Source organism: Vitis riparia, chromosome 6 (genome assembly GCF_004353265.1).
Source record: "Vitis riparia cultivar Riparia Gloire de Montpellier isolate 1030 chromosome 6, EGFV_Vit.rip_1.0, whole genome shotgun sequence".
Taxonomy (NCBI): Eukaryota; Viridiplantae; Streptophyta; class Magnoliopsida; order Vitales; family Vitaceae; genus Vitis; species Vitis riparia.
The window spans coordinates 1,227,513-1,299,601 of NC_048436.1; the positions used below are offsets into that span (position 1 = coordinate 1,227,513).

The following is a 72,089-nucleotide window of genomic DNA, read 5'->3' on the forward strand; positions in this document are numbered from 1 at the left end:
TCATGAATTTCCTCAAGACACTTATCATAAAGACACTACGAGAAAGAGAAGATTCAATGGTAGAGCCGGCTCCTACTTCCAGCCTTGAGCCATTTGATGAGAATGGACACCAGAGCCCTTCTCAGCCCACCTGGCTAGAAAATACTGCACAAGACAATGAAGAGACAGAGCAAGCCTTCATCATGGAAGAACCTGTTTTAGAAAGCCCCCCTTACTGTACTCAGAACAAGCACGTGGAGGATGGAGAAGCACATGGTTTTTTAACTTCTCTTGAGAAGTCGCTCCCTAACATGGATGGATCTTTTGAGACTCTAACTCAGGTTGAAACATTCGTCACTGAAACAGAAGCTTATGCAGTTGATAGTCCAAAAACTGGGGTTCAAGCAAACCCTCTTAAGAGCAAAAGTGGCCAATCAAGTAATTCAAATATCAAAAAGGGTCCCAAAACAATTAACAGGCAGCCATCTTCAGTTTGTGAACCGGGACCCCTGGAGAAGACCAAGGGAATCAGCAATCTCAGCCGCATAAATTCAAGGACGGAGCGGATTGAAGCCTGGCGGTGAAGCTCAACAAGGGTCTGGCATGACTGATTCTATGACGAGTTGGCAGTGTAAGTCTGTTTGATTTGGAAGTTGTGAAAGTAAGTTTGTTAAAATTGTTCATGAATGTTTTGTGCTGTGGGGTGGTTTGCTCAACCTGTTTTGATTTCAAGGATAACATCTGTATGCTACGATACTAACATTTTCTGCTTTCCAAAAATGCATTTGAATCCAATGGATATAATCTTCATGGGTTTGGTCATATGTCCCATGACTGACCTTTTTTCTGATACCCCAAACAAAAAAACGCCTCTTTCATTCCCATTACGTCTCCGGTTTTTTTGGGCAAAACAAAATCCGGAGAACAAATGACTAAAGCAGTGTGATTTCAGATTTTGCTTACCTATATTATTGAAGAAATTATTTACAGGAAACGAAAAGATGACATTCAAAAAACATCATGGGGAAGCCAAAATAGGGTATGCTTTGTTTGAATGCCATTTGCAGGATTCAGTGCCATATGGGAACACAAGCTTTTCCTGATAGAACTTAAATACGAGGATATGTGGGAACCCCTCTACCTGCATTCAACTTCTGGCTGAACCCAGAATTGATACTCATATCCTACCTAAATCTGGCACAAGATTTTCCCCTTCATTTTTGTGGCAAAAGGTAGAGATACGTCAGATACACTTTTCAATGCGTTAGGACCACAAGATGGAGCTGAAACTTGGACGCAGTACTACCATCAAAAAACCCGAAAAAGACCGTGCGGGACAGAAAATTACACGATCATGGAGCCAAGCCCTTTGGTCACTACATTACAATTTAAGCTACACCTCGTGGGAGGCGGTCCACATCCCCCAGGCCGCGTGGGAAAGAAAATTATACGATCATGGAGCCAATCCCTGGTCACTACATTACAGCTAAACTACACTTCGTGGGAGGCGGTCCACATCCCCCGGCTTCTTTATCAATCGGTAAAAATGGTCATCAAAAATGAATAATAACAGCCAAATATTTTCCCTAAAAGTAGCAGACAAGCAAATTGGATAACACCCGAATATTCTTGCGTTGCTGGCAATGACAATTACGTAGTGGGAATTTAATAACCAAATCCAAGTTTAGAATAAAACCACATCCTAAGCAGTATACAATTGACGTCTGTCTGCAAGGATTAAGGATTGCCACACAAAGAATAGAAAAGGGGTAGAAGGAGGTGAAGGGTATATAGCAGGCAGCAGCAGACCAGTATTGGGGTGTGGGGGATTGGGTAAGAGTTTTCCAAGTGAGTCTTGTGCAAACAGCTTGGCTTTGCTTTTTGTGCGATTACAACCACTGAATTGGGTATTCAACCCACCTCAGGTTCCAGCTATGGTACTCCCAAGATTATCTCTTTATCCCTAATTAATAGCACCTCCCTTTGATTTTTTCAGCATCTTCAATCCCGTGACTTCCCCCTGCTGGGTCTCTCTCCCTCCTTTTCTCCCTGTCTCTCTCCCTTTCTACCAACAATACAGCTATCTACTTTCTTTCTTCTTCCCTTCTTTTTTTCCCACCCTGTAACCATTCTACACAATACTGGAGAGCCAAGCCATGGCTGCCTGTGGGAGTCTTCAACACATCTTTGAGAAGCCATTGCCAGAAAATCCAACACTCATGGACACCCTCTCGTCATGGAACCAGATTAAATCCATGAAGCCCCCTGAGCAGCCCTCCTTCACTGAGATATTTGGGGAACTGCATTTCAAAGAGAATTCTGAATTACTATCATCATCATCATACTTGTCCTCCCCGCAGCCACCAACATCATCATCTTCGTCATCATTGTCTTCTACGTCATCAACATCCTCGTTGATAGATTTCAACCCGCAACTGAGGATTGAAAAGAATGAGAATTTGGGTGAGAAGGGGGAGGAGAACAAGGGGCCATTAAATCTGTATGTGAGTCGTCACAGGAACAGTGATAGCTTTTCATCTATGAAGAGTGAAAGCCTACAGCTATGCACTGAGGGTCTTGGGTTCGAAAGCTGTGATGATGTTGAGGACGTGCACAATGAAATAAGGGATGATTGGGAAAACCAAGAGGAAAGGGTAACAAGGCATTCACCAAGGGAGAATGCATACACAGAATTCAGGAGATCCAGGACACAAGGAGGAGCATTCCCTCCACCTATTTCTTGTATAGGGAAGAGCGGGAAGCCTTGGGTTAGCTTTAAATCCTACCGACATGATGGCAGGTTTGTTCTTAAGGAGATTCGGATCCCCAATCAGGAGCTCCTTCATGCGTGCCGAGAAGATGGGCGTCTGAAGCTGCACTTTGTTCAACCAGATGAAGAAATCCTGGAAGAAGATGAAGAACAGGATGTAGAAGACACAGAAAATGAAGATGAATATGATGATAATGATGAAGAAGACAATGACGAAAATGGCGAACATGAAGCTGAAATCAGCCATGACGAAGCCAAAGGAGATTCCTGCTTTTCTCCCTTCCAAGGGGAACTGCAAATAAAATTAGGGAAATAAGTCAAGAATTTGCCTTGGATGTTCCTAGAATAGTTGTTTTCTTCTGCTAAGCATTTTCACACTAAATTTCAATGTGAGGTACAGTTTTCCTCTACTTTCTACAACTGTAGTTGCTCTTAGCATGTTAGATTTCTTCAAGCAATGCAACAGTACCTCAAACTAATTTTACCTCAAACATGAACACACAGTACTTCTGCAATTGAGACTCGATTCATAGTCTAGAAAGAAAATATTTCCTGTGAGGCAAGTCTCTATTTATACCAATTAGTAATCCACTACAGCAGCTCTGCAATGGAAATTCTATTGAAGACTGTTCAAAGTTCAAACAACATGTCAACAATCTAAAATCCTAATCATAGAGCAACTGCTCAAGAATATTAAACTTAGCAACCTAAGAAGTTTCTTCCAATACAACAGGTTCCTCATGATTCCATTAATCTCCTGATGCACGCATACAAGGTTCATATTTATATATCATATAACATGCTTGATGTGAATGATTCACTCTCTCATCAATCAGAAGTTAAAGGATCAACACCCACTCAAATCAAAGATCATTAAAAATGGAAAGCCCTGTGCATGTTCAAAACTGGTATCACAATTTAACTAGTCAGAATCATCATCTTCTTGGCCATAAGAGGTAGGTACTTTGTGAACCACTTAAGTTCACATACAACAACATTCTGTTTTCCAGAAACAAAATGCTTCTGAAGTTTTTGTGGCCATATAAAACAGCAAGGATAAATATTAATCAATGGGTTAGGAAGCAGAGCTGTCAGCAAAAGAGAAACACATCCAACTATTAAAAGCAAATCAAACAATAAGAATGTAACAGATAAATGAAGAAAAATGGTAGAAAAGAGGAAAAAAAATGGAGCAAATGAGAGGAAATTCAGCATTTCCAGCTAGTGATAGCATCAGCTCCTGTTAAGGTGACACTGCATGTGCATCAAAGATACCACGATCATGGTAAACTTGCTCTCAAATCATGGCACATGACGCATAAAGCACAACTGTTTCACAGTTTGCTGCCACATGCAATGATCAGAACAGAAGACTGTTGTAGTCCTATTTGTACGAGTTCATTACTCACCCAACAGAGAGCACAATTTGGGAACCAAAGAAAGAAGGAAGAAGGCAGACGCAAAAGTGCAAGTCCACAAAATCCAAGGCCAAAATATATCCCAGAAGAAGAGACTGATTGATACACCATTGACTGGAAAAATAGATTCAGATATATTTAATGGTTGATTTCATCAGGATGATGTCTTGTGAAAAAAGAGCTACTTAGAATTGGACAATGGGTAACCCACCAATAACAAAAAGAGAAAGCACAACAGAATGAACTCATATACTAAAATCTATGGGCCAGACCCTTTCAATCTGGTCCATAATAGATTCTTGGAGCAAACTTGTTTACATGGAAAAAAGTAGGATATACTTTCCTACAAATGCTTCAACAAATTTCAAGAGAGGTCTTATGGACAAGAACAGAAGTTCTTCTCCACCAAACACATGGCAAGACATGTTCCAAGCCTTTCAATCTGGTCCATAATAGATTCTTGGAGCAAACTTGTTTACATGGAAAAAGTAGGATATACTTTCCTACAAATGCTTCAACAAATTTCAAGAGAGGTCTTATGGACAAGAACAGAAGTTCTTCTCCACCAAACACATGGCAAGACATGTTCCAAGCCTTCTAAGGCCTAAATATTTTCTCGTCTTGTTCTGGAACACATATGAACTACACAGAAACCCTACTAGTTGCAGACAGAATGAGAAAATCTGAGGCAGCAATGCTTCCAAAGAGAGATTTCCAGTTAATAGGGATCTACCAAAGGCCCTGTGTCCAGGCTACAATCACACACACATACAATTCTTCCACTCATAGATTGTAATTTCAGGCTCCACTCCAATACAATGCTCGAGATTTTATAGCCTGCTCTATGTCATTTAAAGTGTTGAACATCCTAGCTGACAATCATATACAATGCATGTACTACATCTCTCAAACTTAAAGTATAGAACAAGTGGCTTGCAAATAGAAGAGTGGAACCCAAAAATCAAAGGGTCCACTTCGATATCAAAAGGGTAAACCATAAGGATTATAATATTTTTTACCACCTAGTTTTACCCCTTGCTTGAGAGCAAATCTTCAGATTAAATGGTCAAAAATCACTTCATCACACAAATTTAAGGTAGAGGTGATCAGCTAATCTTCCAATAGATAATGCTCTAGTGATTAATCCTGCATCAGAATACATGCAACACATAGCATATGACACCCTAACAGTGCTTAATGAACCATACTTTAGATCTGAGAAGATGCTAAATATATTTTTACATAATCATTTTTATTCTGAAATATTTATGAAAAGCATCAATGTTCAATCATGTTTTTAACTCTTTTTTTCTTGAAAAACAATATGATGGTTAAATAATTTTCTTTGTTACCTCTACAGTGAGGTATAATGGTTAAACAATTTTCTTTGTTACCTCTACAACAAGGTATTATTGGAAAAGGGATACTAAACATAGTCAGGGTTTGCTGCCATCTAATGTCAGAAGCACCTTATATAGGTCTGGGCGCCGATCCCTAAATATTCCCCAACTATATCTCTTGGATTTGATTTTATCCAGATCAAATTGTGCTACAATAACAGCTTCCTCTTTATCACCAGCAGCTATGACAATTTCTCCAGTGGGTCCTATAATCACAATATTCAAGCATGTTCATCATTGCAAGCAAACAGAGATACAGATTTCAGTCCAATAGAAAACTGAAATAAAGTTGATCTTAGGGTAGAATTCCATGCATGTAACTAAGGGATAAGAGAGTAAATTGAACTCTGCAGATGATCAAAACAATGAATGGAAAGTACCTGCTATAAAAGAGTTTCCATAGAATGTGATTTCGCTATTTCCATGCTCTGTCTGGATTATCTCCTTCCCAATGCGGTTTGAAGCTACTAGAGGTACCTGAATTAACAAAAGTAGATTAATCCCCATTGAGCAGTAGCATTTATGTGACACCAACTTCTGTAAACATGATACTCAAACTTCACAATTAATGGCAAACCCTAGATTTAAAAGGGCAGCAACAACAGAGAACATCTAGTCTGTCATTTCCTTGCTTTAGGGATGATAAGATAAGGTGCTTGATTACTTGAATGGATGATTATTAGTCCAAGGACAGGGGAGCTTTAAAAATAAAGCAAGATACAAAATGCCAATCAACTCTTTACAGAAAGCACATGGGCAGCATCACACATAAATTAACTTAAGAATCAAATAAACTGATTCTAAGGTTGAACAAAAAATAAAAATTGTCAGTTAACTTACCAAATTAGCCCCAGCATGTCCTTGCATCACTCGCTTCCAGTGATCACGAGAATCAAGTCCAGTATCTTGAGGTTCAGACCCAATAGCAGTAGGGTACAAAAGAATCTCTGCACCTTGAAGAACCATAGCTCGAGCTGCCTCTGGAAACCACTGATCCCAGCATATTGCTGACATTAAAATACAATGAAATGGTGAAGCAAACACTAAAAATCCTGCTTCTAAGCTGTGAAATTAACACATGCATGTTTGCATTGTAAAGCCAGAGCCTAGAGTATAGCATTTTATAGTTGAAGATTTTCATACAACCCTTTGGATGCACCCCATTAGTCGGTTGGTTTGCCTAAATAAAATTACTATCAGACCTAAGAAGCATAAATAAATAAAATCTTTAATATTAAAGTAAAAGCATAATAGAAAAAATTCTTACCAACTCCAATTTTTGCAAACTTAGTTTCAAAAACCTGTTCACCAGCAGCATTATAATTACCATAAGTTTCACTAGAAAATAAAATCACCACCAAACTAAATGTACTGAGGAAGCACTAGATCTGATGAAATTTCATCAAAGTAAGCACCTTAAAGCCAGTGTCGCCTGGATTGAAGTAAAACTTTTCCTGGTAGCCTGTAAGAAATAACTATTTATTATAATCAAAATGGATAGAAAACATACCAGCTCGGTATATAGTATCCTTACATTCACATACCTGGTCCATCTGGGATATGGGACTTTCTGTAGATTCCAAGATCAGTGCCATCAGCATCAACTATGGCAATTGAATTGTAATGAGCATTGTTTGCCTCTTCAAAGAAGCTAACTGGTATCACTACTCCCAACTCTTTTGCAAGTTTTTGCATCCTGCATAGCATGCAGATGTACAACATAAGTTCAACTTGATTAAATTGTAAATGTAGTAGGAATTCAAGATGTCCTTTTGTTCCTGTGCTATAAAAATAGGAAGAGAATTAATTGGGTACAGGAGGATGACATTCCAACTAGCTGAGAAAATCTAGAAGCCAGGTTTGGGTTGAAACATTTACCTCAGAATTGTAGGATGACCCTTGTAAGGCTTTGCTCGCTGAAAGAAATCCTCCCTCTGTGCTTGACAGAAGTAATATCCTTCAAATAGTTCCTGGATGAACCCATAAGCACACAAGGTAAAAACTAAAAATGAATATAAAGGATTTTGGGAGAGCTACTCCTTTGTGGTATGGTGTTAAAAGCATTTATTGATTGTACTCCAACAGATGGGATGCCAATTTAATTGTCAGGTGATCTCACTGTTGTCCTTGGGAAGTCATCTTCCAGGGATTTCATAGTTGCTCATTTTAACTTCTTAATTTTGTGTATCCTTAATTTGACAAGGAAAAAAAAAAAAACCCGAGAATAAAAAATTAGAAAAAAAGGTAGAAGAAACAATTAACAGCCCCCAGTCCCCTGCTTCCCAACTTTCTACAACTCGTCTTTTTCTTGTTTTTCCTTTCTCTTTTTTCTTTTTCTTTTTTTTTTCCCCCTCTTTTTTCCTCTCCATTTCCATATATTCACTAAGACCCTATTTACTACAGTTTTTTTCTGAACTCCTAAAAGTTCTTTCTAACACTTAGCACTTTGCACTATGCTTGGTTACATACTAGAGCACCTTATGGCAGAAGGCTCTTTTCAACAGAGCGAGGGCCTAGATACTTTTGCAAAAAGCTTCCAACAAGAGGTTTCAGAATTTAATTTTTTTAATACACTAAATACTAACCAATTTTTCAAACTAATATTGTCAAAGAAGTAGTTTAATAGAAGTTGCAGATAAATCAAACAGGTCTTAAGTTTTTTAACAATATTTCTTTCCTTCGTTAAATATTTATAAGATGAGTATGCTTTCTACTTTTTTCCTTTTAATTTTAATTTTAATAAATATTTCAACCAAGTTCTTTTCTCATAATTCTTGACCGGTTTTAATTGGGGTAATACCTGCCAGCTTTTAGTTCCACTTTTTTTTTGTTCTCCATACTTTTTCTTGTTCTTTTATTTCCATTTACAATCTTTGCGAAAAAGCGTTCTAGACAGATTTTTGTCAAAAAATAGTCTTGTAGGTCAATTGAAAGTAGAAATTGGAGTCTTGCATGATCATTTGTCATGCAAGGCGGCAGAGTGCAAGGATGGAGTCTTGCAATTCAGGCCAGTGACAAGTGTTTCAAACTTACAAGTAATAGTCAATTAACTAACCTATGGAGATTGATAAATTGAAAACACTAGAATATCCTAACATATTATGTAAAATAATAATAAAATTGCCTACCAAATTTACAAACTTGACAAAACCATGGTGATTAATAAAGCATGTATATACTCAAAAAAATCCCACCACAAGTGACATCAAGCCTGCCATAGTTGCAACCATTTAACAATGTATGTTGGTGATGTCTTATGACTCTTATCTAGTGAAACAAAGCCCTATTGAAGGAGTTAGCGTGTGTAGAGCACATGAATAAAAAAAAAAAAAACCATCTTTTTTTAACTTTTTCTACCAGTAAATGAAAGAACTCCCACAAATTACAAAGGAGTATTAGATGTCTATGCTCATAAACTTGCCCAAAGTTGACCTTGTTGAAGTTGTCATCTTCATCTTTTAAAAGAATTCAGCATCCAGAGATGCTTGCTTTAGATTAATGCAGTCAATTGGGAGACCAGAAGACAAATGTGGAAAAGAGAGATACGGGCTGGCCGTAATGGGATTGATATTTCCACAACCTGTTTCAAGCAATGATTTATGATTATCCAAAATTGTTGGATTTAACCTAGCTTATTATTTATGCTCCAAGTCTCGAATCACCACATGTTCAATCATGTGATTCAACAGAAGTGTAGCAATTTTGTTTGCAAGAAGAAATTAGCAATGACAAAATAATCTAATAATCCATTGTAAATATTTTTCTTTGCCCATTTCTGATCTAAACACTTTTTAATCTAAGTTTAGCACAACAAAGAACAAGTTTTTATTAATTAAATAAAACTAAACCCAATCCTTTCTGTTGAATATAATGTATTTATAGTGTATAACCTTTCCTTGTTAATATAGGACACATATATGGTAGGACACATGTATGGTAGTTCTCTTAGCCTTGTAGGACTCTTAGCCTTGTATATATATATATTTCTCAATTGTAAGTAGATTATCACATTAATGAGAATCAAGGTCTTTCTTCTTTCTCTCTCTCTCAACATGGTATCAGAGCCAAGGAAGAAAACCTAATTCTTTCCTGTTTCCCGTGTTATCAACTCCGGGAAACCTTCCGGTGACCATGTTTCATTCCGGTCACTTTCCCCATCTCCCAATACTTTCCGGTCATTCAGATCGTCGACAGAAACCACTCACCGCCGGCGAACTTTTCCGGTGAACTTTCCGGCGAACTTTCCGGCGAACTTTCCGGCGACGTATTTTTCCGACACCGACCATACCAGAAGGAGCGCCTGGAGGAGATCTCCAACTTTTGTGAAGGCGCCGGCACCAAAAGAGCCTCCACGCTCCGTCCACGCGCAATTTTCCGGCTGGCAGTTGCATCTCACGCGCCGGTGCGTGAGGGCGCGTGAGGCCTTTTCCGGCGACGCGCCTCCTCTTCCAGCTTCGCCTGACGCCGACCAGCCTCCCTACCTCCCTGGTTCTCCCATCCGAGCCCTGCACATACCTCTTTTGGGGATTTTTGTCTCCGTCGGCCCTCCAAACAGTCTTTCCGGCAAAGCTCCCACTACTTTTTCTCCACTCCAATCCCTGCACGTGCCTTGGGAAGTGTTCTTCTACCTTTCTGGTGGTACCACGCCGCGATCTGAGGCCGTCTCCCTTTTTCGGTGGTGCCACGCCGCAATCTGAAGCCGTATTAGGGCTTTCTTCGATCCAAACATACTTCATTCTCCAGATAAGTAGATATGAATACTAAAAATTCCATTTTTTCCGCTGTTATATCTGGATCTCCTATGATTACTTCGAAGAAATTGGTTGGCAGTGACAATTATCTTTCCTGGTCTGCCTCTGTTGAACTTTGGTTTATGGGTCAAGGATATGAGGATCACTTGATTACACAGGAGGCAGATATCCCTGAGGTTGACCGCGTACAGTGGAGGAAGATAGATGCACAGTTATGTAGTGTATTATGGCAATCGGTTGATCCCAAGATTCTTCTTCATCTTCGGGCCTACAAAACTTGTTTTAAATTTTGGACTCAGGCCAAAGGATTATATACGAATGATATCCAGCGTCTTTATAAGGTGGCTTCTGCTATTGTCCATCTCAGCCAACAGGACTTGGATCTATCTACTTATATTGGCCAGATTGCCTCTCTTAAGGAGGAGTTCTTGACTGTGATGCCTCTTACTCCTGATGTTGGGGCTCAACAAACACAGCTTGACCAGTTCTTCATGGTTCTTACTCTTATTGGCCTCCGTCCGGATCTTGAGCCTGTCCGCGATCAGATTCTTGGTAGTTCATCAGTTCCGTCCTTGGATGATGTGTTTGCTCGCCTCCTCCGTATCTCCTCCACTCAGACTTTGCCATCTGATAGCACTTCAGATTCTTCTGTGTTAGTTTCTCAAACTAGCTCTCGAGGAGGCCGCAGTGGTACCCGAGGTAGAGGTCAACGTCCTCATTGCACCTATTGCAATAAACTTGGCCACACTCGCGATCGTTGCTATCAGTTACATGGACGACCTCCTCGTACTGCCCATGTGGCCCAGTCCTCTGATTCTCCGCTGCCTCAGCCTCCGAGCTCTTCCGCATCTCAGGCTTCTGTTGCCTCTGTTGCCCAGCCTGGTAATGCCTCTGCCTGCCTTACCCACACATCTTCTCTTGGACCCTGGATTCTAGATTCTGGAGCTTCTGATCACTTATCTGGTAATAAGGATCTTTTCTCCTCTATTACTACTACCTCTGCTTTACCTACTGTTACCTTAGCTAATGGTTCTCAAACTGTGGCTAAAGGTATTGGTTTGGCCCTTCCTCTACCTTCTCTACCTCTCACTTCTGTCCTTTATACTCCTGAATGTCCTTTTAATCTTATTTCCATCAGCAAAATCACTCGTACTCTTAATTGCTCTATTACCTTTTCTGATAAATTTGTGACCTTGCAGGACCGGAGTACGGGGAAGACGATTGGCATAGGACGTGAGTCTCAAGGCCTCTATCACCTCACCTCGGATTCATCTCTTGCAGTTTGCATTTCCACTGATGCTCCTCTCCTCATTCACAATCGTCTGGGTCACCCTAGTCTCTCCAAGTTCCAGAAGATGGTCCCTCGTTTTTCCACTTTATCGTCGCTTCCGTGTGAGTCATGTCAGCTTGGGAAACATACTCGTGTCTCATTCCCAAAACGTTTGAATAATCGGGCAAAGTCTCCTTTTGAGCTTGTCCACACTGATGTTTGGGGTCCTTGTCGGACCGCGTCTACTTTAGGATTTCAGTATTTTGTCACTTTCATTGATGACTATTCTCGATGTACTTGGTTATTTTTAATGAAAAATCGAGCTGAGTTATTCTCTATTTTCCAAAAATTTTATGTTGAAATCCAAACCCAGTTCAATATTTCTATTTGTGTGTTACGCAGTGACAATGCCAAGGAATATTTTTCAGCACCATTTACTTCGTTTATGTCCCATCATGGGATTCTTCATCAGTCTTCTTGTGCTCATACTCCTCAACAAAATGGGGTAGCTAAACGCAAGAATCGACATCTTGTTGAGACAGCTCGTACTCTCCTCCTCCATAGTAATGTTCCTTTTCGTTTTTGGGGGGACGCTGTTCTTACCACTTGTTATTTGATTAATCGTATGCCCTCCTCTGTCTTACATGATCAGATTCCTCACTCCCTTCTCTTCCCTGACCAACCACTTTATTACCTTCCTCCTCGTGTCTTTGGTTGTACTTGTTTTGTTCATATTCTCACTCCTGGACAGGACAAGCTTTCCGCCAAAGCCATGAAGTGTCTCTTCTTGGGATACTCCAGACTTCAGAAGGGTTATCGTTGTTATTCCCTTGAGACTCATCGATACTTTATCTCCGCTGATGTCACCTTCTTTGAGGACTCACCATTCTTTTCCACCACTTCTGAGTCTCTTCCTGTTTCTGAAGTCTTGCCTATTCCCATTGTCTCCCCACTTGATGCTATGCCTCCTCGACCACTTCAGGTTTATCATCGTCGCCCTCGTGTCGTTGCTCCTCTCCCTTTTGCTGAGGCACCTGCTGACTCACTTCCTATCCCTTCGGCTTCACCTACCCCGGCTCTGCCTTCTCCTAATGACTTACCCATTGCTGTTCGGAAAGGTACTCGCTCTACTCGTAATCCTCATCCTATTTACAATTTTTTGAGTTATCATCGATTATCTTCACCCTATTCTGCTTTTGTTTCTGCTATATCCTCTGTTTCTCTTCCAAAGAGCACCCATGAAGCTCTTTCCCATCCAGGCTGGCGACAGGCAATGGTGGATGAAATGGCTGCTCTGCACTCTAATGACACTTGGGATCTTGTTGTTTTACCCTCGGGTAAATCTACCGTTGGCTATCGTTGGGTCTACGCAGTTAAGGTTGGTCCTGATGGTCAGGTTGATCGCCTTAAGGCCCGCTTAGTTGCTAAAGGTTATACTCAGGTTTATGGTTCTGATTATGGTGACACATTCTCTCCTGTTGCCAAGATTGCTTCTGTCCGTCTGCTTCTCTCCATGGCTGCCATGTGTTCTTGGTCTCTTTATCAATTGGATATTAAAAATGTCTTCCTTCATGGTGATCTTGCCGAGGAGGTTTATATGGAGCAACCTCCTGGTTTTGTTGCTCAGGGGGAGTCTGGTTTAGTATGCAGGTTACGTCGTTCTCTATATGGCTTGAAACAATCTCCTCGAGCATGGTTTGGCCGTTTTAGTTCTGTTGTTCAAGAGTTTGGCATGCTTCGCAGTACAGCAGACCATTCAGTTTTCTATCATCATAACTCTTTGGGGCAGTGTATTTATCTGGTTGTTTATGTGGACGACATCGTCATTACAGGCAATGATCAGGATGGTATTCAGAAACTAAAGCAACACCTTTTTACCCACTTTCAGACCAAAGACTTGGGGAAACTCAAGTATTTCTTGGGAATTGAGATAGCTCAATCCAGTTCTGCTGTGGTCCTTTCCCAAAGAAAGTATGCTTTAGACATCCTGGAAGAAACCGGTATGTTAGACTGTAAACCGGTAGACACACCTATGGATCCGAATGTCAAACTTGTACCAGGACAGGGGGAGCCTTTAGGAGACCCCGGGAGATATCGACGGCTTGTAGGTAAATTGAACTATCTCACCATTACTCGTCCAGACATTTCTTTTCCTGTGAGTGTTGTTAGTCAATTCCTACAGTCACCATGTGATAGCCATTGGGATGCTGTAATCCGCATTCTTCGATATATCAAAAGTACACCAGGCCAAGGTGTGTTGTACGAGAACAGAGGTCATACTCAGGTTGTTGGTTACACAGATGCAGATTGGGCTGGCTCACACACAGATAGACGTTCCACTTCAGGGTACTGTGTTTTTATTGGAGGTAATCTAATATCTTGGAAGAGTAAGAAACAAGATGTAGTGGCCAGATCTAGCGCTGAAGCCGAGTATCGAGCTATGGCTTTGGCAACATGTGAACTCATATGGTTGAGACATCTTCTTCGAGAGTTGAGATTTGGAAAGGATGAACAGATGAAACTCATATGTGATAATCAGGCCGCATTACATATTACATCCAATCCAGTCTTTCATGAAAGGACCAAACATATTGAAGTTGACTGTCATTTCATTAGAGAGAAGATCGCATCAGGATGTGTTGCTACAAGTTTTGTTAATTCAAATGATCAACTAGCTGACATCTTCACTAAATCTCTCAGAGGTCCTAGGATTAAATATATTTGTAACAAGTTTGGTGCATATGACGTATATGCTCCAGCTTGAGGGGGAGTGTTGAATATAATGTATTTATAGTGTATAACCTTTCCTTGTTAATATAGGACACATATATGGTAAGACACATGTATGGTAGTTAGGACTCTTAGCCTTGTAGGACTCTTAGCCTTGTATATATATATATTTCTCAATTGTAAGTAGATTATCACATTAATGAGAATCAAGGTCTTTCTTCTTTCTCTCTCTCTCAACACTTTCTTTGTCATTTAGCTCCAGCTATGGCCATCTCTTCAGTCAAATATTAGCTATCAGATATTTTCCAACTACCTTTACCCAAATCCCATATTCTTCTTAGCCTACCTTTTTCCATTGCAACACTTTCTACTTAAATCATATTGGCCTTCTTGCCTGTGTAGTCATGGATCTTTGTTGCATGTAAACAGACAATCTCTCATATCATATCTAAATTGGAGCCACCTCTACTTTCTTATAAATGCATTCATTCCCTGAACAATCTTTTCTTGTGTTACCTCTCATGCATCTCAACATCCTCATTTCATCCGCAAACACATTTTAAGAGTGCCTTGGTTCTTGACTACCTAGTAGTTTGTACCACGCATTTGTGGCAGTTGATTTATGTTCTTTTTGGTGTACCGCGGGTGATACACTCTTTAGTTAGAGGGGGTCTCTTGAGCTAGCATGGTTCCTTTGTTAGAAAAAAGAAAAGCCTTTGAAATTTGCTCCATTGTGCTTGTTTTGGACCATATAGAGGGAGATGTATAGGAGAGCTTTTGATGGTTTTGAAAGCATGGACCAAACAATTAAAAATTCTTTTTTGTATCTTTTTTGGGACTAAGTTAGATTGTATATTGGGGGTAGTTCTTTGTCGCTATTAGACTTTGTGGATTGGTTAGGCTCTTTGTAGGGTGCGGATGTTGGTTTTTATGTTTTCGAGTCTTTTTTTGGTCTTTTGGTTGCTTTGTATATGTTGTGTATACCTTCTTGTTTATGTTTAATACAATCTTTACTTACCTATCAAAAAAAAATACGGAGCCTTATGGATATCTAACTGAACTTTCCTTTAACAGGATCCATATTCAAGATCAACAACCACAAGAAACTCAAATGCACTTCTCTACTTCATTCATCTCTCTCCAATGTCTTTCTCAAACTTCCCCCTCATAAAATTGGGTGTCAATAAGTCAAATCAGGTCTGCTGTATTCAGGTAAGATTATTCTAAAATTTTACTCAAACCACACACAACGCATCGAATAATTGTGTCAAAATTCTTTAGGCACAAACATTACCAGTTTAGTAGAGAGTAACATGACATAACTCGTACCAATTTGTTGATCAATGCTTCAATTGAGTTAGGTTAGCCAGTATTCAACTTGACATGCATAATACACTAACTTAAGTGTCAACTTGATATGATTATGCTCAATTGACAATTTATATATATAAAATTAATATGAACTATTGCTGATTTTTTCTTAACTTTCCAAAAATATAGAAAGAATGTACTGTTTGTTCAAGTATTTTATTTAAAAATACTACAAAATAATGTAAACTATTAACGATAAAAATTTTTCCTTAAATCTCTAAAAAAGCACAAAGTCATATAAGTTTAAAATACCAAATACAAATGAAGCCATTTTGTGTCTTAAGGAGAACTTTTCTTTAAACGTCTAAAAATGCACAATGTAAGTTCCAAGGATCATATATAAATTGAGACATATTTGCAATGAGAACTTATTATTTAAATCTAGAAAACCACAAAGAAAAACTCTATGAACTAAAAATCTTATATGCTTATTAAAAATGTAAAAACTAAAAAAAAATTAAATGAATAAATCAGCATCCAGAAAAGTGAACTATAGGTTTGCCTTTTAACTCTCAAAGGATAAAGATAGCCCATAATATTTCAGTTTCCTTCTTCCCAGGTTCCTAAATATCTAAATTGTCCCAAGCACACATCTACTCCTGTTTGGTTCACAACATTCAGCATTTGCAAGAGGATAAAGCACTCCAGAGTTAAAACAAACAAATGACCTCAAGGACCACTATAGAAATTCATAAAATACACACACCAAAGTCACAGTACAGCTTTAAAAATGCATTCAGCACGCATACTCCTGCAAGAAATATATATATCCCAGGCTTCCCAAGCACATACCTGAATAAGAATAATATTTGCACCCACCCTGTGAGCAGCTCTCACCAACCTGCATATGAGAAGGTACCTTAGCAACACCATACAATATGCCAAAATTTCATAAAAGGTGAAAATGTTATCATGACGTGAATATCACCCAAAAGCAGCACATATAACAATGCATAACGAAAATAATTAAACGCTGAAAAACCAACCAGGATCTTCATGACTAGATGCCAACAGCATCAAGGATATTAGAGGCTGAAAAAGCTCCTAGAGTATAAGGGCAAAACAGGAAGAATCCCCACCCAAAATAATGGAACTGATATTGATTCAGTTGCTCCAAAAAATTGTAAACACAAAACATCAAGGATACTGTAAGTCTGTACTGTTATACATAATTGGAAACAGATTTGTAAGCTAAGCGTATGGATTCAAAAACAACAAAGAAGGGCATGAAGAATTCAAATGAAATACATAAATGAGAGTGAAAACTCAAAGAAAAGGAAGAAAGAGGTGCTTGTGCTTCACATGAATGCTTGGACCCAAGAAGGGCAGTTTTCATCCCTGATTGTGTTGTGTGTATACGCACATCATAATATTGACAAGAAAAATAGCAGGGCACTGAGTTATGAAACACTAGATCTAAAACCTCGAAACCCAAAACCCTAGTAACCCATTTGGGTGCTGAGAAATCCCAGTAAATGAAAAGAAAATATAAAATAAAAAGTTGGGAAATCATACACAGCTAAATAGAAGCCCAAACCACATAGTTTTGATCTTGTTACTTTAGAAAATATGAACAACCAAAGAGACCAGAAGATCAAAAATAAAAAGATGAGAAAAAGAAGAGAGAAACCTTTCAGCGGTATTGAGGTTAGTGGGGACGTCGTCGGTGCAGGCGAATTGCAGAGCTGAAACCACCACTACTCTGTTTCCCTCCATTCTCCCTTCCCTCTTCTCTACTTCTCTACCCACAGCCGCCATTCTTGCATCCAAAACTGAACCTTTTAATCAGGTCGGTTTCGGACCGACCATTCACCATGTAATGATGTAAATTTCAATATCTATGACTTAATGGACAATCTGTCTCTCATTAATTATTATTTGTTAGTGTCTTTCTGAATTTTCAATTTTTCTGTCGTCTCTATCTTCAATTATGTTATTAATTATTGTGAAAGAAATTAATGTTTCTCTGTTATTGAAATTCTACAAAATACCACTAGAATTTCATATATTTTTTCATTCCTCTCGGTTTAATCTTGTTATTCGAATGGTTTTCATTTTCGATTAATTCTTGCTTACCATAATTTCCTCTTAGTCCTCATCCCTCTTGGTGAGCATTGTTTCTCGCTCTTGTTGTCTTGGTTCATTCCTTTATCCCTATCGTCTTTGATTAATATGGCGACTTCTTGCAACTTAGAATCTCAAGAAGTCGTCATATTAATCATGTCCTTTTTTCGAAGGACTCTAAACTTTAAGAAAGATATTAAAATAACTTTGTATTAATCTCACTTTCAAGTAAGACTAAGAACCCGTTTGGTAGTAATTCTAAGAAGTGTTTTTAATATTTTTAATACTTAAAAGTTTTTATCATTCAAGTTTTGAAAATACTATAAACGTTTTCTAAAATTACTTTCAAACGCACTCTAATACCACCTTTCCACCTTTTGTCTATCAACTCTTCGACCACTTTTACCTACATCATAGCCAATTCCATTCCAATATAATTAGAATACTTACAGGGTGTCTAGTGCTTAACCCTTGGCATAATTTGGATCTTGGTCTAAGGGATATTCCCTTTGCATACATTTTGAAGATGAAAAAGGAAAGCACTTATTTATTCTCTCCTTTAAAGAATGGAGAATGGATACGTGGAAGTATATGGAGATTGGAAATTTGATTCTCAAAAGTATGAAAAGGCTAAGGAATGTTCCATGGACCTTTGGATCACTTGGTGGGTGTCTTTTCCATCTATTATCCCTGCTTTCACTTTCCCAATCATGAGTCTTTTATTAAGGAATAGAGTGTGTTTTTCCTCTGTACAAAGAAGAGTGGAGGTTTTGCAATAAGATTTCCAATGAAGTAATCAAAGTGTTTGTGATGACACTGCAAAAATCTAGGAGATAGCAAGATTTTCTACTTCTTAAGAAGGTGGGTTAATCAAGCTATCAAATGAATCCCTCCTACTAATGACTAATGTTTTGAAATCTGAGAGCGCCATCACCATAAGAAACAAAAGCTTTCCAGTTTTAAGACTCTTTGAGTGTTAGGATCATCTTGCTCTTTCAAAAGAAATAGGTTTGGAATATTCCTTGAAGAAGGTGGTGTTTGTTTTTGTACTTAATTCTAAATAAAAATTTAATACTTAATAGTGTTAAGTATTAGATTATTTGTTTTTTAATATTTTATTTTTATTAAATATTAAAAAGTAAAGAAAAATCAACACAGTATCTTTTCTATTTAAAAAAAGTCAAATATTTTGATTTTTTCTATTCAACAAAAAATTTATAATAAGTCATGAAAAAGTAAAAAACAAATAATTTAAAATCTGAAAGTAAATTGCTTTCAGCAAAAAGTTGAAAAAACAAATGCCCTTGAAGTCACAAGTAATATTTCTTAAAGAAATCCTAAGTAATATTCCTTGAAGAAATAAAAGATGAGTTAGGAAAGGTTCTAATGGTCATATTAGAAATTAGGAATAGGAGAGAAAGGGATAGAGAGGAGGATACTCCCTCCATCCCAAAATAGATTGTCATCAACTCTTCTATAAACAATGTGATAGATCTCATCAAGAAAGCTTTCCTCATTTAAGAAGGGTTAGAAACAGAGGAAAACTTGTCTCATGTTCAAGCCACTACCTATGAAACTTTACGTGATCAATCTAAAATAACAACAATATTTGAGGTCATGTTGGGCTTATCATCTCCTGATAAGACGGTAATGCCACTTTCTTCGAACAATGAAGACTTGGTAAGAATCAAGTCTATTGTCTTTCTTTTCATGAGCCTAGAATTTCAAGTGGCTACTCACAAGACATTGAATCCTTACTTATTTGCTTATGATACTTAGTTACACTATTAGCCATCCTTCCTTAACTATTTGGTTTGTCGTCTTCACAAGCTCAATCTCAAACGTGGCAAAATACGAGGTTGATTGTCAAGGTTATAAGAAGTCAATATCAAAGATATATGCATTATTGAAAAAACACGAGGAGGTGTGGAAAACAGCGGAGAATGCAAATATGAAGTTAAAAGAGATATTGAGTGCCTTGAAAAAGAAATATTTAGATTTGCAAGAGATGTTAAAGGACACATTGAAAGAAATTATAAGTACTTAGGAATTAGAGATGTCCAATAAGTCAAGCCGCTCGTTTTGGCTCATACATTATGCCTTGTCTAGTTGGGAACAAAACTATATGTAAAGTTGATGAAACCACTCTCATTTGGTGAATCCAAGTATACCCTAGAATGATGTTGTTGGATGAAGAGGCATCCACGATTAGTTTATGTATTTTTAATAATTTAAAATTTTGGTTTTTAAAACGGTATCAATCACCTAGCTTGTGTAAAAATAAAATGCTTCCAAATATAAGAAGTATTTTTACTCATTTCAAAATCACTCCAATAGGATTGTGATCCATTAAAGCATCAAAATAAAAAATGATTGATTTTACCTTTTTAATTCTTAAAAACTTTTCATGAAACAAAATGATTGATTTCCTATGTATCATCTTATAAATTATAACATTAAAAAAATGATTGGTAATTAAAATATATCAATTATTAATATCTTATTCATGTAAATAGAGAAAATCCGTCATCTTTTTCCATCAAAGAAAAAACACAAATGTTGAATCAATACTTTCCAAAAGTTTTGATCTTTCGCATTCAATCGTGGAACAAAATTTAAATCATTGGACGACAATATAAATAATTGAAGTAAGATTCAAAAAATAAGACTAAGGTGGTGTTTGTTTTTTTACTTAATTATAAATATAACTTTAATGCTTAATAGTGTTAAATATTATGTTATTTATTTTTGTGGTATTTTATTTCTATTAAGTATTAAAAAGTAAAGAGAAACTAATATGTTAATTTTTTTATTTATAAAAAATTACATAATTTGGTTTTTTCTATTTAATAAAAAGTTTATAATAAGTTATGAAAAAATAGAAAAACAAACAACTTAAATTCCGAAAATAATTTGTTTACTGGCAAAAGCCAAAAAAAACAAACACCACCCAAAATATAAATAAATTAGATTAAGGTACAAGACAAAAAAAAAAAAAAAAAAACTAATTAGACCTAAATATGTGATACAAGTTGATCATTATTTTCCATAGCTACATTTTTTTACAGCCAAACTTAACCCAAATATATTTTGACCTTGTTTATTAATAATTTTTTCTTATTAATTGTTATTATTATTATTTCTTGATACTTCATCAAACATGCACTTTAGTAGCGATTTACAATTCCATTTATAAGAGTTATTTTTTTATTTATTTTTTAAAACTTTTTGTCTAATTTTTTTCTTTTAAAAATTGTTGTTGTTGTTTTTTTTTTTTTTTTTTTTTTTTTTTTTTTTTAAGTTTCACTAATTGAGATTTATTTAATTTATTTATTTATGGTGCTATTTTTTATTTATAAAATAAATGATGGTTGTAATTATTAAATGCGGGCACTGGGTATTTAAAAACTTAGCATCGTCTTGAAATCGAATCAAATCAAAAGAGATTGGGAGAGACAGGGTTCGAGAAAAATCAATGGCAGCAGCCGCAACAGCGTCGGTCGTGCCGGCGAACAGAGGCGGTCGTCGGAACGGCGCCGTCGACGATGAGAAGCTGGTGTTCGAGACCACGGAGGGTGTGGAGCCCATCATGAGCTTCGACCAGATGGGAATCAAGGACGATCTCCTTCGGGGCATCTACGCCTACGGCTTCGAGAAGCCCTCCGCCATTCAGCAGAGAGCGGTCTTGCCCATCATTCAGGGTCGCGACGTCATCGCTCAGGCCCAGTCCGGTACCGGCAAAACCTCCATGATTGCTCTCACCGTTTGCCAGATGGTCGACACTTCCAACCGAGAGTACGTCGTTTCTCCATGCCTTGATATTCTGTTTCTCGTGTTTTAATTTTGATTTGTTTTGCTTTCTGGGTTTTTAGGGTTTCAGTTTTGAAACCCTAGCAGGGTTTTGTTTTGGGATTTCAAACCAGAGAATATGTTTTTCACGGAAAATAATGAAACACCAGTCTGAAAATCCTATTATTATTAAGTTATTTTCTCTTCAGGTCTTCGTTTTGGAGTTTTAAAAACCCTAATTTCTGTTCTCGTGTGTGTGTGTGTGTGTTTTTTTTTTTCCTTTTTTTAAAATTTGTTTTTTCAGGTTATTTTAGGGTTTCGGTTCTGAAACCATAGATTAATTTCACTATAAGGTTGAAACTAGAGATTATGTTTCCTTCATAAAAACTGAACGCCTATCTGAAAATCCTATTTTTGATTCTTTTTTGCTATTTGCCTCATTGCTCTGTATTGTGTTTTCTATGTAGGATTTTGTGTTTCCAAGCCCTAACTGAGGTGTCTAAATCTTCTTAAAGGGGAAAAGGACAGTAGATGAAAAAAAAAAAATAAAACTTGAAATTAAGTAGGAAATATGCCCTTGAGACCTGGCTCAGGTAGTAACGGGTTGGGGTGGGTTTGCAGGAGGTTCAGGGTTAAGTTGGGGAAAAAAAGAAGAAAAAAAAAAAGACTAGGAAACATGTTTTCTGAGACATTCAAAAAATTGTTTTCTAAACCATTTCGGGGTCATTTTTAGAGATCCTAAAATATTGTTTTGCATGTTTTTAATTATGTAAATGTTTTACTGATAGATGTAATGAAATTGTAAATTGGACTAGTATGATGTGAAGTTCTTAATTTTTTCAGGGTCCAAGCATTGATCCTATCACCCACAAGGGAACTTGCATCTCAGACAGAGAAAGTGATTCTGGCCATTGGGGATTTCATAAATATACAAGCCCATGCATGTATTGGAGGCAAAAGTGTAGGTGAAGATATTAGAAAGCTAGAATATGGCGTTCACATTGTGTCTGGAACTCCTGGAAGAGTGTGCGACATGATCAAGAGGAGAACATTGCGAACTAGAGCTATTAAACTATTAGTTCTTGTGAGTTGTGGTCCTTAACCGTTAACTATTATAATTCTTTTCATTCATATTTTTGGGTTTAACTTTGATTTTCCTAATTCTACCCTAGGATGAATCTGATGAGATGTTGAGCAGAGGTTTCAAGGACCAAATTTATGATGTTTACAGATATCTTCCACCAGAGCTTCAGGTACTCTTCTTCTATCTTTGTCTCTCTTCTGCATTATGTATGGCTGGCATCTGACTTGTTTATGAAGCTTGTTCATGGTTCACTGGGTCATTTAGATAATTCCTCCTCAGCATTTTCATTTTTTGGGGTTTTTGATTCTGAATGAATATTATTTGCCTCTTCCTCTTTGTACAGTGAATTGTTTTTTATTTGTTACAAGTTATGGAAAATGAACCCTCAATCTTTGTTGCTTACATGATATTTTGGGCAATAATATTGATATTGTTCCTATATTTTGTTCTTTCATCTATGTACTTGAGATTTGAGGTCTTGTTATGTATTAATTTTCTTTTTTGGTGTGTGACCCTGTATGTGGTTGATTGGCATTGGATTAGGCATGTAGAGGTTAATGAGAGTTTCATCCTCAATTCACTATATTACCTTTAAAATAGAAACAACAAATCCTGCTGATGTGATTGGAGAACAATCCCATTTCCCTATGTCTATGCCATTGTTCAGAACATGCGGTCCATTTGCTTACAAATATTATATCAGCAAAGCATAGATGGCGCTAGTTGGCTGTTAAATGTAATCTTTTATGGTGCAGAATTGGGTTTCTAAATTTATGATTTTTTTCATATAGGTTGTCTTGATTTCTGCTACCCTTCCAAATGAAATTTTGGAGATAACGAACAAATTTATGACAGATCCTGTAAGGATCCTTGTGAAACGTGATGAGTTGACTCTAGAGGTAAAGACTATTTCTGCTTTATGTAAGATGCCTTCAAAAGTGACTTCAGCTTTTGATGCCAGTTTCCTTTTCTTTTGTTTCTCTATGATGACAGGGTATAAAGCAATTTTTTGTTGCAGTAGAAAGAGAAGAGTGGAAGTTTGACACTTTATGTGATCTTTATGATACTCTTACTATCACTCAAGCTGTTATTTTCTGCAACACGAAACGAAAGGTAATGGGTGATGAGAAGTTCTTATCTTAATAGTACGTTGGACGGTAGATATCCACTTTACATTGAATGCACAAATTTGAGACCAAATTTCATATTTGATCTGGACTTGTAGGTATACACACACGCACACTCAAAATGGTGGTATATACAACTTTGATTCAATAGTTTTTCATTGCTGATATCTATAAGAAAGTGTATATCAATTTGATGAGAAAGTAAATATCAATATGCCTACTGAACATATCCCCACATTAAATAAGCTGCAAATTTGGGTTTGTATTTTAAGCTGCAAATTTAGTCATTCCCATTTAGCAAACCAAGCAGCTGCATAGTATGGATTTAGACAAGTTCAGTAGTTGCATAATTTTAAAAGGTACAAGGCGCACTTAGGGCGCCAAAGTCTTTTAAAGCTTAAGCGCAAGGTGCGACGCAAGGTGCGTGCCTGAGTGAAGTGAAATGCAAGCATATCAATTTTATAAAATATAATTTAAAATCTAATCCAATCAATTAAAAATTTAAGATTCCTAACATTTAAAAGAAGCATTCAATAACAAAGTAATGAAGTTATATAAATTTTAATATACAATTAGAAATTTGAAGAATAAAAGTGTTTAAAAAGGAAAAGTAAAGTAGATAAAGCGAGCCTCTTCAACGAGGCACATGTCTTGGAAAACCAGGTGCTATGCCTAGAAAGTGGTTGTGTCTTGTGCTTAGGTGTGCTTAAAGCATCCCTTTTAAAAGTATGAGTAGTTGAATGGGCAATCGGGGCATCCATCTGTTGCCTCTTTTTGAGAGTTTCCCTTGGTTGTATAGTCTCAAATTAGGCCATTTTACATGATTTATAGACAATCTTTGAACTTCTACATTTACCGGATGTTTAGGAGGAGAGAAAATATTTTGCTTCCTCTTGACTCTTGATTTGAATTTTGTCTCATGGAAATGGGGATAAAATGGTGGAGCAGACAGATTTCCTCAGTTTTCACCACCTTAGCTTTCATTTGTATCCCATAGGTCCCAGTCTATGGATTTATTTTAATTTCTTTATATTGTTGGTACAGGTGGATTGGCTAACTGAGAAGATGCGCAGTAATAACTTTACGGTCTCATCAATGCATGGAGACATGCCTCAGAAGGAGAGAGATGCTATAATGGCAGAGTTCCGTTCTGGTACTACCCGTGTGCTGATCACAACAGACGTCTGGGCTCGTGGGCTTGATGTTCAACAGGCAAGTCATGTTTTTCTCAGTTTTATTTCTTTATTTACCATAGGAATTTTGTTTTATGTTCTTCTATTAGCTTCTGAAAAGCTAAAATAAGGGAAAACAGTAAAAGGCTAGATTTTGATGGTTGCTGCTATGATTTGGTAAATTTGTCTTCACTTCTTTGGTTGGGTATATTTGACTTCAACAAGGAGTTTTGCCCAGCTATATCTAATTTATCAGTCCTATTTGTTGTTTGAAAACAAAATTATTAGAAATGCATGCATGATTGCATGTTGCGAATACATGACACACTGACCAGTTGATCCTGGTAGATACAATTAGAAGAGAAACTATATTTGGTTTCGTACTTAGTAATACTGAAACCAAGGAGCTGTTGTGTTTATTCTGGAGGCCACACTCCAGAAGACCTAACCCATGTTAGGTTGTATAGATAAGGGGCACAAATCCTAAGATTTATCTTGTTGAACATTGAAGGAGTTTGATATTCCATTTTGGTATTAGGTTCAGTGTCAAGCAAGATCTGTGTTGGGGAAAACATACTTCATTCCCCTGCTTGGTTTGATAAAGTGGCTAAATGGCTAAGATATGAGGAAGGCCCAATCCATCTTCTAATTCAAAAAATATCCTTCTGATATTTTGTTGCTTTTTTTTTTTTTTCAAAAAATATTCTATGAAGGCCAAACTGCCTCCTCTCTTTTGCTTTCCACAGAAGTTGCACCCTTGCTGGGCAGAGTGTTTCCTTTTTCTGTTTTGTTGTTCAAGAGTTGCTTTTTGTAAATAAAACTGTCAATTGGATATTATGACATCTGTGCTAGCCCAATGACTCTGGATGTGCATAGCACACAACTATTTAATATAGCTGTTTCATATGTGCATGCACTTAAGTATGCGTAACCACAATAAAGCACCAATTACATATTGAATTATAAAAAAAGGCATGAAAATATATATCATGTGTTTATGCTTCTCTTTTGAAATGTTATAACTTTCTTGTTTGACAAGTTGTCATACTTTCCATCTTTGCAGGTTTCCCTAGTGATTAATTATGACCTTCCAAATAATCGAGAGCTTTACATTCATCGTATTGGTCGTTCTGGTCGGTTTGGACGCAAGGTATTTCTCCTGTTATGTGATTTAGGAAACTTAAGATATTGCTTGGCTGGGAAGCATTTTTTAATCTCTAATATGAAAATAAAGTTCCAATTTTTTAGCAGTGAAAATGTGTTTTGTTAGATTAATGAGTTTTTTTTTTTTCTTGCGTTTGTTTTTGTTTTGAATATGAAGCAAAAACTTGGTATGCATCATGTAGTGTCTACTTTGTTTGGTAACATTAAACAAGAACTTAGTTGGCATTTGTGCATCCATCATCCCGTTTGATCCTAGCCTAGTATTTTCCACTATATTTGAGTTGTTATAATGTCAAAATCTCATTGACATCTCTTTTAATGATATAAAATCTATTACGGTGTGAATGATTCTTAGAGATATTTGAATAATAAAAACTAACAATGCAAGTTATGGTTCAGTATATGTCAATTGTCATGTTGGCAAATTGAGTAGGAAGTATGCTTTCCATGTGAGAGGAATATAAATTAGAATTTCAGTAGAAATTGAATATAGCTCATATATATTTGTCTGTGCTGGTGTATTTAACATGAAATATGACTTGTATGTGTATTAAACTTATCAGGCTCAGGACTTCTAATGGGTTGTGTTGAATGTTGAATCGTGATTGTTTCACAATTGATGGCCAATCATGGAAATGGTTTTTGATGGTGTGTGTGTGTGCAGGGTGTTGCAATCAACTTTGTCAAAACCGATGATATCAAGATTCTAAGAGACATAGAGCAGTACTACAGTACCCAGATTGATGAAATGCCAATGAATGTGGCCGATCTGATTTAAGGAGTCTCCTGGCCATTTTGGCGAAGCAGGGAATGTAGGTTGTGACTTTGCGATTGCTCGACTAGTGCTGGCTTTTTCTCTTGGGTAGTAGTTTGTATACTATACTGGCTTTGGCTTTTGGCTTTTTCCTGGGTGATGGATTGTACACTATTGGGTCGCAGATTGAAGGTTTTCTGTGTCTCTGGGTTTTTGTAATGAGAGTGGTTTCAATTAAAGATTTTCTGTGGATGACATTATTTTTATAATTTTTTATGAGACCAAATGCCCTCACCACGGTGCCCTATGACCTTGATGTTTTAGGTAACTTGGTCCAATTTGGATTGAAGATGTTATGTATTTTCTGGAACCTTAATATCTAACATTGGACAAAAGTTTAGGATTGACACTGTTTCAAAAAAATATATTAGGAATATGCCTCAAGCTGAAGGTTATAATTTATCCTAATTTTTAAAATTAATATCCAACTTTTGAGCTGTGACTTGGTAGTTTTATGACCATCGCATGTGCTTCAGCTTTACTATTTGTGATTGTACAAATCCAACTTCTATCTATATTTGTATCCGGTCGGCCACTCCCACTAATTGGGAGGGGAAAAATGGAAAGAGAAAGATATAGAAAATAAAGAAGCTAACTCCATTTCTACTTATATACACATCGTTCGTTATGAGGAGATGTTAAATATACATTGTCGAGTCTCATTTATATGGATTTTTACTTAAGACTCAATAGTCAGGATGAGGTATCCATTTGGTGACTTATTCTTTTTTTATGGTTGTCACAATTTGGATGAAAGCTCAAATTTTGTGCGAGTCAAAGCCCAAGTGGACTAGCTGGGCTCGTGCGATTAACAAATTTGAAAACAATGAATTGAGGGGCAAAAAAGCCATTAAAAGAACCATTGCCCAACTCAAAACCATACAATAAAATCTGGGACCAGTTGATAGATGGTCATCTCTGAGGCTTTTATCAAAGAACTGAAACAAAATGGAAACAGTATTTGCTTCATACTGGGGTTTGATTTATTTTCATCATCTAATTACTTTCATAAGCAAAAGCAGATCATCCTCAGTCCTGAACTTCTGGCTTCTTTGAACTTGATTTAAGGTACCATCCCAGACCACCCAGAATAGCTGCGGTACCAGCTAAAACTGCATAGTTCCGATGCTTGTCAGTGGATACTCCAGCAGTTGAGGAGGCTGGGCCACTAGGATTAGCATCGGTCACTGTCTCACCTGAGCTGGTCACTGGTTTTTCTTCTGGCTTAGGGCCCTGAGAACATTTAATCCATCAAGCATTAGGTTAGCAACATCAAACATAAATATAGTGACATACACGGATGGCTAAATGGAGATTCAATCAGTGAACAACTCAATGGATATTGTATGTTAACAGTAGGACTACAACCTTAAAACAATATGAATCTGAAGCTTAATAGGGCAAGTTAAATCAGCCGTTTGGGATAATGGTTTTTATAGCGAGCAATACATTCACAAACCACATGGCCTAGCGTCTTAGGTGTTGAATGTCAATAAGAATACTTCTATATACACCTGAAGGATAATATGGGATAAATTGGTGCTCCATGTTTATACTAATGTCTATTTACAGGTTCCCATGCAATGCCAGAAATATCCTCTCGACAAATTACAAAGCTTCAAAAAGCTCGAATCTTCTTTGAATGGTTAGAACCCATTAAATGTCCAAAATAGATCAACAAAGTGTGGGGGGATCATACCTTTCGTGCAAGCTTCTCCAATTTCTCTTGCTCAGCTTTCTGCAGTGATACAACTAAGTTAATACAATTGTAACATCATCATGGCAAATGAAATAGAATAAAAAATGAAGATACTACATAGCAAAGACACATTCAACTCAAGACAGGTGACACAGAAAATTTTGAAAGTTCGTAACTCGATTGGTCAGTGCACTGCTGACACCATTGAGAGAGAGAATCACTAATTCAAATCGGGCTTTGTGGTTAAATTTATCATGTTCAGTGTGTAGTTTACTGTCAGGTGAGAAGGTCAACATACATACTATGTAATTCACACAGAATCTAATAATACTACTGCAAATATAGTTTCACCAATAAGTTCAGTCTTTCCCATTTACTTCTTACTATTATTCAGACAAAAAGAACATCTATTGCGGTTAATTCCAGATTTACTACTTACAAAGACCAAATAGATATTGATCCGCAGTCAGATCCTACTTCAAAAGAAGGAATACAATATTTGATCAGATTAGCACAACAAAGGTAATATTTGAGGTAACAACTTTGCTGATATGTTTTTGACTCAAACAATATCTTTTACTAAAATTTTTGTTTATTGATGGCTAGAGTATCACATTACGCCCCTTAAAAGGTAGTTGTCTCACCCGAACTTTGATGTCATTTTCACATCAAAACTTCTCTTTAGTTCCATGCATTTTTTCGACACTTCTGTTGCGCATCACTTGGTCATGAATCTATTTCCTGTCCACGCAGATGTGCTAAGATTTGTTTCCCACAGCTCATATTTGGGAAAGGTTTGAAACATATAGCTAGAATTCCTAGGGAGGGCCTGTCTTCATGAGCAATAAGTTTTACATTTCATATTTACTTTAGCATCTTACAGTTGTCATCACATTTTCACAAGAATCATGAGTCACAAAATAATAACAACCTTTGATAATAGTACCAAATCAATTCTCATACATGCAGTCTGAAGATAAAAAAATTAATTTCAAAGAAATACACGAGTACCAAAACTAGGCTTCAGGTTCATTTGTCATGGTCCTCTTTGATATATATACAAAGAATACACATTCATTAACATGCACATACGCATTAAATTATCATTCATGTGTAAAAATACTGAAAGTGCGAACACAGAAAATACAAACTTTTTTCATAACAACAATGTCTTAAACCTGGATATGCAAAAATCAAATGCAAACCAACTTATGTATAATCCCCATTTTTAATAATTACCATTGACTGTGTTTGTATTTGGTGGTCTCCACATACTATCAATTGATATTGTTTGCACCAGGGCAATCTTTATAATCTTTCAAAAGCAAGTGCTTAGCCATGAGATTGGCATAGACTAAAATTAGAACATGTTGGAATTAGTTTAAGAAATTTAAGTTTAGAATCCAAATACAACTTAAGGGGGGTGCAATTTCATAATTCTTGTGCACCAAGACTTCTTTAGGGTATTTTTTTTCCCCTTCTAAAAATGTATGGAAAATTAGAGGGATTTCTTATAGGCAATAAAAAAATAAATATTAAAAGCACCTAAGAGGAGAAGCACCAAAGTTAACACAATGTATACAATAGGTGCCTAAGGGCTAACCAAGGAAAGAGTAAACAAAAAAACAAACCCTCTCTCCTTATTTGAAGTTCAATCGATCTATAAAACCTTCCATAGACACTGAATGGCCCTCTTAGTAGACTCTAACCCATTCCCAAAAAAATAGAAATAAAATGAGATTTGATTGCTTGGTTCGACTGTAAGGTCTAGAACAAGCACAAGCGACCAATCTCCAAAACTTTCCAAAAAAATTAGAAATATTAGAGGGATATATCTCACACCTTTTTCCGGTAAGGCAAAGCTCTCAAGAGAGACAAAAATGAAGCTAGCGTTCAGTCATCTGAGTTGCATGTGACCATGCATGTCATGCATGTTGTGGCAGATGTAAAAAGCACTTTATACCAACTTGAAGTGGAATGTCAACAACCATACATCAATGTCATGCATTCAGATAAGCATCTCCAACGAAGACTCAAGTTATTAAACTTATATTTGAGTTTCTAATATAAACTTCAATAATATCTTTTTTGGCAATTAACTTTATACTTTGCAGTTCAAATGTTTACACAACATTTAGTGAAGAAATGTTTTAACAAATTCCATGATGCCAAGAAAACATGCTCAAAGCATGTGTAACCAATAAAATTACAGAAACAAAACACCCAAATTCTAAAATGTTAAATGTTGAATTATAATATATCATAACATCTAAAAATCAGCTTTAAGTATCAAACAAGGTGAAAATGCTTTTCCATAATTTCATGAATTGGGAGCCCAAAAAATAGTATTTATTTAAAAGAGAAATAAAAAAGGAAAAGGCGACTTCAACATACAAGAGTTATTAAAACCACAACAAGAGCATGTAATCATAATGAAATATGTTTCTCTACTTATGAGAGACATTAAAATTAAGGTATTCTTTTAAAAAAAAAATAATAAAACATCTTTAAAATAAAACAATGTGCAGATCTATGACCATTTCACTCAAAACACCTGACAAAACACGGACAATCTATTCCCACAGGCAACAAGCTAAAAATGACAACTAATTGTAGTCAATGAAAAACCAAAAGGAAAACCATGGAAATTCTCTGAGGATTAAGTAAAAGTGCAAATCTTTTTTTTTTTTTTTTTATTGGAAACGACACAAAGATATATTGATAGAAAAAAGAAGTACAATAAGAAGGATGAGAAATCCTCCCGCCAAAGAAAACCAAATTACAGGAAAAAACACAGAAAACAAACGAACTCTCTATTAAGTAAAAGTGCAAATCTCTGCCTCATAAATAACATAATTTGTGTGTTCAAGACCACTGCTTTCCTGGATCATTAACCAAAATGATTTGTCACTTCTCTGTGACAAATCCCAATTCGAAAAGGAGCTATAGAACCAAGAAATTTGACAAAAACCAGTGACCAAACTTCAAAATCCTGAAAAACCAGAAGGAAATGTACTAAAGGAATTTTGGCAGTCACCTTAATGTAGATATTTTCAGCAGCCTTCTCCTCCTCACCAAGTACTTTGCCGCTGCTCGAGAGCCTTCGAGACACATATCTTGCAGCAATCCGAGTTGCCATGGCAGATGTTACTTTCCCTGTAGATGCCCCCCACCAAAAAAGAAAAGAAAAGAAATTCAACCACTAATTCAATCACTTAATGCAGTATCAGAATACCTCCAAAGTAATCTATATGTTTCAATTCTTTTTTTTTTTTGATAAATAAATGAACATATTAGAAGTGCCAAAAGAACTAGCACACATTAATCTATATCTTTCATCGTTTTGACAATTTGCATAAAAATGCTTTGATTGCCCTGAGTTTGAGGGGATCCTTTTCTACATATATGTGCTTGGTGTTAATGTTTCATCGTGGTAAAATCTACCAAGGTAAAAAAAGGAAACATATTCACAGATCCTATATGTGGCCCATCCCTTATGTGGGTAAACTACTAAGATTTTCTAGCTTATCAATAAGGAATCCTGCCAGATTCATGATTTCCTTTGTCATTTTTATTTCCATTTTTTAATGCATTCTCAAGGGTCAAAATATAGCATCAAATTAATCAGCTGGGCTTCAATGAGTAGAATTGTAATTCCAATCATATTAAGTTTAGAAATACAGCCTTTTTTTTCCCCTATTAATCTATGTCCAAAATCCATGGATATGGATTGTTCATATTGTGTATTGCTCTTATATTTCTCTGTATCATGTATATTATTGTACCATATCATGAATCGTAGTTTCTTAATAATGTAAAAAAAATATAGGAAAAATATGCAAATATATATTAATTACATATCTATTGGAATAAAGAAGTATGAAGCAACATATAACCAGTTTAATGAAAGATAGCAAGATTCAAAGAGTTAAAACATAGGCAATCATCGAGATCATATACATGAAAACAATAAAATTAGAGTTTTAACAAAGTAAGACACTTAAATACATCGGTTCACTATTTGTGTGGTCTAGAGGTTGCTTGGGAGTTGACTGTTCTTTTTTATTTCACTTCATTGATAGCATAGGATCCCAATAACTGCTTTCTCTCTCCTTTTCTAGACTTCTGGCACCCTTTTTATATTCCCAATGTAGTAGGGGTGTGCCCTACCTTTTTTTATTGGCACTTGTTGACACATACCTTTTGTTTGCCTATTTAAAAAAAAAAAAAAAAAATTGGTTCACAAAATCCAGAAAATAAAACTTTTGAATTTTTAACTATAATTTTTAGTTTCAAAATACAGGTAGTCACATATATACTTATATGTATTGTTGAAATGTACCCTTTTGTGTGCCACCTTCAAAGTTTTAACTTTTAAAGCTCATCATCATTCCCCACCTCCAAGGAAAAAAAAAATATCAGAAAAAACTAACAATATTAATTTAAAGTTTCCATTCACTGTGATACTCAAGGCTGACATTCATGTAGGATTATTTCACCTCTCAATTTTATCATCAATTTCTAACCATAAAGCACATTTTCAAAATAGTCAAAGAGCCAGTGTTGTTGTATCATCATATCACAGATTTCATATGTACCATGAGCTACACTTTAAATAAAATAGGTGACTAGTAATATGTATTGTTTTACGAAAAATTGTATAATATTGCTGTACCCTTTTGTGTCGTAAGTTTTTAACATGCTGCCTCTTTCACTATCATAGTATTGTATGCTTAAACAGCTAAATAAACTTCAGATTTTAGAGTGTTCACTTCATTATTCCATACTCTTGCTGTTTTATAGCCCAAACCAAAAGTGGATAAATTGACATATGCTTTTCTTTTTTCTTAGACAACAAATACTTCATTCATTAATGAATCAAAAGTTTAACAGGGATGACACATCCTTGAAGAGAAGAAAAGTGAAAAAGAAAAAAAGCAAGTCCAAAACAGCAAACTGACCCAAATGCAAAATATAAGAAAGACAAATACAAATCTCAAGGGGGGTATATACACAACCCTATAAAGGAATTAGTCATGTGCAAAAGAGACTAATGAAGGCACAGGTACTAAGGGATGGTTCGATAAAAGTAAAATACACTGCAAAGACAATAAAAAATAAAAAATAAAAACAAAAAGAACATGGGTAGAGCAAATAATAAAAGAAGCCAACCACTAGTAGTTTGCATATAAAACTCAGCAGAGTTAAACAAGCTGAGTTCAGTCGTCATCAGAACATTATATTCAATTGCATATAAAGATGATCATCTTGAACAAAAACATGTCATACAATAGAACCCCATCTTGCTTTCTATACAAATGCAGGAATAGGGCAATAGAATTTATTCACAGGAGCAACTTTAAGGGCATGATCAATTGTATGAACAAAAGAAAAAAAAATTGGTAGAACATACAAATCGCTTTACATTCAGCATTTATTCAGTAATTTCATGGGTGTAACCGTTTTTGCTAGACACTGTTTAATATATTGTCTATTTGCCTATCAAAAACTTTAGACAGAAATTTTACAATGAAATCTATAGCATATATAAAAGTACAAAGAGTTTGTAGGCCTTTTTCTTAGCAAGGTACCCCTATTATCAGTAATTTCCCTTCATATTCTACATATTTACTGTTTAACTGTAAAAATCATAATACATACACCTTCAATATCATAACAAAATCAAGCCAAATTGTTTTTTGATACCATCCTGCAAGATAATGTTCCCTGATTGTTCCTTCTATAAAAATTCTAGCTTAAGCCGTAGTCCAAAATGAAATCCTAGAATTCAAAATATTAAACAATAGCAATGACAAGTTAAAAGCATTCAAAGACAAACCCTAGCCCAATGTTTGGTCTCCAAGAAAATAGAGCAATTTTTTTTTAAACAAATAAAAAATAAAAAATTCCCAGTATCTAAACTAAATCTACTTTTATACAAAGAAAACATTCCCCAATAGCAAAGACCGTTAATCAAACAAAATTTTCAGCCTGAGTTGTAATCGAATCTGGAAATGGTTCCACGGCCGTAAAGAGAAACCCTAAAATTCAAAAATTCCAGCAATAGCAATCCCAAATTATGGAGCACGCAAAGTGAAATCCGACATTCTGTTTGGTTAACAAGAAAATGAAGAAAAATAAAACAAACCTCTCACCTTCGTTGCTGTCAAAAATCTAAAGCAAACAAAAAAATTTAAAAATTAAAACACTCCGATCAACTAAATCAAAGAGTCATATGAGTGTTTAGATAAAATGCAATTTTCTGTATTCTCAAGCCATGAAAATTTTTCTGATTCAAAATTTTCTATCATTTTCTCATTATTTCTCAGCATCCAAACGATTGTATCTGACCTAGAAGTCGATGGATTGAATTGGAAAACAGAGACTAGAACAGAACCTTGAACTCAGAGATCGACCGAAACGCAGTGTTTGGAGACGATGAAACAGAGACAGGGGCTTTGTCTGCTGCACCACGCAATACCTATAGCGGTGTACCACGTGAGTTGTGTCACGTGATAATGGCTAAGCCTGGGCCGGCCCAATTTCTTGAACTATTGGGTTGTAACTGGGCCGATTTCTAATTCAGATTCAGCTTTTAATTTTTATAGCTTTTATTTGTATTTTAAACCTATCACTTTTTTAAAACGAGTTTGTATTAATAGAAAAAGTAATTTTCTTTTCACTTTTATCTTAATGGAAAAATCTTTTTTTCTATATTTCTTTCAACTTTCTTACAATACTTAAACCCAATTTTTTATACAAAATAAAATCAAATTCTTTTTTTTTTTTAAATTGTGGATAATTTTTGTTTTAAAACAAATCAAATTACCTTATATATATGATAAAAATTTATTATTAATTAGCAAAATTGCTATCAAGAAAAAATAAAATACTTCTGGAGCTTTTTTTATTCATTTTTCTATTATTTTTTAAAAAAAACTTAGATTTAAAATTTTTCTCATCAATTGTTATTTAGAGATGGCGATAGAGTGGATTCAGGACGATTGTCTACATCCCAACCTCGTTTCGTTTATTCAAAATAATTTTCCTTTCCCATTAAAAATATTAAACATAGTAGAGAGGCCGGTATGAAAAATTCTCAAACCTGCCTCGCCCGACCTAAATTAACTTTTTTTTTTGAATTTTTTTATTCTTTTTAAAAAATTATTAAATTTTTTTAATTATATTAAAATAAATATATTTTATAAATAATTAGATTATTATAATTTTTATAACTTATTCTATTGAAAAACGTTTTATTATTTTTATTATTATCTATATATTACAAATAGGAAAATAAAAAATAAATTAAATTAAGTTTATAAATAATCGGGATAAGGCAATATCCAAACCTGTCCTAATTTTCTTTTAGAAATCTCAAATTTATCCAAAACTCATTTATTTAAATTTCAAACATGTCCCACTAATCTAAATGTCTGTTAAATACCAAAATAAAGTGTCCTCTTTTAATAATAATAATAATAAAAAAATAACTACACCTCCTATATATAATTCATATTCATCTAAATGTCTATTAAAATCAACAATTCCAATACATAGAAAAGAAAATAAGTTAGAATTTGATATTCTTTTCCATTTTGAAAATCTAAAATTAATGAGTTAATAACAATAATAGAACATCAAATTCTAATCATAAATCTGGAAATTCAAAGATAAATTACATAAAAACCCGATAGGTAATTAATAAAACTTAACTTAGAAAATTTCTAACATTTTTTTAGCAATAATACATAAGTAGAAACTATAATTTCTATCTAATTATCAATTTCTTAACTAATTACACAATTAATCTTTATATAGCTTTTTATTATAGCAATAAATTCTAGAGTTTTAGGATATTTGAAAATATGTTAAACTGCTTTTTTTTTTTCAAATCATTAGTTTTCTAATATTCTTATCATAATTATATAGAATAGGAACAAACATAAAAATTAATTTTGTAGATTTTTTTTTTCACACTTTGCTTTATTTAACATTCATGGCTGCTTAAATTTCAAACAAATATCGATAAAACAACTTAATATTACAAATTAACCTTAAAATGACTTACATAAAAAATAATAAACTTTTGCTAAGAAGTTATTTAGTAAATCAATTTAACAACCTAATGACTTTAGTGATGCTTATTTTATTTTATCTGAAGTCTAAATAAACCTAAATTTAATTTAAACCTTAATAAAGATTAATGTAATTAAGTGCTTAGATTATTTATCCTTTAATAGTGTTGAATTTTATTAAGTATTAAGTCTTAAATTGTTTGTTTTTATTAATGTCTTAATATTGTTAACTATTAAATTTATTTATTTTTACAAGTTACAAATATTTATAAAATTAATTATTATATTTCTTCTTTTTTTATTTGAAAAAAAAATAATAGCTCAACATATTTCCAAATATTCAAAAATGCCATAATTTATTACCATAATAAATTTTTTATAATGATTATGTATTTAATTAGTTTGGAATTGGTAATTGTATAATAATTAGAATTTTTAATTATGTATGGTTGTTAAGAAAATGTTAGAAATTTTTTAAGTTAAGCGCTTATTTTCATATGGTGTATCTTCAAATTTATAGATTTATGATTGAAATAAATGTTTATTGAGATTAATTAATTAATTTTCAAAATTTTAATTTGAGCAAGATTACCAAATACTATTTTTTATTTGTTTAAAATTAATTGAAATAGTTTGTTGTGGTGAATGTTAGGATAAATATGAATTGTGCTTTGGAGTTCTAATTTAAAAAAAAAAAAACATCAGAATTGATGCTAGTTTATTTTGGTTTTTGTTATATGGTAAAAAATTAAATTTTGAAAATTTGTAGTAAATTTATATCTAAATGTGATGTCCTATTAATTTGTTCTTGAATGTGTAGACATTTATACTACTATAATGATATGAAAGAAGTGGACGATATGATTACATATGACAAATTGGCATAAGTATATAAGATGAAAAAAAAAACCTAAATATTAAGGAGTGGTTGTCTTATGAATAGCAAGTAAGCTAGATCCATAGTTATCGAAGGGGATGGACTAAGTCCACAAAAGAGTCAACTCCGGAGATAACCCAACCTTTGACCTCGAAGAAGGTTCAATGGGTAGAAACGATTCACATTACATGACTCATAGGTAGCACTAATTTTGAGGAAAGAGTATCTCCATCATCCCTATGATGATAGTGTTACTAATGTGATGTTAGGAAAAATGTTACATTTAATGAGCTTAAGGCAGAAAATGCTACGAGTTACAGGTCACATGTACCTTTAGAGGACTCACTTAAGTGAGAGTTGTCATAAGGTCAGGACTATGGAATTGGGTTACTCCTTATTAACTCATGAGAATCAAGATACCAATGCATAACCATTAATAGTGTCAACCCACTTAGAATAGTCTCATATCAATATTATGTGTGTAATGTAAAGAAGTTTGGTTCAAGGACCTAGTTTAAGACATAATTCATTATGAATCTTCAAATAGAAATTGTCAATGCTAAATATTGAAAGACACCTACACTTATTACCTAGTATAAAGTTATCCAATTTTTTTTGTTTTATTATTTACTTTCTTTATTTTTATTTAAAAATTTTAAACTTTATGGGGGACTATTGGAAATTTGATGTTTAAAAGTTTTAAACTTTAATTATTTAAAAATAGGATAATTACAATGTATTTCATTTGGTTTGAAAAGTTAATTATTTTAAGGTTAGAAAATCCTAACTTAATATGCAATTCAATAACCTTAAATATTTCTTATTGTTGAAGATTTATGAGCCTTATTATTATCGTTGTATACATAACAATCATTTCTTAATTGTAAAAAAAAAAAAGATTTTCCTTCTATCTTTAAAATTATTCTAAAATATCTACATATCATTCTAAAAGACTTTCCATTTACTCCTTTCTTCCCCTATAGACTCACTTGCACCTTATGAGTTTTATCCATTTAGTTGCTTGTACGAGATCTTAAATTCGAATAGAATAGATAGATTCTAACTTTGTCTCCATAGCTCCTTGGCATAGATGAACATCTACATCACTCATAGCTTCATTGTAATCCATAGGATCGATATCATGTTCCTTTACAATGGCCTCAAAAGAATCTCTCAAATACATGAACCTATCCAAATGTATAACAACCCTCCCACTATGATGAGATTGTTGTATACTAAAACTGCTAGGAATGATAGGTGTAGAAACCTTTGGACCTATAATCCTTTGTGCAAATATGAGTGTATCTTTAAGTTCTCTCCGATTTAATATCATGTTTTGCCTTGTTACTCATCATATAATCTTCTTCCAAAAATCAAACATTTATGTTAACAAATACCTTTCTGATTGACCTGAGCTATATCTAATACTAGATTCTTTGAAATTTAGTACGAACTTCAATTAGAAGCATTAGTTACCATGAGCTTGAGGGAGAATGTTAGAGATATCAATTAGAATTGTTAAGAGTAAGGTTTAGTTAGTTAAAGTTGCATATAGAATAATATATTACAAGTCACAATTAGATTATGTTAGAAATATTTCATGTATTTTAAAAACTTTACGAACTCAATTGAGTAGTGAGGGAAACCATTTTTTTTAATTGAATTATTTCTTTCTTTTTTTCTTTTGTAATAAGTCCAAACAAGTTTCAAGCTCGTAGTAATGCACTTCGATTTATGATTCAGATTGGAATTGTTAACTTAACCATATACTAGTAAATCCTCTAAATAGAGTAAAGTCATTGCAAAGAAAAACATAAAGGTCCTAATGAAGGAAAACCAAAAGATTCATAGGTTGAAAAGTTATTTAAAACTAAAAGGCTTTCAAATTCGTTCCTTCTAACTTACTATTAATGATTTTAGAGATAATGCAATTAAGTGTTTCTTACAACCTTTTAAACTAAAATGGTAAGAAAATTGAAGACAATTAGGGTGCAAACTACGATTCAAATATACTATATATGCATATATCCATTGTCTTGTCTTATTTTTGAGTCAAGCCCCTTCTACCCTAGGGATTAAATTTGGCTAAAAGGCATCACATGTCGACCAAGCTAAGTGCTATTACCTATGGTTTAGCCTTGTCCAACACCGTCTTTTTCCTCTCATGCTCTTAATTCTAAGCTCACTAAACCATTATCATTTTTCCACCTATCTCGAGTAAGTCTAACTTGACTTCTTGCTTGGAGCTCACACACAAAGGCTAAAGACTCGCACATATGTCTTAGGCCTAGAAACATATGTTAAGCTTAAAGTTATATTCATATTTCCTTGTGATCAACAAATGTTTCTTAACAATTCTCATAGTTTTCTTAATGAAAAGAAATTTTATAAATTATATTTATATAGTAAAGCTTAATTATATATAACATTCAAAGATTTTGAGTTACTTCTTTAGCGAGTTTTAAATTTGAAATGAAAAATATTTAAAAAGATTAGAAAAAATTAGTTTATTGAAATCTTTATTTGTAGTTACATTTTTAAGTAGAAAATTAAGCTTCTAGAAATGATAAATTTTCTATATTTTTCGTTATATTTTATTATCTAAAATATTAAAATTTTTTGACAAAAGAAAATGATATGGCATCTGGCACACTTAAAACGGAGAGTTTTGAAATTGAGTTACGAGGCAGTGGCGCTCAGTGTCGTAATCGGTGTCTGTCGTGTCATTACTTTTGCTGACGTGGCGAAACCCTACTGGTTCACCCTATGTGGAAGCCTGAGCAGGGCCATTGCTAACATACGCCCGAAAGCTGCCTCCACCTAACCTCCCACCGTCGTCCCGCGCTGTGCATCCTCCGTTTCCTTCTCCTGTTTGTTTCCGGACAAACCGGAGGAAAAGCAGACGAAAAGGAAAGAAAAGAGAAAGAAAAAAGAATTCGGCGGTTCCTCTCTCAAGTGTCATTCATGGCGGTCAGGGCAACGATGTCACGGTTCCCAATGGACCCCGACGCCCAAGAAGGCTCGGGACTACCGTGGGGTGTCACGGTCACGCCGTTCGCCACCAAGGATGAGAACGGAAATTCTCCGGTATACGGATCGGACGGCCATCTTCTACCGCGATGCGAGAATTGCTGGGCTTACTTCAATACTTACTGTGAACTCGAACAGTGGGCTTGGAATTGCTCTCTCTGTGGAACCCTCAACGGCCTCACATCTGAGGCCATTACTCGCTACTCTCAACCTCAGTCGTGTGCGGAGATGATGTCGTCATTCATAGATCTCGAATTGCCTGGTAATTTTCGTTTGTCAATGTGAAGGAGTTTGTTTGATTGCTGAAAGTATTGAGGCAAAGCAAAGAAAATAAAAGAAAAATTGAATCTTGTGCTATATGTTCTTATGGTTTATGAAATGGAATTAAAGGATATGAACCTTGATTGAGTGGAGGATTTTGTTTTCTCGGTTAATCAGAAGTTTAGAATTCAGAAATTTGATTTCTTTTCTTTTCCTACATTTCTCGGCAAGCAAATGGATTTTTTTTTTTTTTGGGTTTCAGTGTTTCATTGGTCTCTTATGCAATCTGAGATTGGTTTTATCTTCTTTCTTGTAGTGGAAGGATCGGAGGGAGAAGCTATGCAGGCTCGCCCAGTATATGTTGCAGCCATTGATCTATCTTGTAAGATTTTATTGCTACCCTTTTCTGAATTACTTCTAATAAAAGTATGGAGAACTCTCTAGCTTGTGCCCGCAAATGCAACCAGCAATATTCATATATGCAAGAATAAACTTTTGCTTAAAATGCCAATTTCAAGGGCAGACAAATTTGGATTAAAAAGGTCTGCTGATGTCATGAAAGTTTCAGGTAGAACTGGTGGATAAAGATAGGTTAACAAAGCCTGTCTGGTCAAGTGGTATTGCAGGTTTGCAGGGGATAGAGATAGGCTGTGGAGTGGAGAAAAAATTTGGGGAAATGGAGAAGTGTGACATCCGATGGGTTGATGGATTTGCAGATCTATAAGGAAAGGATGAGAGCTTTTTGTTGGTCTCACCAGTATTATTGTGGGGAGTGGCATAAGGCAAAATTCTGCCTCAATCTTTGTGGAGGCTTCTTTCAGGAATTGTTTCTCCAGTCTTTTTGCCTTAGCAGAGGATAGAGAAGCCTCGGTTGTTGATTTCTGTTGCTTAAATGTTGGAAATGGTACTTGGAACCCAAAGTTCATAAAAGCTGTCATGATTTGGAGCTTGGGGCTGTAGAGAGTTTCTTGGGCCTGATGTATAGCTATTGAATTTGTCCCTTAGAAGGAAGAATTTTTTAATATAGAATGGCCCTGGTAAGGATTGTTTGTAAATAAAGTTCATTTATTTGAAGCTTTCTTCAGGGGTTCACTCCTTTCAGATTATTGTTCATTAGGGGGTTCTTATGTGTCTTAAGGTGTGAATTTTTGTTCGAGAAGCAGTTTGAGAGATGATTCTCATCATTGCTCAACTTATATAAGGGGGTTGCCCATTTGAACTAGTGTTGCTTATGTAGATAGAGCAAGGAGACTATAAATTTTTGATAAGCAAGAGCAAGGAGACACCAAATCATTTTTTTCTTTATTCTTGTATGGCCTAAAATGTGGGACATTGTTCTTTTCCTTCTTTTATATTGTTTGGGTGCTGTCATTTTTAGTTAAGGATAGGTAATTTGAGGGGAGATGGAGAAGGAAGGTATGGAAATTTGCTCCTTGGGCCTTGTTTTGGTGCATTTGTAAGGAAAGAGACTAGGGGATTTCTGGGGGCTGCTGTTATGGCCTAGTAGTTTGGCCCTTAGTGTTTATTTATTTATATTTTTGATTTGATTTGATTTTTGCTTCATGGTGGTGTGCACACTTCTTTTGCTCTAGAGTTGGCCTTGTTTAATGTTTGCCTTTTTTTTTTTTAAATATATATATATATATATATATATATATATATTATTTTCTTTTAACAAAGAAGAACATTTCACTGAAAAGGAAGACTATGGTACTATGAAAAAAATTAATTAAAGGGACAATAGTTAAAAAAAAAAAAAAAAAAAAAAAAAAACCAAACAATCAAACAAAGGACTTGAAGAAATTACTCCCTTGCACAGGGTTCAAAATCTTGGCCGAGATTGATATAATTAGGCCAATTTGTGTCCACCTCGACCATGCTTATCATGATACCAATACTGAGTTCAATATTTTGCTGAGTCATGAAATGACTTGGATGACTGTGATGTGAATCAGTAGTTTTGGGTTGATTTGCATGACAACCCTGAAACAACTTGGAGATGATGCTAAGACTGTTTATCCAAGTGACAAAGAAGGTGGTGATGCTAGATAGAATGGCAATGAAGGGGAATAGAAGTTCTATGAAAATGGAGAATATTCAAAGAAGATTTCCATAGTTTGTTTTCTATTTTAATTTGTTAAGTTTTGGTTTGAGTTTGTTAAGTTTCTATTTTAGTTTGTGGTTGGCTTTTTGTATAATTTTCTATTTGTTTCTTTTATTCTTCTTATTATATTAGAAAAATTTATTTTTCTTTTAGTTTGTAAATAATATCCTTTCTATAATTTTCTTACTTTTGCAAGAAAAAAGAAGGAATTAGGAAAGCTGTCCTATTAGGGGAAAGGTCATTAAAGTCTACCATTATATAACCATGTAGTTTATCAAATTGGAGATTTAGGATTTTAATAAAATTTTAGATTATGATTCATTCGGGGCTGTGATTGCCTTTTTATTAGATATGATTGCTTAAGAAACCCTAGTTTTGTATTGGCATTGGGAGTCATGGGCTAGATAATGGGTATTGGGTAATTACATCATGATCAACACGAAGAACATTTGTTAATTGTATGAAATTAAACGTAATAATGGTTGCTTCTCTTCTATTGCACTCCATCAGTTGAACCAAAGAGGACAATGAGGAATTAATCTCCACAACCACTGTTGTCCACCACTCATGAAGCTTCTGTCTCTAGGAAACCTGATCACACCTCAACACTTACTTTTTTTTTTTGATAGGTAACCGCACCTCAACAATTATTAATGTCCTTAAAGCGAAATAAATAAGATGACAGGAAATAATATATAAGCTAGAGCAATCATGGTCAAATGGAAACTCCCCATCTTAGAAACTTCAACAAGGTGTATGTTTGTCTACGTGCGAAAACTCAAGTTGAGGCTCCTGTCATTAAGGGATTTGTTGTGCATGCTTTTTTAAGGTCATTTGTGCTAATTTGTTTAATATCCCCACTTGAGTTTTCCCCTCCCAAACTCAAGCGCTGACTTGGTAGTGATTCAGTACAGGGTTAACGCGAAAAAGATGGTTTAGTTAAGAAGGAAATTTAAGATACTTGTTTCATGAACATGTCATATGAGAAAATTCTCAGTGTGAAGTTACTCCCATCTTGACAGCTTCATGGACTCACTCCTTCTTGGCTTTAGAGGTCAAAGGGGGTTCTTAGGCATGGAAATGTACATGACTGCCTCCATTTGGTATATTTAGAGTGTGATTGTCACTAGAAGACATTGTCCAACTCAGTTTTTGTGGATGCTTCATAAGCAATTCAGATCAGATGGGTGTTCCTAGAATTTAAAGAACCCATAGTATATTTATTTATTTGTTTTTTTTTGTATTGTCTAAACTATTAAATTATGGGGCCACCATTAAGGTGGAGTTAAGAGCTGTTTCAATCTCAGGGAAGTGTCTAATCTTGTGTTCCATGGCATCATTGTCAAAGGTGATATTTCTAATATGGGGGTTAGTCAGAAGCTGGAAGCTCTTGGAGACACCAGTCTTTTAGAAAGTTGTTGATATTGCAATGCTCTTTTGCATGGGTGTGAAAACTTGCCAATTTGGCACATACTGCAGTAAAGACAGGATTTTTGACGCTTTAAGACTTCTCTGGCAATTTTTGTCCTCTTCTTTGGTGTATATGTTTTTTCTTTTTGTTTTGTTTTTGGTTATTTGTTTGTTTGTTTGTTTTGTTGTTGTTGTTGTTTTAGTGTTTGGTTCCTGTCTTCTGGATTGTTTCTTTGTTAAATTTTTCTTTGAGGAGATATCTTTCTCCTTTTTCTCATTCAATCAATTTTGCTTCTGAACTGGGCCTTAAAACCCACCTAGGCTGCATGATTGAGCCCATCGGAGTCAGGGTGGTGCTGCCTGGCAGGTCCCCATCCCATTTTTCAAAATGGGAGATAGGGATATGATTGTTGAAGCCTTAAAGTTCCAGTAGTCACATCACACCTCAGGTCCCAACACTCCCATTTTTCTTTCTCACATATTTATGTTTTAATTTTCACCAATCCTGAGTGTTGGGCCCTATGTTTTGAAGGGACATGGCTTGAGCCTAAACCCCTTTGCATCCCAACATGTATTGTTGGGTTGATATAATTCTTTTACACAAGAAAAGCTTACAAGGACCACAATGATGCCAAAGTGTGTGATTAACCTCTTGGAATAACTACAGTTTTTGGAAGTCAAAAAATGCTAGGAAGGCCCTACTGAAAAACTACTATCAAAGAGAAAGGTCAACACTCTCCAATTTAATTATTCTGTATTATTTGGTTAATAGGTTATAGTAGTTAGTCTAGAAGAATTTATATTGTATTCTATATCCAAATTAGGTATATGTTCATGGAAAGTCTAAACTGTAATGTTGAATTCTCGAATTAAATTAGATAGTATATTTATCTAACCAGGATTAGGAGGTCTAGTGTAGTTGGACAGTAAGAAATCCATATGGTATAAAAGGGGCCTTTGCTTTGATGGTGCATTTTGTGCATGAGGAGTGAAGAAACAATAGACCATCTTTTTCTACATTGTCCATTGACTTTGAGTGTTTAGCACAGGCTATTCAAATTAGCCAGTTTGGATTGGGTACCTCCTAGACGTATATGTGATATGTTGTCCATTTCATATGGAGGTTTGAGGAGCTCCATTAGAGGTAAAGTCCTATGGAAAATCACTTGTCTCACACTGATATGGATTGTGTGGAGGAAAAGAGAAGCTAGGATTTTTGAGGACCATCAAAGGACTTCAAAGACACAATGGGATCTAATTCATTTCTACTCATCCTTCCAGGCCTCTTGTTCCACGACATTTAAGGGCATTCCTCTCAATGTAGTTTAACTTGATTGGCATTTATTGTGTAAGTCGTAAGGGGTAGTTTTTGGAGGAGAGGAGAATTGTTTTGATCTCTATTTGAAGGTGTGTTAATCCTCATGGATGGATGAGAGGTTTCATGTTGTATATTCTCATATGGTTCTATATGGATGTATAGGTCTTTTAATTTTTTTTGGAGAAGGTTTAATCTTTCATTTTTTGATCAGTTTTTGTAAATTTGGGGAAGATTCCTCATCCTTCTCATGTACTTGCTTTACCCATTTCTAATACATTTTGTTTTTGATAAAAAAAGTTAGTACCCAGGAGAAAAGAAACACATAGAAAGCAAGGAGAACTTAGATAAGAAATTGTGGTTTTTTCTTCTGAATTTTCTAGTATCCATGCAAGTAAATTAGAAGAGAAATCCCTCTTATGGAAGTTTGGATCACCATTTCGTATTTTATAAAAGAATATATAGTTCAGTGAAGGAGATAATTAAAAAATGTTAGAATATTATCAGAAAATTAACCATGACAACTGTATTCTTTCAAACTTATCAATTTATAATGGTAGCTGAAAAAAATAATGGGCATAGGGCTTTTGGTAGACGGGGTTGAGTATATTATCCTGGTTTAATATAAGGAAATAAACCAGAACTTCAACTTGTTAATTGGTGTTGAAGAGTTTGGATGGGACTTTAGATTGAAACATGTGGTATAGGATTGTATGGGTGATGCAGTACAGAAAATAAAATGCAAGGAGAGTATAATTGAAAGGACCTTCACTCCTAGAAACCTTAGGCTTCACACCTATGTACTCTTTGCATCACACAAAGGAAAAAAATGGCTGCTGAAAATTCATTCATTCATTGATTCCTCCCAAAAGACTAATGAATTACTATATAAGACTTTTCTAGGGACTTATAACTCCTTGGAACTAGACTCGGTAAATGCAACTTGAAAATGACAAACTTGGACTGACTACTGACCACATTAAAGACTATTGGAAAATGACAACAATAATGACTGAAAATGGTAACTTATAACCATTGACTAGGCCCATAACTTAATTTCTGAAAGTGCTTTCTAGGCTGAACCCATATTGACTTATATAAGATCCCAACTAAGCCCATTATCATCCAGAGAGTGCCAAATTAAAGCTTGGACCTTGAAGCCCTCTCCTTTGCGCCTTTGATAAACTTTTAAAGGCGGCTGGCACTTGTCTCCATCAATGGGATTGGGAGCTCAAAACAATGTTCATATCTAGAATCTACCTTCTTTTTGCCATTCCCCTCCACTCTCTACTTCCCTAGTAAGTTGTGCACAACTTATATCTTTATTTATCTGTAATTTGAACCAATTAATAATTTTTTCCCTTAATTGGTAGTTCAATAGTGTCTTTTTTTTTTTTTTTTAAATTATATGGTACGTTAACTTCCTTTTATCTGTGTCAAAATTTCTGTTGAGCCTATTGTTATATTTCCCTCATGTCCTTTATTTCATAATAATATTTTTATTAATGCATTTTTTTCCCTGCATGACACAAGATGAATACTGACAGGTGGGCATTTTCCTTCTTTTTCTTAAATTTATCTGCAGCTTCAGAAGAGTTTTTGGAACTCATTAAAAGCTCTCTATTAGCAGCATTGGAAGGTAGTTTATTTATATATTAAGATGGTTCTCAGTTTCTATCATGCACAAAGTTTCCATTTCGAAAACTTAACTTTTTCTTTTATTCTTACAGCTCTTGGGCCTGGAGCACTGTTTGGGCTTGCTACATTTAGCCACAAAATAGGGTTGTATGATGTTCAAGGGCCTGTACCAGTTGTAAAGAATGTTTTCGTCCCTGCAGATTCAGATGCAAGCCTGCCTATTGAGCTTGAAGATGTTATGCCTTTGTTGTCATTTTTGGCTCCGGTGTGTTACTGATGTCCGTCACTTTATTTTGTCTCCTTGGGAGTTCTTTCTTCAGTTAGTGACTAGGAAGTTGTCTGATCAGTCAATATCCATAATTTCTTATTTGTATTAGTAATTTTGATTAAGCCCTAAATAATCAGCAATGCTTTTACAGGTGGAAACTTGTAAGGACCGTATTGCATCTGCACTTGAAACACTAAAGCCAACTACTTCATGGGAAAGAACCTCAGCTGCAGGTCAAGGACTAGATGGCATTTTGTTGGGTGGCCGAGGTTTTGGAGTGGCAATGGAAGCCCTTTTTAATTACCTTGGTTCAGAATATGGAAGTACATTTGCCTTAGGTGTGATAATGTTCAAAGCTCATCACCCTATTTGTGCTCAGTTCTTGTGCAATTAATGGCTCCGCTTTAACTTTTAAATTTCATTTTTTCACTTTTTCACTTTTGTTATTTTTTGTACACTTTCTAAGGACATTCTACATGTTATTTTCATTGAAAATAAGTGCAGCTAGGGTCTTTGCCTTTTTGTCTGGTCCTCCTGACTATGGAGCTGGCCAACTAGATACAAGACGGTATGGTGAGCAATATGCTAGTAAAGGTGAGGATGCAGATCGAGCTTTGCTTCCTGAGCAGACACCATTCTACAAAGATCTGGTAATTGTGATCTGAATTATTATTTATTTTTTCTTTAGTTGGATGTTTTTGTAGAACATAAACATTGACACATATTTCACAGGCTGCTGTCGCTGTTCAAGCAGGTGTTTGTGTGGATATATTTGCTGTTACAAACGAGTATACGGATTTGGCATCCCTAAAATTTCTTAGTATTGAAAGTGGAGGTTCACTTTTTTTGTATTCCAATACTGATGATTCCACACTCCCTCAGGACATGTAAGTATTAAATGTTTTAGAAATTAGCCTGCTATAATTATTCATAGTTTCTTTAATATGGATACATTTATAATCTACATTAGAGATAGTATACATGCTTTCTTTTCAATCAGAAACAGGCTTCATTTCATAAAAAAAAATTGAATGAAAATGCTAAAAAAAAGGATATGCTAACCTTGAAATAGGGAATTATAAACTTAGACTAAAAACTGTACAAAAATTCACTGATTGTGTTTTGCTTTGTGTAGTTAGTCAGGTCTCTTTTACTAAACAAATTCAGTGGTTTTTTTGGTGTTGTTTAGCTTTAAGTGGTTTAAAATTTGTGTTATCTACTTCAGAAGTGGGATCTATATTTTTTTTTCACTTTTCAATGATTAGTTCTTTATCAAACACCTCCTAAGTTAGATACCCTTGTTTGGCCAAAGTATTCTAGATGATATACATGTCTTTGTGGTACAACTAATCGAATGGCTTAATCTTACTTAGAGAAAAAAATATTTTATTTATGAGAGTGATATAAAGTAATTCTTATCTCATATTTTAATGATATTATCCTTGCAAATGTTAACGTCGTGAATGATCTTTTTATAGGTATCGCATGCTAAGTCGACCATATGCTTTTGGTTGTATATTGCGATTAAGGACGTCTTCTGAATTCAGACCTGGAAATTCTGTGAGTGATCATATCATGTCCTTTAAGATTGTCATAGCTGTGTTACACTTTGTTTATTTTACATTTACACTCACATTAAATTTTTGCAGTATGGTCATTTCTTCCCAGATCCACAGTACGAAAATGTGCAACACATTATTTGTTGTGATTCTTATGTCACATATGCCTACGATTTTGATTTTGCCAACACTACTGGGTTTTCCAGGTATAAATATGATTCTGTCAAAGATCAATCCTATTATCTTTCTCTAGCCAAATGTAATTAAGTACTAAATGACTATTGTATGATCAATTTGTTGCATTTTTTGTTAGCTTAGCAAACAACCATTGAATCCATAGGAATAATTCTGACAAGGACACCAATGAACCTTTTTAGTGATCCAAAGACTTTTGTCCTATAACGTATCAACTGGTTTCTATTTTTTAAAGGATCCTACTTTTCTTTCCAATTTAAATCAGTCACATGGTGGCTGGCATACCACAATGGAACAACACCCTATTCTTGGTCCTCTCATCAAACCCTTGGATGAACATAACTATTGTATCTTAGATCTCTTTTTGAGCCATCCAAGAAATGCTTGCCGAAGAGAAGAGTTTCTGCCAAAGCTTATAAGAGAACAATGAAGAAAAGTTTGTTTGCAATTGCTCCAGTCACTATGCAAAACAAATGTCCATTAGGATAGATAGGTTTGTAAGGTCCCATGATTTGGAGCATGCCCCTTATTCCCAGTAAGAATGATGCAACAATCACCACTTGGTTGACGCCCAGATTCAGCATTACCAAATAGGATTTAGTCTAATTCACACTCATTTCCATCCATTATGTAATTTTGTGGAGTCATCCCTTTACATACAATATATCTTGAATCTGTTCATATGGTACCTTTTGATGGATTCTCTTTGTTTCACTAGAATTTTTATTTTTTTTCTTTCATTTTGACGCTTTTCTGCCATTTTTTAATTGTCAATGATGAATTCCTCAATTGTTTTCCATATGCACTTCTTGTGTGATGTATGGCACTACTGCTGTATGATTTGATTTCAATAATTTGTTGAGGAATTGTAACTTTATAGATGTTGTCCTTTTGCAGACATACGTCAGAACCTCCCATGTTACAGATTGCATTTCAATACACTGTTGTTGTGCCCCCTGATGAACTTTCAACTCCAGGATCAGTTTCTGCAAGTAGGTATGGTTAATCCTACAGTCATGATCAATAATTTGGTTGACTTGGTGAACTTATTTTATAGTGAATGAACTTATCATCTAATTTATTTATTATTACAATTTTTTATTTTATTTTATTTTATCATGAAAGTGATGTTACTTAGAACTACTGACCAGTTGTTGGCAGAAATTAATTCCAAGTTTTGTTTGTAGAAATCTGAATGATGCCTGCTTTCTGTTGCTGTATGCTAACAGTAAATTTCGGAGACATTGCACATTGTGCCTTTGCACTGGAATTTATTATAGTTACGGAAGTGCCTGCTTGGAAAGTGATTATTAAATCACTTTTTGAGATTAGTAGACATGCTTCAGATGTTATGGTGAAGCCATGAAACTTGAGGAGTCTGATTCAACATGTCAACCTGATGCTGGCCATCATCTTATGATTAAACTTGACAAAATAGTGACTGTTTGTCTCTTTATATTTTTATAGTGTGAATCCTGTGCATCAGGTCATGGTTTCAGTTGCCAGCCACCAACCAAGGAAGCAACAGACTATTGATGCTCTTTGAGCATATTGAAACTAATGCAAAGTGCAGGTTCTTAGGTCTCTAACTGCAGTTGATAAAAATGGTGATTAACTCAGATCTCAAAATGGAAGAAAGCAGGGTCATAGATTTAGATTCCAAAAGCAATACTACACAAACATTTTAAAACATGTAAGATACTTGTTTTAGACATGAGGTGATACGGGTATGAACTTACGATATATATTTCTGCATGCATACTCCATACTTAGTGGTACACTGACAACAAGGGGACATTATAGCTTGTTAGAAGTTTCCTAGAGTGCTTTCTTAAATTGTTTCTTTGTTTCATGAATATATTAAGATAACAGGAGTGCTCTTGCTAAAATTTTGTAGTGCAAAAGAATTTACTTGGCGTCCCCTCTTTGATGAGTTATGAAAGATTCTAAGATGTGGGACTAAGGAAAATTGCCTGCAGTGTATATCTATGTGGAGTCTTCATCCTCTTAGGTCGATTAAATTCAATTTTGACGATTGCTCTTTTAAGAGTCCAGGTTGGATGAATGCAGGTTATTTATTGTGGCAACTTGGGTGAAGTTAAATTGGCTTTCTCTAAGCCAAAGGGGTTTTGGGAATGATATCTAGCTTGAAACTCTTTGCACTTCTTGAGGCACTGCTGTTTGTCCTCCCATTGATTAGAGAACAAGGAATGATCAAGTGAACTAAAAATTGGTCCCCATGGATACTTCTAGTGGGCACTCTCCTTCACCAATACAAGGTGCCAATTTTGAGTTTTGGGTATACATGATACATGGTTGGGGAAGGAGGCATGCATCTGTGGTTTTCTCAGTCTTGTGATGCAGGGTTAGAAGGTTGACCATTGAGGATCATAATTTTTTCACTGGTTGGATGAAGATCAGGAGGTTAGAAGACTGGTATTTAGATTGTCAACTTGAAATCTGTTGGTGTGGAGGACAAAGCCAGTCTTGAAAGATTCTGGAGATATCTGGGTGGTGCTTCCTGATGGCTTAATGATGTAGGATAACCCTAGAATGGTTGTTTACAATCAAATAGGCAGGTTAAGGTTTCAAGCTTTTACGGTTAAGGAGAGAAACAAGGAAGAAAAATTTATGGCAATGGAGAAATGTAAAATAAAATATAAGAAAAGAAAGATAAAGAACAAGAGACAGAACCTTAGAACCATAGAAGACCTTCTAGGAATCTTACCTATAAGAAAATCAGTAGGGTCTCAGCATTGAGAACTATAGCAAGGTGTGCAAAGAAAAACTTAATATTATTGGTTATCAATATATAATCCCATTTGATGTCAATTAGGCTTATCTAGGGATAATCAATATTAAAACTGTAACACCTTTGTCTTGGGGTTTTTTTAGTGGTCTAGGGATTCTTTATGGGAAGGAAACTCTTTTTTCTCTTTTCTGGATTTCATGGAAGGTTAGTGATGACATGAGGCTATAGTCAGAGTTTTTTTGGCTCCTTTTCTTTCATTTTTTATTTTTTTTATTTTTTTCAGTCATTCCTTAGATGTTCCTTTTATCCCTTCCTTTTTCTAGTGCTTTTTAATAGATTTGTCAATAGAAAGAAAAAAGAAATGTATATGTTTCCCTTTGAAATTATCCTTTCAAGAAATGCCAAATTAACACACACACACACACAAAAGCTACTCAATTGGAAGACACTTCTGCTCAGGAATGACAGGTTACACCTATCACACACACACACACAGAGACATGAGCAACCCCATTGTCAGCTCAGGAATGAGATCACACTAGCATGAGCAGCTCAACTGGCAGACACTCCTGCTCAGGAATGAGATCACACAAGCATGAGCAGCTCAACTGGCAGATGCACTTGCACACACAAGCCAGAGTTTTCAACTTGTAAAATGTATCATGTATGAGTTAGGGCCCTAGTCTGACCAAAGACAATTCGATGCAGATAGTATCCTTCCTTAAGGCATACACCTTTATATCATTTTCACAATCTTGGTACATGTCCTTTAACTTATTCCCTTGTCTCGAGAACTTTCAAATTGCATCAGTCCCTTTTTGATGGTGCATCTATGACCTTCCTTTTTAAGATGCCTGCCAAATTGATTGATAAAGTCTGTTGGTGATTGTACCAGAAACCTAGTTTCAGGTCTAAGCTTGGGTTTGTGTAACCTTATCTTCATGCCCACTATAAATGAACCAACTATTACAGTTTGACCATTTCATTCGATTAGTTACTGGAGTTACTCTTTGATATCTAAGGATTAGCCTATTTGCAGTTCTTTTTCCTAGTTATTTTTCATTTTAGAATTTGCCACACAAAAAATTAATTTATTGTAGTTTCTCAATGTTTTATCCTTAGTTTCAATGAATATTGTCTACTATATGATTCTAAAGAAATTATGTTGGTATACATTTACTTAACATTTTCACCTATAAAAAAAAATGTTGGTATATTGGAAATTCTTAATGAACTTTCTAGCCTACCACTACTGTTGGTTCTTGTTTTCCTGATATCTGGAAGATAACATGCAATTGCATCATGCTGCTAATGCTTGTTTGATGTTTTATACCTTTATGTGCTATTATCTTTAGCCTAGGTTGTGTTGATTCGGGAAAGTTGTTTACGTTATTTTTCTTATGAATGTGTTTTTCAAAGTTTAGATTGTTGAATTCTGTCTCTAGTTTTCTACATCACTTGTTCTTCCCAGTTCCTCCCCCCACCCTAACCTTCTTTTTAAATTTCCACCTAGACAGCTACTTCAATGAATTTGCTAACTATTCAGATTTACTTTAAAAGGATTGGGTTTAAGTTGATATAATGAATGATTATGCAGACCCAAGCATTGTCTGAAACGGCGACTGAGAATTCGGACATTGCAATATTTATCTGCTCAAAATAGCAGTGAACTTTATGACAGTGTTGATCCTGAAGTGGTTCTATCAGTGCTTGTTCACAAGGTTATTTTCTTTTCTCTCCTTCTTGCTTGATGTCATTCCTTATTTTCCTTACTGGTCTTGTGGCACTCTCATTTTGCACCATGTAAACAAGGAAGCTCATTCCCAAGTTCCTGTTTGTTTTGTGACCTCTCTAATATAATGGCTGGTAGAAACAAGCAGTGTTAGATATGTTGGGAGTTCTGAATGAGAATGATCCCATCATAAAGTATATTAACCTTATACAATTGCTTAGTAAAATTGATTATTCATTCATTAGACAGTGGCAACACCCTTTTTGCTGTCTCCCCCAATTTCACCAGAAAACTCTCTCCTCGAATTCTCTTCCATTTCTTAAACTCTCAAGTTCTCTCCTAATAAAATCCCAAGAGATCTCCTATGATCAGCTCATCTTCCATATCAGACTCGATCTCCTACCTGCCCTTATCCATCACAGCTGCACATGACAGCTGATGAAGCAGCATCTTCCTTGGATGCAGTCATTATGGATGATACCCCACTTCTCATCCTGGTGCTTGCTGGGTGCCAATTATGGAGATGAAGTCATGCTATTGGAGCGCATGTTATATTTATGAAAGAAATATATATTTTTAGGAGCAATTGCCATCATATTCAGTAGAATATCAATGGTCAGACAATTAAACTTGTTTGATGATGGTAGAATTTCACTATATGGAAGCTCTTGAAAGAAGAGGTTTTGGCCTTTAAACAGGAGAATGTTGTGTCGAAATCCTGTATTTCCCCCCCTAATATATTTATTTTCATTTTACTTATTTATTTGTTTTATTTAATTAATTTTTCTTTTCCTTTAATTTCCTTCTGAAAACCAAAGAAAGGAAAATTTTGGATTTTCCTTTTCTTGCCTTTTTCCCCCTTAACTTTAGGTTTTTTCCCCTCTGTCAGTTTCCAAGGAACCATCATGGCCTGAGCATTTTTCAGGCAATCAAGACACTCTGCATAACATTTCTCCTAGAATAGTTGAATAAAAAGCGCATCAGCCAGCTGGGAAAATAAGTTACTCTTTTCTGAGGAATCCACTAGTTCCCTGATGCAGTTTTCTCATTTCAAAATTGAATTTGTACCCTGATTTGGGTGAGCTCCTTGCTCTGATGGAAGCTTGGGTGGTTAACTTAAATCCTGGCCAAATAAAAAATTGTGAAAATGCATTAGGCAAAGCTTAGATGGTTATGTGGAGAAAGAACCACACCATCCAAAATCTTGAATGTAGTATGTTTATTGGCTTTTGGGTTGTCCTGTTGGATTCCAGTTCCTTACTAAAATATCACATAATTTACAAAACCACAAACACCGAGATAGGTTGCTCTTTCATATTACATTGCATTCTCACTAGTTGATTTTGCATGTGGTTCTACAGGTTATATTAGCTTCTCTGGAGCAAGGAGTTCGGGAGGGAAGGATGTTGCTTCATGATTGGCTTGTAATCCTCATAGCTCAGTACAATGATGCTTATAAACTTCTTCAATACAGGAATGGAAGCTCAACAACTGCTCATGTTGATGTGGCTTTCTCACAATGTCCACAACTGCAGCATCTACCTCGCTTAGTATTTGCTTTGCTTCGAAATCCTCTTCTTCGCTTCCATGAAGAAGGTGTACACCCTGACTACAGGATCTACCTGCAGTGCCTCTTCAGGTATTTGGTGATCATGTTTGAATGGTTATGCCTGGGAATTATAATGCAGTGTTTTTAGGTAATTAAAAAAATGTTATGCATTGAATCATTTGCCAAAGTTAGATTAGAATATGAAGTCGTGGATAAGTTAAGAAGCAATTTGAGACAAGGATGGGGATTTGTGAGAAAACATAATATCATAAAACCCAAGTGGTTTTGCTCATTCTGGTATGTTATCACGCTGGCACACCTGCTTGTGAGGGAACATTGATTCACTATACCACTATATGGGGTATTCAAATTCTAATTTCTATTTAATTTTCCATCCCACTTATTTTACTGGGCATGGAAAATTTGGAGATCAACATAATTTTTTTTATTCATCACTTCCCCTTGGCAGGCTGAACCAAGTACTGGGCAACTTGACCTGTTCTTGGGATCAATATTGTTCATAGATCTCAGTGCCAGCCCAATCCAACCCACTCCCCAAGTCATCTTATCATTAATTAGTGTAAATTGGAATTTTATCTTAAAATTAGTAATTTTCTTTGGCACTAATTTTTTTTGTTCCATCTTTCCTTTGTTAGAATGCAATATTATTGTAGGATGCTTAATCCTTCTCTTCTATGATGGATGTTTTGATGCAGTGCATTGGAACCAAGTTCCCTTCACCGTGCAGTATATCCAGTACTAACATCATATTCTACTCCTGATAAACAAGCATATCCACGCCACTCATTGAGTCGTGCTGCCCTGATAACCAGTGGTAGCCCAATATTTTTCCTCGATGCATTCACAACTCTAATTGTGTTTTATTCTTCAACAGCAGACCCTATACTTCCTTACCCCCCACCTCATGATTGTAAGTTGATTTTAATTGTTGCTGCCTCCATAGAACCAATATAGTTTTCAAAACTGGGAAAGAATTTGATTTTGTCTAAATGTCTTCTACTACAGGTTTATTGCGCACTACAATCAACAAATTGAAGCAAGAGAGAAGTATCACTCCAAAGCTTCTATTTATCCGGGGAGGGCAGGATGATGCTACGGCATTTGAGAATTATCTTATCGAGGAACAGGATGTTGAGGGAAGTGGTCTCACTAGTGTCATGGGTTTTGTTTCCTTTCTGGAGGATATTACCCGCAGCGTCTTGGAATACATGAAATAACAGAAAGAAAACCTGTACCTGGATCTCAACTGGCAGCAACTTACAGGCTACAGGAGGGTGCAACTAGACATTCATCAAGGATGCTTGAATCAGTGAAGTACTGGGCAGAGTTTTGATATGAACTACTTGTATTTGTTGTTTCAACAGTTTCAGGCAAATCAAGACTGAGAAGTTCCATACTAATGCAGGAATACCCAGTTTCTTTTGTTGCAGGTTGCCCCTAGTACAAATTATATAGATCTTAGTGAGTGGCACATACAGTTTTTGTACTTATATAGCCGCCAGTGTTTCTGATTACAACCTCAAAATATAGGTGACTCCAATTGCGCTAGCACCAGTTGCTTTCCGTTAGTTCCTCTGTTTTTCCATATTGTGAGGAATTCATCATTCTGCCAAAAACCAAAATAATTTATTTGTTCATAGTTGAGTTATATTGATAGTAAGACTCGGAATGTTCTGAAATTGGAATCCTGGGGCTCATTGCTCTGTATTCAAGTTTGTTGTTTCGTACCTGGATAAGAGCCTTTTCTTCTTGATTGATTTGGTACATGATCAGTAGCTAAAGATAGACTTCCGTCCAGGGATCGGTAAAAAGGCCGACAAACCATTCAAGCCGAAGAAATCAAATCGAACTGAACAGATTCTGAAGGGGCAAAAATGAAAAAATCACCCCACCAAAGCTATCAAATTTGGATGGGTGGAAATCACCACATGAAAACTTCCAAAAGCTATCAAAATCATGGTCATGAATTCAAAGGCTACAACCTTATTCCCATGCGTGAAAAAGAAATAGAATCTTATCAAGGAAACTTTATAAAGGAGTACAAATGAGAGCTATAAATGCTAATTTGCCAATTTCCTCCATGTACCTGACAAACAGATGAATAAAAAATTTAGAATATATTTGGGAGTGATTCTATAAAATGTTTATAATATTTCTAATACTTGAATGATAAAAATTTTCAAGTATTAGAAATACTAAAAGCGTTTCCTAAAATAATTGCCAAATAGACTTTTAATCATTTATAAAAAATTTATCATCTTCATTGGCATTGTCTATGGGAGCAAAGAACAGAATGCCAAAAATATATTTTATATACACTTATTTTTAATTTGGATCTATTCAATGATTTAAAAGAAACCTTGATATATATATATATATATATATATATATATATATATATATATATATATATATATATATATATATATATATATATATATATATATATATTTATTAAAATATTGATAATTTTATTTATTAATTTATATTGATATTTTATTTAATTATTATATAAAAGATATAATAATTAAAATTAATTAAGATTTGTATATTTAAGAATACTATATATAATGTGTGTTATGTAACATATATAAACATGTCTGACTAGTATCATTTGAACATAGGTTGGGTGGCATGCCCACCCCTTTAAAGCTAGAAATTAAACAACATCCAAAATGGGTATTTAAGGGAGCAGCAGCCATAATGAGAGTGGGTTGGTGGTATGGAGTGTGCAAGGTTTGAAATATCGGTAAATACGGATATATCGATACTTAAATTTTACGGATATATTAGAAATATAAGAGAAATATTAGTAAATATTTTAACAAAATTATAAATAAAATAGAAATGGTTTGAAATTCATAAAATGCTTAAAAAACTAAAAAAAAGAAAGATAAAATAAGTAAGAATACACATATTAAAATTATTTTGTAAGTGTAATTAATACACATATTCTTTTAATATATTTATATTCATTTATTTTAAAAATTTTAGAAAATACTTTTATTAAAACATGTTTTATTACATTTTAAACAAAAATTAAATTGATTTATATAAAATATTTTATTTGAGATTTAATTTATAAAATTTTATTATAGTGACAACTTTTTCTATTATCATTAATTTATTTAAATAATTAAAATTATTAACAATTTATCTTATCAAATTCATTTTAATTTATAAAATATTAAGACTTCATTATTTTTTTATATTGTATCCATTTTTTAAGTAAAATTATATTTAATATTTTAAATACAAACATTTAAAATTAAAAGTATAAATAAAAAAATTAAGAGTGAAGTGATAATAATTTTTTAAAATAAGATTAATGAGATAAATATGAAAAGTAGTTAAAAACATGGTTTTAAAAATCGGACCAGACCAGCTGGTCCGATTGGTCCGACTGTCGACCAGTCACGGTTCCGATCCGGTTCGACCAATTGGACCAGAAAGCAATCGAACCGGAATTGAACCATTTGAACCAGTGACTTGACCGGTGAACCGGATGAATTGGCCAGTTCTGTCTGGACCCAACAGTTCATTTTCCTTCCCTCTTCCCCATGCGGTTGGTACCCCCATTGTCACCTTGAGCGTCGTCCGGCCGACAACGGTACCTCCACTGTCGCCTGGAGCATCATCCCGTCAGCTGCACCCCCGGTGCTGGGAACCCCACCCCACCCCCCGTTGCGCGCTGAAAAGCCCTCCCAACCTCGGCAGCACCCAACACAAATCCTGTCATCCTATCGGTAGCACCCAACACCACTTCCCAATCTCGCCCCCAAAACGCTGCAAATTCCTCTTCCCCCCGCAATGGCAAAGAACCCTTCCACAGCTCTGGAAGTTCAAAACGCTGCAAATCCCTATTGCCAACCCCCCGCCTGCAAAGCCCCATCACCCCCACCCTTGGAAAGGTCTTCTCTCTCTCTCTCTCTTTATCTCCTCCCCTAATTGGAAAAGCCTTGCCTTCTATTTTAGTTTTTTAAAATTTAATTTTGATGTTTTATATTTAATTTTTTAATTTTTTATTGATTACAATTGTTGTGATGTTTTATATTGACATTTTAATTTATTGAAATTATTGGGTTGATTGACAATTATAGGCAAAAAATTTTGTGAAAAAAATCAACAAACATAATAGATATTGTCAAAATTTAGATAGAATTTATTATTTTTATTTATTAAATTTTTTAAAATTTTAATAATATATAAAAATATATATTAACGACGTCTTCGATTCGACCGCCTGTCCGACCAGTGAACCGGTAACTTTTCCAGTTCAATGACAGATCTAGTTCTGAAAACATTGGTTAAAAATAAAAGGATAATATAAAATAAAATAATAATATAAATTTAAAATAAAAGATAAATTAAAAATGAATAATTAAATATATATATATATATATATATATATATATATATATTTAATTATTCATTTTTAATTTATCTTTTATTTTAAATTTAATTATTCTTTTTTAATTTTTTAACAAAGCTTTTTAAAAAAATTTATGATTATAGCTCATCGGTGATTTTTTGAAACTGCCCTGCCCACACACGTTTCGCTCCCACACTCGATTTCATTGAAATTTTGTCAATATGTTGACGATTTTTTCAATTCTCAAACTCTCCAACTCTCCAACTCTCTCGGTTGATTGTCTTTGGACCATCGTTTATAACCGATTTTTCATTGATATTATGGCAAAAAAACTGAATTTTCAAACCTTAGGTTTGTGCAATGTGACCAGACAACTCTTGAAAAAGAATTTAGTCAAAATTGAAGATGGGGCTTTTTGGAAAAAAATTAAAAGTCAAAATTGATGGTGAGACGTAGATTTATCTGCACAGAACATGAAATATTGGGGAAATATCATGAGCTTTGACCCAAAATGCCACATTTTAAAAAAAAAATTCCATAAATTAAATCGAATTTAAAAATAATGCCCAATCTAGTGCGTATGTGCCACGTAGATTGCCACATCATAAAACCGTAGTCACCAATTACAATTTTGAATTTTTTTAAATCAATCAAAACCGTAGTTGGTAACTACGGTTTTGAATCCTTTATCATTTTATGTTCCTTTCCCAATTAGGTTTCTTCCTTTCCCAGTTAGGTTTCTTACCTTTAGGGTTTCATCCTTCCTGTTGCATCCTTGGCTCAAATTCAAATTTTGGAAGTCATTGATCAGGTAAGATTTATGAGTTTTTCAGTTTATGTAAATTTTAATTTTTTTTTGTAAATCTGTTTGGTTTTCACGTTGTTGTTGTAAATGTGTTTGGTTTCTATTTGGTAAAGATGTGTTTGATTTGATTTGATTTTATTTTGATTGTGAGCTTAGAAGAAAGAAAAAGGTTTTTTTGGTAAAGAAAACGGATATGGAATGGGAGGCTAGCATGTATTTTTTTTTGTTAAATATACCAAAAATGGAGGGGACCACTGTAAAAAAACTCCAAAAATGAAAGGGACGAGCGATGTTTTTTGTTATAGGAATAGAAAAAATAGGAGTACTCCACTTGTCAAGGGCCATATTTATCTTAAGCTAGGAGATTGAAGGTGTGGGGTCGGTTTCTACATCATTCTCCAAATTTTGGGAATGTTTGGTTGCCCAGAAAATAGAGGAAAGTAAAAAAATAGTCCCAAGATGACAAATCCTCAAATAAAAAAAATGATGCTGGAAGAAACTAGAGATTCCATTCCTCACACCATACTGAATATTTCAATTTGACCCATCCACGAAAGAAATTCTTAAATAAATTAGCAACCAATCTGACCCCTTTATAAAGGCAATTGTTTTCAAATAAGCCCCATTTGAACTCTGCCATTTGCTTCTTGCTCTAATATGTGAGGAAGAATATTTAAGAATGTGATATAAGTGAAAATAGGACTGTGCCCAAATAAATTTCATAGATATTCAGTAGTAGTTTCATTCTCAATGCCTTTTTTCCCAAGGTAGACTAGAACTCATTTTCTATCATCTTTTATGAATTTTGCATCATCTATCCTACATAACAATGTATTTTATTTGAGCGAGCTTTGTGTTAACACGGGATCAAAGGTATTCTACTATTACAATGGCTAGAAAAACACTAACAATATGATTGTTGAACTACCAGTAGATACTATGAACTTTGATAGCAAATATATTGGAACAAACACACAGAGAACAACATTATATCATATAGTACAATAGTTTCAAGGATAAGAATGGTTGACCAAGATTGTATTCATGCATTATTGAAACTTCCTAAGGGTAATTTTATTGTCCTTTATACCACTACTCCCACTCCCATACCAGAAACATTGATAAAAAGAAAAAAGAAACATCTGATATACTAGTCATTGATAACTTGGCAATTGTGATTACTCATCTTCCTGAATCCTTGAACTCTCAAGCATCACGTTTTTTCTCTTTCTGGTTGCGGTTGAGTCTGTAGATAAGAGCAACCGATTTTACATCAAATCTAGTAAACGTGATTGCAAGTGCCTCCATGACATGCTTTGTCATTCTTGCAGCCCACATCCAGTTCTCTATACTTGTCTCTAGTTTCATTTGTATTGCTCCTGGTGTACATTCTTGCCGCCAAATTCATTAGGATTGTTAAATTCATACGAATATATGACTTTCCAATATGATTATATTTCCTTCTTATTTGCTTAGTATATATTATGGGCCATATCCTAATAACTTTAGCTTAATATGGTATCAGAGCTATGATTGATATAGATATCAAGTTTAGAGAAATACCTCTAGATTGAGAATCTGCTGGTTTAGTGAAACTGTGCTTTGGAACCCAATAGTAGGGAGGTGAACTTTGTGGGAACAACATGAAGGTAGGAGAGTGATCATTCCCATGGATGAGTTGCCTGGCTGAGGATACTTGTCAAGCAAAGAAACATGGAACTAATTAGAGAATCGTTGATGGTTTGTCACAGAAAGTAGTGATGACTTTGGGATCACTACCATATTAGTAATAGCCCTTGCTTAGAGATGAAAACGACGTTCTTAATTAATTACAATTATAAAAGATGAAATGAATATAGATGGAAAACTAAACTGTAAAAGATAAATAACTCCATTTGGTTGTTGAGAATAACAGAGGAGAGGAAGAAATATACATTAGTTTTCAGTTTTTCTTTTTGTATCCTCTAACTTCTTAGAATCCAAACAGAAGGTTAGAAAATGGAATATTGAATCCTTCTAAGAAATAGAAAGATAGAACCTGCAAACCAGAAATGAAGATTATGGTCACCTTTTGGATGATTGAATCTTCTGATGATAACCCCACTGGCAACATCCTAGAGGTGGGCAGTGCAGTCCCTAGACACTGACACTAGACCCAATCTACTGAAGACCAATGTAGTTATGGACCTGCTGCATTGCCAAGTGAAAAAATTATCAGTTGAAAATTTGTGTATGCCTATTAATACTATTAACATTCTGCCTGTGATAATAAACCATTCTCTAACAAATATCGATAAACTTAAACCACCATACAATACTTGTGTCCATTTAGCACAATTGGTTAATCCTCTAGAATATCAAATGGACCCCCCACCAGCCCAGTGTCAAGCATGCTAATGAAAATTCTCCCATCTGCGCTTCCAGAGAACAAAAACTGCTTCCCTGGATCAAGAACAATAGCAGTTATTGCTGTTGGAAAAACTCGGGTTCGTAGAAGCCTTCCCCTGACCAGGTCTCAAACCTAGAACATATAGGAGAATGTCATTCGATAAAAGATGTTTGTTATCTGATAATGTTGAAAACATTGTTAATGCCGTTTCAAGTGACTAGACCTCATGGGGGAAAACTAATACTGGAAACTTAGGTGGAGAGTTCATGATTGACCAAGTTTTTAATTCAAAAGAAAATTTACAACATGCTGCGAAGTTGTACTCTATTAGTGCACACCAAGAGTACGTTGTTGTTTCATCAACTACAAAGTTGTTAGTCTTAAGATGCAAAAAGGCTAAACAATCTCAATGTCCATGGAAACTTTGTGCTATGGTTGTAAAAGGTACAACTTCATTTGCAATCAATAAATACAATGGTCAGCACAAATGTGTAAATCCTTGCTTGAATCGGGACCATCAACAATTAGATTCCAACTTGATTGCTGCTTATATCCAAGGAATGATTAAGACACAATTCACATTGTCAGTGGTTGCTATTCAAGCAAGTATTGTGGAGAAATTCGGATACCAAATATCATACAATAAGACATCTAAAGTGAAGCTTAAAGCTTTTACAAACTTATTTGGAGATTTTTATAAGTCATATGCAGAGCTGCAATATTTTTTCATTGCCTTAGAGCAGGCAAATCCAGGATGTGTTGTAATTTCAAAAACATTTCCTGGTATTATGGAGAATACAGAGATATTTCTATGAGTTTTTTGGACATTTCATCAATCTATTGAAGGATTCAAGCATTGTTGGCATGTACTTAGTATTGATGGTACACATTTGTATGGGAAGTATAAAGACACTTTAATGATTGCTATGGGTTGTGATGAAAATAATCAATTATTCCCATTGGCTTTTGCCCTAACAGATGGTGAGAATATTGATAGTTGGGGATGGTTTTTGGCATGTATTAGAACTAGAGTAACTCATAGAAGGGGACTTTGTGTCATATCAAATCGACATCTAGGCATTATGGCTGCAATGAGCGATGTTCATCTTGGTTGGTCTGAGCCATACGCATATCATAGGGTTTGTATGCGTCATCTTGCCAACAATTTTATGACTTGATTCAAGGATAAAATATTGCAAAATCTGATGTGCAGAGCAGCTTAAACAACCAAGATTGAAAAATTCAATAAACATATGAACACAATTAGGAGGATTAATGCAGCCACACAATAATGATTGGAAGCAATCCCTTTTGAGAAATGGGTGCTCTCTCATGATGGAGGTCAAAAGTATGGCATCATGACTACAAACATGTCGAAGGTGTTCAATAGTGTGCTTAAAGGGGCTTGTAGTTGACTCATAATTGCTTTGGTTCAATTGACATTTTTTCGACTAAATAGTTGCTTTGCTGTGAGAAGGGAACAAGGTGCTAATCGACTTGCTTCAAATGAAGAATACACTCCATATATCGATGCTAAGATTAAGGAAAATGTGGTTAAGACGGGATCTCATGAGATTGTTTTATATGATCACATCCAAGGACAATTCCATGTGAAGACTAATAGGGGTACTAAGAGTAGCTCAACTGGTGGTCGAACATATCGCGTCAACTTATAGGAGTATGCATGCACGTGTGGTAAAACACTCATATATGGATTCCCATGTAGCCATATTCTAGCAACATGTCATTGTCGTTTAGTTGATTTTAGACCTTGTTCAACACTACCACAGTACACAATCATACTATAATACTTGGGCACCCTTGTTCCATTCCATTTTCAATGTATATGAGTGGCCTCCTTATGATGGTCCGATTATAATGCCTTCCGAGTCAATAAAACGTGCATCAAGTGGACTACCTAAATCAAGTCGTTTGCATAATGAAATGGATGTTAGAAAGGGCAAGACTTCTATTACATGTGGGTTATGCAAACAAAGTGGCCACAATCGCCGTTCTTGTCAAAATAATAATAGAGTTGATTAGACTATGTGATGTATGCATGTAATTTTCTTGGATATTGTGACGTAAGCTACTATGATACTACCTTTATGCAATTATTGGCTTTGGTTTGATTATAAATATTGATGTTATTTGCATAATCAGGTTATTTGTATTTGGAATGATGTCTATACTATAGGGAAAACTTTGTCAAAAATTTGAAATTTTCTATTAAAAATGTTAATAAAATGTTCCATTGTATTTGTATCTCTAATTTTAATTTAGACTAGTATGACTTGTTTATTGGTCATAAATGAATTGATTTACTTAAATTTATCAAATTGATATATACTTAATATAGGGAAAACTCCATAAAATTTTAAAACTTTTCCATTAGAAATATTTTTTTATTTAAAAAAAATAAGTATTTTTTATTTATCTTCACAGTTTTGTTACAGATATGGAGTATAGAGGACATAGTTCTGATCTAGATCCATTAGATATGTCTATTTTGGTTTTACAGGATAGACACAGGTCTCATTTAGTTGACTCTGGTCAGGTATGTACATGAAAACACATAATATCTCTTTAAAGAATGAAAAAATTTGTAGTTTATTATCTGAATGATTTATTTGTATTTTTACAGTTTGCTTCAGTCTCTACTTGTCGACAACATATATCTAGGTTTATGCGGGAGTGGGAGATGGATCCTCGTCTTCGACCTTATATTATTCGATCTGGATTTTATGGTGTATACCGTATTGGACACATTACACTAGATTGGGGATTGATCACTAGTCTAGTTGAGAGATGCTGTCTTGAGACACACACATTTCACTTACCTATTGGAGAGATGACCGTTACTTTACAAGATGTTGCTGTCATATTAGGACTTCGTATTCATGGGCTTCTCATCATTGACACATGTGACATAGATTGATCACTTCTATGTTATGAACTTTTAGGGGTGACTCCCCTTACATATGAGATTAAAGGATCAACAATATCGACACGATGGCTATGTCACCCATTCTCACATCCACCAGTTGATTCAGATGATGCCACATTAGAGTGGTATGTACTAGCTTTCATATTAAGACTCATAGGTTCAACGCTATTTACAAACAAGAAGGGTACCCACATCTATATGTGTTATCTCCCACTGCTTAGAGACTTGACTCAGACATCTATGTATAGTTGGGGCAATGTAGTATTAGCACTCCTATTGCTAGATGTGTCACACTATTATAAGTATAATTAATTATTGACATTAGATTAAAATTTCTAATTGCTTCAAGTTTATAATTTAAGTAAAATTTTAATGTTACATTTTTTTTAGTTGTGGTCTTGGGAGAGACTCTATCTAGGTCGACCCAATTTTGGTTTATCACCAACCCCTTCAGCAGCCCAACATTTAGAGCATGATGTAATTGATGATTTACCACGGTGGAGAGTACCTTTATCATGGGCTCAAAACCCATCACGTGTGTTGACATTTTATCAAGACCAATTAGATACACAGACCCATGACTAGGTACATATAAGATGTAATGTGCTATTGTTAACCATATAAATGTTAACATTATTAATTTCAAATGTTGGTTTTAACAGATTTTATAGGAGCCTTGCATGGAAGACTTAGTTGCCCATTTTTCGGCGATATCTCTAGCAGACCAAGAGATTTGGCGGATGATGTCACTTCTTATTTGTTTTGACATTGTCAAGTGGCATCGATCGGAGCGAGTACTGTGACAGTTTGGCCTCCAACAAGGGATACCTCCATCTTGTTTCATAGAGCAAGACCTCCATTTCGTGGATAGGCAAAGACGATATAAGTATGATTTGGGGGCATTCCATGCACGATATATTACCTTATGGGCTAGTCGTGTGGAGCGTATTGCGATGGAACCACTTATGGTGGGTGCTATGCAGTTTCATGATCTATATATGGAGTGGTATCAATGTATTACACGACGTTTGATCATACCTTCTCTCCATAGAAATAAGACGAGATATTATAGTACAACAACATCTACTCAGTTGTTGGTAATATTTTTAAATTTATAAATGGTTTATTAAATTATAATTAATTAAAAATCATCTTTGTTTGTTTAACTTTTTTATCTTTTTATTTTTTTATTTATAGATCACTGGTATGGTTGAGATTGCTAGTCGATCTACTGGGCCTACTTCAGGTGCATTAGGTGACATTCATCGGATTGCTATTGATATTTTACATGTTATTAGAGAGGACCATCGCATACATTCTGCCCGTTAGTCACCTACATCATCATACCCATCCATGAGACCACCTGTGTCAGCCACTATAGTTAGGATGCAATCTATTCGAGGCCAAGGGAGAGATAGTAGGAGATATGGTGGGCGAGCTGGTCGACAACCTCGACGATCTATGCATCCACCCAAGACTATGTTAGCACCATCCACATCATCTACCCCATTTGCACTTGAGGCTTCCACATTTCCTCCTTCACCCCTACCATCACCTTCACCTAGGCTTTCTTCCTTAGAGCATGTCGTATCAGATACCACTCTACCATCACCTGTATTTCCTCCCACAGATGCCACTATACCTGATGTCACTACACCATAGACTACCCCACTATCTATTAATCTACCATCACCTCTACCTTGTCTCGAGGAGACCACTACACCACATGTCACCGCACCATCATCACTTATATTTCCTCTCATTGAGCCCACTATATCAGATGTTATTGCACCAGCTACCACTATAGTAAATGTCATTCTTCCATCTCCTATATCACTTTTCCTAGATGCTACCATATTAGATATCACTGTACCTAAGATTGCCCCACCATCTACACCTCTTCCCATAGAGACTACCATGCATCATACCCTTACACATATTACACAGTTAGATGTATGTCCACTTAGGAGACGTCGTGGTCCACGTAGACGTCGAGTCTTGCCTCTATTAGCTCCATCTCAACCTATACATATTGAGACATGGCAGATTGCACATATAGATTCCACAAAGATGTCTCTGTATCATATGCGTCCGCAGAGAAAGAGGAAGACCCCATCATCTGGCACTCATTAAGGACTATTTTTTAGTTTTTGTGTTTATTTTCATTTGCATTATATGGTTAACTTTTTTTTTTTTTTTTTTTTTATTATGAACAAATTATTATATATTTAAATGAAAATATGATAAATCTTAAACTTAAACTGAACTTATATATATATATATATATATATATATATACCACTTACATAGCAATCCAACAATCTAAAAATTTGGTTTTAGGTTTAGATTTAAACTAATTATATTTATAACTAATTAGTTACAACAACACTATATTAATATAGAAAAAATAATGCATTAAAAAAAATTTACAATCTTAACCTCCAATCAAAATAATTCTTAAAAAATTGAATATTCGCATGATTTAAAATTTGAACTTAAAAAATTGGTTTTAGGTTTAAATTTAAAGTTATGATCACCAACTACTATTTTGACTATTTTTAAAAAAAATTCAAAAATCGTGATTACCAATTACAGTTTTGTGATGTGAATACCCTCATGAATAAGACACATATCACATTGAAAATTATTTTGAGAATAAAATTAATTTATGAATTTTTTGTTTTAAAGAAATCATTTTTGCCCAAAACTCCCGTTAGTACTCAATAATGAACATTTTTCTTATTCTCAATGAATTTACAAAAATATTCTAAAAGCATTTTCATCTATTTACCAAAACGGTTAAACTAAATAGTGAATTGATTGGAAAAATATAGGTATTTTCTTTCTACAATTCTATATTTTAAGAAGTGGATAAACAAATTCTATTAGGTTGACATTTTAAGTTTAAAATTTTAAGCCTTTCCATTCCATTTTGATCACATTTTGAAAGGAAAAAAATGGAGAAAAAAATTATCTTTGTTGTATTTAAGTAATTTTCCAATTATTTACCCACTTGAAGTCATATTACATTTTGTACAAATGCATAATTGGCTTTAATTTTTTCACAAAGTTACAAAATAATATAATATTCTTTATTATGAGGGCATAAAATAGTATATTTATAACTAATTATATTTATCTTGAGTATAGTGCCAAATATTTTAATAAAATTACACAAAAATATTTTTATATCAAATTAAAGACATCAATTATTTAATTTCATATATTACTATTCTTTAAATAATGAGATCAATTAAAGTTAAATATTTTTATTAAACCACTCACATATTTTTAGTCAATATAAAATCAAAATAATATAATATTTTTATTTAAAAAAATTAAAGTTAAATATTTTAAATCAAGCAACATAATTTTATATATATAAAATTAAAGTTAAAGCCGTAGTTGATGACTACGTCTTTGACTGTTTTTAAAAACAGTCAAAGCCATAGTCACCAGCTATGATTTTAGAATTAAAGTTAAAATCGTAGTTGGTGACTATGGCTTTGACTATTTTTAAAAACAGTCAAAGTCGTAGTCACCAACTACGGTTTTAAACTTAAAGTTAAAATTGTGGTTGGTGACTACGGTTTTGACTGTTTTTAAAAAATAAAATCGTAGTTACCAACTACGGTTTTATAATGTGGCAATCTATGTGGTACAGACGCACTAGATTGGGTATTATTTTCAAATTTGGTTTACTTTATGGATTTTTTTTTGAAAAATGTGGCATTTTGGGTCAAAGCTCAAATATCATCGACAACCTTCAATAAATGTATAAGATTGGCAATGAATGATATTTCCCTGATAATTTCGAGTCTGTGCTGATAAATTGGCGCCACATAATCGATTTTGACTTTTAATTTTGTTTTTTTCAAAATTCTTTTAAGAGTTGACAAGCCACATTGCACACTCCGTGCCCCCGACATTTTCAACCATGTCGTCTACAACCCGCATGGTCTCTGCCATTTCTAGCCCTTCCTTTGAATCCTTCTACTTGGATCCCACTTCAACATCTCTGCTTGGGCCCAAACCCATCGCCACTATCGTGGCCACTGCTATAGAGAGAAAACCCTACACTAATACTAGGAGTGTAAAGAAAGAGTAATGCTTCTTGCAAGGATTGGTTACAGGATATTGTGCATTTTCCGTGCCCCAATGTCATTCTTTGATTCCACCTCAAGTGGACGAATCCTAAGCAGAGCTTCAACAGACCAAGTTGCATGGCAGGTTTCCATTGTTTTTGTCCATGTGATTGCAACCTGTATATGGCATTAACAATACTACATGCCTTCAGCACAAGTTATGCTAAAATTGATTGGAGGACGCAAACACAAAGCTAGTAGATGGGAATATGCGTCCTATGCTCGACATTGCTGGTGCATTGGAATGGTTTTGATTTCGCTTGGATATGCTATCTTTTATTACATTTACCTCATTTTTGGTTTTCCTGATCTTTGCTATAGAGTGAGATTGTTGTCATCCATCGAGATCTAGTATGGAATCCCAAAGTTCCTCATTTGGAAGGGAGAAAAAATGGTTTGCAATGCAAGTGCCCATGAATCATGTACTCAAGAATACCTGCGTATTCATGAATCGGATAAGCCTCAAGAGGTCATCCTACTTACCTTACCTCAACACGAAATTACTCAAAGATGTAAGGATGATCCCGATGTCAACCCACATGCATATCAGATAGTCTAAAACATAGGAGGAGATCTTGGCATCTAAACAAATGATCAAATGAAGTCCATATAGATTTTCTCTAAGAGCTTATTTTATTTTATGATTTCTAGCTTGATTATTTTATTCTGAAAAGGGAAACAATGAAAAACCAATGATATCTTAGAGGGTTAGGACAACCTCCAAATTGAAAACATAGTGTCAAATTAGCCTCAAAACAACCTAGCCATATGTGAAAGTTGACTTGGTGTAAGCCTGACCCTCCACACCTAAGATACAAATCATCTTTGTACTAAGACAACCTCCACACCTCCAGCTATAGGTCACTCTTATACACATTATGTTAAATTATAACTTTAGGTATGGGTCAACTTTGCACCAAAACAACTTTCATATATGATCCTTATGGTAAAACATTTAACCAAAAGATCATTAGATGCGATTTCCAACAAATAACTTAAACTATCCTCAAAACCAAAAAAATCCAGTTCCAACCATCTCAATATGAAAAGATACTCAACCCAAATCTTTTCTATTATTTGAAAAAATTACCATCATTTACAAACCTCTTGTATTTAACATAAAAATTCTAGTAATTGTAGGCATAGCTAGCATACAAACTAAACAACCTTACTTGGCTATTTATATATGACGCAAAAACTATTTAAAAAAAGCCAAAACAAGTTATGGAATGAATCCATCTCATGACAAGATCATTAGGCGGAAGGATGATGTTCCAACAATAGATTGGGATACCAAGATAGCATATGATTACGACCTCTTAATCACAAGCAGTAGGTTGGGGACTATATAAAAAGATCTAGTAAAGAGATTGGTGTGAGTTGGAATGCATCCAAGAGTGTCATTTGAGATGTAAAGAAAATGGTAACTATTCAACTCACTCATCATTATGAAGAAAGCCCTTGGAAAATTAGATTAGAGATTGCCTATGTTGGAACATTCTTAGAGGAAGAATTTCGTTATTTTCATGAGATTAATCCTATAAGGCAACCGTGATTTCTTAATAAACCACTTGGTAGTTTCTCCACAGTTGAGAAGTTGCTCACTTCCCAAAGATGTCCAATCACAATTGGCTACTTCCCTTGGCCAAAGAAGAATGGAAGTTGATTTTGAAAAATCTTCAACTTGTTTCCTTACTAAACTAAAGAAAAAAAAGGAATAATCATTCATAAATTGCTTAAAAAGAAGTACCAACACATGGTTATAGTTCATAAAGGTAGAAGAAAAAATACCCAAGTCTAATAAGTAAACATCAAACCCTTAGTGAGGAGGTTAAATTGAACAAAGGCATATTACTTTAAGTCTCTTTTCTAAAGTTTGGCTAAAGCATAGGGTTTGTTCAAGGGAAGGTACATGTCTATCTTATAAGAAATATCGGGATTACTCCATTCCCTATTTCAAGACTAGTTAGGGTGCATATTTTACTTCCTAGACCTCTATATCCTAGCAACAAAAACAATAGATATACCAAAAACTTTCTA

General features: G+C 34.8%; 5 protein-coding genes across 5 annotated transcripts in view; 3 read left to right on the forward strand and 2 right to left on the reverse strand.

Annotated features, from left to right (window-relative positions):
* The window catches only part of LOC117915938 (rho GTPase-activating protein 5-like), a 7,801-nt gene extending 7,018 nt beyond the window's left edge, over positions 1 to 783 (forward strand). The window contains exon 5 of the mRNA XM_034831700.1: positions 1 to 783. This exon is cut by the window's left edge and continues 40 nt beyond it. Coding sequence (XP_034687591.1) covers positions 1 to 563 — 563 coding nt within the window. The 3' untranslated portion in view covers positions 564 to 783.
* A 4,617-nt stretch (positions 784 to 5,400) lies between these two features.
* On the reverse strand, positions 5,401 to 17,504 carry LOC117915939 (N-carbamoylputrescine amidase). The gene is made up of 9 exons (XM_034831701.1): positions 17,320 to 17,504; positions 16,482 to 16,530; positions 7,446 to 7,537; positions 7,112 to 7,263; positions 6,983 to 7,029; positions 6,835 to 6,868; positions 6,408 to 6,574; positions 5,948 to 6,044; positions 5,401 to 5,773 (listed from the first exon to the last, which is right to left on the reverse strand). The coding sequence occupies exons 1-9, from the start codon at positions 17,445 to 17,447 to the stop codon at positions 5,604 to 5,606; spliced, it is 936 nt and encodes a 311-aa protein (XP_034687592.1). The 5' UTR covers positions 17,448 to 17,504; the 3' UTR covers positions 5,401 to 5,603.
* Positions 17,505 to 21,185: 3,681 nt separating this feature from the next.
* LOC117916056 (eukaryotic initiation factor 4A-3) lies at positions 21,186 to 27,246 on the forward strand. Its single transcript, XM_034831863.1, has 8 exons — positions 21,186 to 21,548; positions 22,386 to 22,626; positions 22,715 to 22,795; positions 23,418 to 23,525; positions 23,620 to 23,739; positions 24,798 to 24,965; positions 25,989 to 26,075; positions 26,754 to 27,246. The coding sequence occupies exons 1-8, from the start codon at positions 21,229 to 21,231 to the stop codon at positions 26,865 to 26,867; spliced, it is 1,239 nt and encodes a 412-aa protein (XP_034687754.1). The 5' UTR covers positions 21,186 to 21,228; the 3' UTR covers positions 26,868 to 27,246.
* A 425-nt stretch (positions 27,247 to 27,671) lies between these two features.
* LOC117916057 (uncharacterized protein At2g27730, mitochondrial) lies at positions 27,672 to 35,099 on the reverse strand. The gene is made up of 4 exons (XM_034831864.1): positions 35,000 to 35,099; positions 31,640 to 31,758; positions 28,603 to 28,641; positions 27,672 to 28,136 (listed from the first exon to the last, which is right to left on the reverse strand). The coding sequence occupies exons 2-4, from the start codon at positions 31,739 to 31,741 to the stop codon at positions 27,933 to 27,935; spliced, it is 345 nt and encodes a 114-aa protein (XP_034687755.1). The 5' UTR covers positions 31,742 to 31,758; positions 35,000 to 35,099; the 3' UTR covers positions 27,672 to 27,932.
* A 5,266-nt stretch (positions 35,100 to 40,365) lies between these two features.
* On the forward strand, positions 40,366 to 57,120 carry LOC117916462 (protein transport protein Sec24-like At3g07100). The gene is made up of 14 exons (XM_034832516.1): positions 40,366 to 40,849; positions 41,165 to 41,230; positions 47,263 to 47,316; positions 47,408 to 47,580; positions 47,735 to 47,921; positions 48,088 to 48,233; positions 48,316 to 48,470; positions 49,062 to 49,143; positions 49,233 to 49,348; positions 50,235 to 50,333; positions 53,687 to 53,810; positions 55,183 to 55,460; positions 56,087 to 56,301; positions 56,397 to 57,120. Exons 1-14 carry the CDS (start codon positions 40,522 to 40,524, stop codon positions 56,606 to 56,608), a joined length of 2,235 nt encoding a protein of 744 aa, XP_034688407.1. The 5' UTR covers positions 40,366 to 40,521; the 3' UTR covers positions 56,609 to 57,120.
* Positions 57,121 to 72,089: the final 14,969 nt, after the last annotated feature.

Excerpts from the sequence above, each read along its gene's own strand:
- LOC117916057 (XM_034831864.1), bottom strand. The coding sequence starts at position 31,741 with ATGGCAACTCGGATTGCTGCAAGATATGTGTCTCGAAGGCTCTCGAGC. Across the intron at positions 28,642-31,639 it reads CTGAAAATATCTACATTAAG|AAAGCTGAGCAAGAGAAATT; the intron begins GTGACTGCCAAA and ends GTATCACTGCAG. Across the intron at positions 28,137-28,602 it reads TGGAGAAGCTTGCACGAAAG|GGCCCTAAGCCAGAAGAAAA; the intron begins GTATGATCCCCC and ends AAATGTTCTCAG.
- LOC117915939 (XM_034831701.1), bottom strand. The coding sequence starts at position 17,447 with ATGGCGGCTGTGGGTAGAGAAGTAGAGAAGAGGGAAGGGAGAATGGAG. Across the intron at positions 7,538-16,481 it reads CAAATATTATTCTTATTCAG|GAACTATTTGAAGGATATTA; the intron begins GTATGTGCTTGG and ends GGGTTCATCCAG. Across the intron at positions 6,869-6,982 it reads CAGGCGACACTGGCTTTAAG|GTTTTTGAAACTAAGTTTGC; the intron begins GTGCTTACTTTG and ends GCTGGTGAACAG.
- LOC117916462 (XM_034832516.1), top strand. The coding sequence starts at position 40,522 with ATGGCGGTCAGGGCAACGATGTCACGGTTCCCAATGGACCCCGACGCC. Across the intron at positions 48,234-48,315 it reads CACCATTCTACAAAGATCTG|GCTGCTGTCGCTGTTCAAGC; the intron begins GTAATTGTGATC and ends CATATTTCACAG. Across the intron at positions 48,471-49,061 it reads TCCACACTCCCTCAGGACAT|GTATCGCATGCTAAGTCGAC; the intron begins GTAAGTATTAAA and ends ATCTTTTTATAG.
- LOC117916056 (XM_034831863.1), top strand. The coding sequence starts at position 21,229 with ATGGCAGCAGCCGCAACAGCGTCGGTCGTGCCGGCGAACAGAGGCGGT. Across the intron at positions 22,627-22,714 it reads CTATTAAACTATTAGTTCTT|GATGAATCTGATGAGATGTT; the intron begins GTGAGTTGTGGT and ends ATTCTACCCTAG. Across the intron at positions 23,526-23,619 it reads GTGATGAGTTGACTCTAGAG|GGTATAAAGCAATTTTTTGT; the intron begins GTAAAGACTATT and ends CTATGATGACAG.